This window comes from Dermacentor variabilis, chromosome 7, assembly GCF_050947875.1.
Source record: "Dermacentor variabilis isolate Ectoservices chromosome 7, ASM5094787v1, whole genome shotgun sequence".
Taxonomy (NCBI): Eukaryota; Metazoa; Arthropoda; class Arachnida; order Ixodida; family Ixodidae; genus Dermacentor; species Dermacentor variabilis.
In genome coordinates this window covers 166,028,597-166,099,300 of record NC_134574.1, presented here as the reverse complement: position 1 = coordinate 166,099,300, position 70,704 = coordinate 166,028,597, and the positions used below count along the sequence as shown (strand labels likewise).

At 48.4% G+C, this 70,704-nt stretch overlaps 1 protein-coding gene across 1 annotated transcript; it reads right to left on the bottom strand.

Annotated features, from left to right (window-relative positions):
- Positions 1-38,542: 38,542 nt before the first annotated feature.
- On the bottom strand, positions 38,543-65,842 carry LOC142588469 (silk gland factor 1-like). The gene is made up of 2 exons (XM_075700236.1): positions 63,820-65,842; positions 38,543-43,597 (listed from the first exon to the last, which is right to left on the bottom strand). The coding sequence occupies exons 1-2, from the start codon at positions 64,918-64,920 to the stop codon at positions 43,373-43,375; spliced, it is 1,326 nt and encodes a 441-aa protein (XP_075556351.1). The 5' UTR covers positions 64,921-65,842; the 3' UTR covers positions 38,543-43,372.
- Between the last annotated feature and the right edge of the window lie 4,862 nt (positions 65,843-70,704).

The following is a 70,704-nucleotide window of genomic DNA, read 5'->3' as shown; positions in this document are numbered from 1 at the left end:
AGATAGATAGATAGATAGATAGATAGATAGATAGATAGGGGGAGGGGGGAGGGAGGGAGGGGGGAAGGCAGGGAGGTTAACCAGACTTGAGTCCAGTTTGCTACCTTACACGTGGGGAGGGGAATGACGCTAGTTCAGCTATACTATGTAGCAGCCGCCCTTGAAACGGCCCTTATACGCGGCTCGACCCGCTTTGTTTTATGGTCTCGCGCACCCTTCGCGCGTCTTTACAAAGCCCAACAGATTCGCCTCGGGCGTAAGTTCCTGCCCGTTCTTTGCTTTTTTAATCATTTTGTTTCATTCTTCTCGCTTGTGCGTGGCAACGCGTACTATTCGCTGCCCATATATCCCGCCTGTTTGCCTCTTCTCTCTTCTCTGATCCCTTTTTATACTTATTTATTTCCACACTATTTCCTCCCTTTTGACTAACACCGCTGTCAATGTTTGTGAAATAGGTGCGGCAGCGAATGGCGATACGGCGGCACAAAAGGCCGGCCGCTTTCAGAAACGAACCGCGAAAAAAAAAAAGAGAGAAGATAGCGGGGGGCGTTGGGATATGGAGACGTGTACGGAGACGTGTAAGGATATGTAGACGCGTACGCACGGATATTTGTACTCCATCTCGCCAACTACGCGCAGTACAGTAAGAACTATACGTGTTGTGTGAGCCAACCAGAAACAAGAGTACCAGAAGGCAGAGCTCGGCCGTTGTCAGCCACTGATCCCCCTGCGCGCTACGCCGGCACAACGAAAAAAGAAAGAAAACTTCATAGAAAGATTATCAGCGCACAATGGGCAAGTGCGCCTCAACTTCTCTGGAGCACGCAGCTGCAGCTGTGTATACTGATTGGCTGACATGAGCCCTATAGCCTTCGTTGTACTGCGCGGAATTGGTGAGACGTGTAGGCATGTATACGCCTAAATGTGTGTGCTGCATACGTGTGTGCACACGTACAGATGTCAACGCGCACAGCCAAACGGTGCTTGGAGAGGCGTATACACAGTGACTGGCGGAAGCGGGATTTGCCTTGGTCTTCTTGTACTGTGTCCTCAAGGACATGGCAAATATGCACCGGAAAGATTGACTACGAGGCGCTCAATTAGACACGCTGCAAAAGTAATAAAAAATTGAATGGGGGGAGGGGGGCGTGAGGAATCGGCATGATATACAGGAAAAAAGAGACCCGCTTGCCGCAGGGAGCCGAAAAACGAAAACATCGTGGCCGCGGAACGCATGCTCTGATAAAAGGAAAACCTTCCGGAAATGCTTATGAAATCGAGCAGTGCGGAGTAAGACGATAGGTTCCGGTCCGGCACAACTCGCCTACACTGACACCTAAGCGGTGATACGAAAAGGGACCGTGGTCATTTTGTGGTCGCTTGATGCATATGCCACTCAGAGCAGCTACCAAGTCAGCTTGAATGACTGGCGTCAGTAAAACAATAGGTTCCGGTCCGGCACAACTCGCCTACAGTGACACCTAAGCGGTGATACGAAAAGGGACCCTAGTCATTTTCTGGTCGCTTGATGCATATGCCACTCAGGGCAGCCACCAAGTCAGCTTGAATGACTCGCATCAGAGTGGAAGCGTGAATTTTAAGCGGCTAATTACGAGCTATGGTGTCGGTCTCCGGTATTAGGCAGGTGTGGTAAAGAGGGTGGAAAAAAAGAAGGTTGAAATCCAGAAGCCCAGCTGTGAAAGGATATTGGAAGTACATTTGCCCGAGGGTTCATTCTGCTTCTGTTGTTCCTGCAGATTTAGTTCTTAGGGACTGTCTCATTGGTTGCTTTATCTAGAGAACTGCTGTAACCCCAGAATATATACCGCAAATGGCATAGTAAAGAAAACCCCTGGTTAAGGCAAGCAGTGAGAATAGAACGTACACCGTATATATATAGTTTTCCTTTCTTTCTTTCTTTCTTTCTTTCTCTCTCTTTTTGACGTCATAGGAGGAGGAGGAAATAAAGAGAAGAGGCAGGGATGTTAACCAGAAATGCGTCTGCTTGTCTACCCTATTATTATGTTCTTATTATGTTCTTTGATGTCATAGAACATAATGAAGGCGCATAACCTCTCGTATAATGCACAATACAAGGATGGAAGCCTACGGAAAAGGCATGCAGGTATACAAGATACGAGTATCAATTAAGGTCGCTATCGAGGAACAAACAACTTTAGTCAAGAGAAATTTCAGGGCTTTGTAGATGGCCGCTTGTTTGCGGCGACTTCCTCCGCCCAGGCAGTGATTGCTTTTTGTACTTTTTCTTCGGGGGACCGTCTTAGGGTCTCCCATCGAAGTTTATGTCACGGCACATAGTTTCCAGTGGATTCTTAAGGAGCGAGGCTGCAGGTACAAGCAGTTCAATCGGACGCGTGTATTAATAATCAGAGGTTTATCTGCATTTTTGTCAATGAATTATGATATCGTATGAGGTGCGCCTTTGATGTAACATCAATCAAGTTCCCAGCGAGCTAGTGCATGTAACCCTGCACGTCCCAACACGCGGCGAATTACATTGCATCGCAACAATCGCACGTGCGGGTGTGGTTACAAGAACGGTGTCGTCAGCGTACTGTAAAAGTGCTGGCAAAAGAATGACTGCCACCGGAGCAGTGACGGTCATGCTGGTAGCATATATAGTGTTCACGTTCCGAAAAACGTTCCGGAAAACAAGACGGAGGCCGAAGGGCCGTTATACACACAATCACTGACAAGTCTTCTGTAAACACACTCACACACGCTCACACTCGCGTGTTGCGGTCACGCGTTATCGCGATTACGTGTACGAACACACGCCGGTTAACGAGGTTTTTCTACCAAACAACGCGCCCGCTCAGAGACTGTTACACAGCGTCAACACGGAAAACGATCGAAGCGCCTCCTCGCGAAGCAAAAGGACGCGCGCTAAAGGCAGGCGAAATTTGGTCGTTCGTTGCACCACCGAGTAATTACGTTATGTACACCCTGATAATACTGCAGCGCGTGTATCAGCGTTGCTGGCCGTGAGGTAGCTACAAACGCTCGTAGCGTTCATTTTCGCGAGCGCTTCATTATGCGGGCGTCCGCGAACAGCCGACCGGGCGAGAGTGTTTGTCGACGTTGCGTATATATAGTACGATAACGAGCAGAAGCCGACGCGGGTATGCTGCGCCAAGGGTCTCCGATGTGCATGTATGTGCGAGGAGCCCTCAAAAGGCAGCAACACCGTTAAACTCACCCATGGGTATGCTTGAGGACAAACATGAGTACGCGATTACGCACACACGCAGGCAATCTTTATAGGCGTCTTACCCTTGTATGCAACGCAGCATGTGTATACCTTGCGCCGGATCGTGTGACGTCACATGACCGGCTCGTCTCAATGCATGCCAATGAAACCACCGTTACCCAAGCGCACGCGTCCGGTAAACCGTGAACGTGGTGCTTGCGTCTGCGATGCCTTGCGCACCGTGCAATAGGCGGTGCACAAATGCGCACCCTAGTAACGGTTACCTGTGAGTAACAGAAACCGATCTCGAATGCTATGCTCCTGCGGGCTGCATGCGCCGGAAGTGATTGCAGAGCTGGAAACACGTCATAAACCATATATTTTCCTGCAAAAATTACTAGAGAAAACTTTGGTGTTGCGGTCGTTCAGTTGCCATGGAAATGATTTCTAAAACGTGAATTTTGCCTAATCTTCGTGCTTCTGGCTCAGGCTTTATCTTCCTAACGTTTCCAGCAATCGTATATTTTTTTTAAACGAGCAAAGTCAATAAATTTCAGCATATTCACTTACGGAATTCTATTATACAAATTCTGTTTTTGTAATGAATTATCAATACGCCTTCGTTTAGCCTCTATATTGAGATTCAACTGAATATCATGCGTATCAATCGAATATCATGCAAGGACGCGCATAACCATAGCCACTTGTTTCATTGGTAACGAAACATCTTGTTTAATATGATTGACTTGCAAAGTCACAAAACCTTCCCCTCGTACGTGTTTTCTTTCTCGTTCCCGTTCGTTTGCGCCATTCTTCCTTCAGCATGGATTACCCGCACGTTCAACAGTCAGTACTTCTAAACCACTTGAAGCCAGAAGAACGTAGTGCAAATCCGCGTATACCTATACCGACTATTCACGTGCTGGGGAGGTACTGTGCGCATCGTCAAATTATGCCATATTGTCTAATTCTGTAATGGCGGCATTTCGAGCCAATCTGAGAGAGCAGCCCTCTGGGCCATTCAGAGCAGACAATACGGCTGAATTCGACAATGCCCAGAATTGCACTCCGGATTGAAACGCCATTCTTGCAGCTTCCACATGGACACTAGCGCCACAGTTGCCACTGGTAATTTTTGTGCGACACTCAGTCTACGCGGTACTCATCGAGCTTGAACATCGGAAATCAGAAACAACTTTATGCGTTGGAAATGAAGCGAATTGTAAACTAGTGAAACTTTAGTGCCGTAAGTTGTGTGCAGCGCGATGTAAGCGGCGCACAGCGATTGCATTGCCAGAGACGTCGCCGCCTCATGAGCAGCGCTGCCCTCCACAACAGACGTCACGTCCACGACGAGGCTTGCAACAATGCGTGAAATCTCGCACGCGCGCGCTATAGGACGAGTGGATGCGCGCTCTATGCTACAGCGGCCAAGTTCAGACAAGACTAACGTGACGCAAGGTCTCAGCAATAGCTACCCGCATGAAAGTGAACATGTAATCTCTGATGTTGACTCGTGGAATTCTCATTGAACTCTTTCATTGCCGCCAGAAATGGTCTTTTGTTTTAGGTCTCGGGCAAAAAAATTGTTGACCACTACAAATAATATTCCAGCACACATTGCAGCATAGCATATTGTGCATGATGAAATGCTCTTTCCAAAAACATACGCTGCCAAATAAACAAAAGTTTATTAAGTAAAACATAAAAATTCTAGAAAGCGCCATTTTTGCTGCCGGTTGATAGAGAAAACAATAAAAAAAGAACACATTATCTCGACAAAAACATTAATATCAAAGAAAATAAAGAATATACATTTCAAAGATAAGTAACCCGGGAATGGTGTCTGAAAAAATAAATTCTCAGTACACCGCCGTTCTTCGGATACAAAAAAGAAACTAAAACCAGTTCATCGCTCGTGCCATGCGGTGAAGCAGTTCCTGGATTTTGTGAAACATAGGTGCACTCCGCACTTTTCTCACAAAATGTCTGGTTTTTGTTCAACTTTGCGGTCCTCGTAACACACTTTGCGCATACGCCTTTTCGGCATCTTCTGAGGATGGTCCGATGTGAAGTCCAAGGAACGCACTTTACCAGTTCGTCTACAGTCATGCACCTTTTCCAGGACCGATCGCTCTCAGCATAGCTGGGCAACTACAAGAATATGCATCCAAGCATATCTGCTTGCGCGTTTGCAGACTGTCTTTATCACCGCTGCAGAGAAGAAGAGCAGAAAGGAATCCTACGCCGTTGTAAAGTGTCTTGCGCTACTCGATATGGTGCTGGGCCGAAATGTGCTACGGGTGGCCTTCTTGGAGTGAACGGAACTTTCTTTGCGGCCGATGGCAGCACATCATGACCAAGCGAATTATGCACCCCGACCATAATCAGTAGAGCTCTCAGGTCGTGCAAAAATATTAGCAGGTAAGCGCGCGCAAGGAATGAGACTGCTCAAGGCCGTGAAGGAAACTCGCCCGTGAGCAGCTGCGGATGTCCCGCGCTGAGCTCAAAACATCGTGGCCATCAGAGCTTGAATCTGCTTTGCCGTCATCTTCGTAATCATAACTGAAGCCCTCATCACTAAATTTAAGTGCGGGTGCAGCATAGTTTCGAGCACGACGCTTTTCTCGCGGCGCAGCCACGCGGGACGACGCCATGGGAGCGACTCCCGATAACTGCGCAGTGACACGGCAGCGCCCCTTGCCTGGATTTTACGAGAGAAGCGAAATCGAAACTCTTGTAAAATGGTTGAAAATGCCAGGTCCACATGTCGGAGATGCGGCGGCCCTTCAGAAATGCACTTTGGAGCAATAAAACGACTCGGACTCCAAACCAAAGCTCACTAGGGAACAGCTGGCGTCATTTTCGTTTAATTATCACCGCTGTTGTGAAGTCGGGGGTCCGTGCGGCCAACAGAGATTCCATTGGTGGTACCGTGCCAGGTGCCGGGAGAAAGAAGGGTTCCGAGCGACGTTCAAGAGAGTGACAAAAAAGGATTATATTCAAAAAGTATACATGGTTCAGTTTTACAACACGGCTTCAACTATCGGAGCACATATATGGTAGCGTCTTTGCATGTCCGAGCGTCTCCCTCCCTCACAGCCGTCCGGATCCCCTTTTTATGCCCTTTTCTTTCCTCTTTCCCTCGTTGAGGGAATTCACTGGCCAATCACAACGCCGCATCGTTCACCACCTCAATCGCCCCTCGATGGTCGTCAGCGTGCTAAAAATTGATGGGGTTTTGCGTGCCAAAACCCCTTTCCGATTATGAGGCACGCTGTGGTGGGGGACTGTAGTGAGGAAATTTAGACCACCTGGGGTTCTTTAACGTGGACCTAAATCAAATTACACGGATGTTTTCGCCCCCATCGAAACGCGGCCGTCGTGGCCGGGATTCGATCCCGTGACCTCGTGCTTAGCAGCCTAACACCATAGCCACTAAGCAACCACGACGGGTGTCGTCAGCGTGCTGCTCGGTTACTGTCCTCAATGTGCTGCTCGTGGTGCTCGTGTCTTCAAGAGCTACTCGTGTACGTAGTGCACCTGTCTCCAACACGTCACAATAGGCGGCAACCACTTGTCGTCGACGCTTTCCTCCGGGACAGGAAAGGCGGGCTTCCCCTGAGAAAGTTTCCCGGGAAGGTCGGGTTGAGGCCCTTTTATGGATAATTGGCCACTTCGTGACGGTCAGGAAGGCGACGTTACTGTCTTGAAGCGAAGTGAATGATGAGGCATGAACATCAACCGTGACAACTGCATGTCACTAGTGGGGCATCCTTTTGTTGCGGCTAGAGTGGCGTTCCGGGCATGGAATCCACCAAGCCCATCCACTAATACGTCAAGTTGTAGAAAATGAAGGGAAAAGGGTTTACTAAGCTTACTTGCACGGCTCCAGTGTGGAAGCCCACTCCATAGAGAAGCAAGTTAACGTCTCAGTTCCCATCAGGACTCTCTGACCATACTCTCGAAAAGTATCTGGTTTTAATTCCTTCTTCTTCCCTAGGCGCTACTCGACTAGGGAATCTGAAGACTGTCCAGCAACCAATCACCGTCGTCCACTCCGCTGTGATACCACGCCCAGGCTATCCATAACACGCAGTAACTCCGCCTCGAAGAACTGGTTTCGAAATTGTGGCAAAAAGAAGTCATCCGGGCAAAAAGAAATCATCCGGCGACACCTGCTTGCTTCGTTGTATCCCACTCCATTCTTCGCGCATTCTGCAAGGTGAAGGTTGCGCTGAGGGCCTTTCGTGGAATTCTGCATCAGCCGGTTTGCACGCTGTCTTTCTTCTTCTCTTCAGCCTTTTCTCCGGTTCCCAGGCAATGGGGGAGGGGGGGGGGCACTTTTAGTCGTTGTGCACGCCTCGCTGACGTCTGGTTTAGGAGGTTCTGTGTTTTGACACGTCGCAAACGTTCAATTAACACCCTTGGTGTTGAGACGTAACAAACACCTCCGCCGCCAAGAGATCCGATCTAAGGTTGACCAGAAGTCAGGGTGCCCGAAGCGTCGATGTTCGGTCGCGGCCTCGGGGATCTTTCTAGTTGTGATGACTGATGTCAAACGACAGCTCCGAGGGCCCAGCCCTCGCTTGGTTGTGCCCACCTCCCTGGGAGGTGTCCACCTCCTGGTTGGAAGAGATTAAAACATACCGCGACGTGATCAGCTGTATAGGGCCAGCTTTTTCTGGCTTCAATTTTATCCCCCGTTACGCTCCCTCCAAGTTGTTGGGTTGGTTTTTTCCCCCTTCCTTTATGTCTTGAAGCGTAAAATGAACAACGAAGGGACAAGTTCTGAGAACCAGTTTGCACTGGGATGTATGTCGCAATCAATTCACACACACACGGCATTGTTGTGTCAGGCGTAAGAGCCTCTCCTCTAAAGGTCTCCTCTAAATGTAGACGCGCGTTTCTGCGAAAATCGGCTCTGGCATGCATGAGGTGGCCTGCCGCGATTACCCACACCTGCATAACGGTAAGATAGGCACGCGCAGTGCGTGCCCAATAATCTCCTCTGAGGCGGAAGTGAGTCTCGCAATCGACACAGTTCGATGCAAAACATCCCCTTTCGGCCGGTTATCGGGGGCGACCTCGAGATTTGCGCACGCACGCAAGTCGGGAGAGGTGGTCGCCGAGGACGCGTTGCGAAAGATGCACGCCACTACGATAAGGTCGTACGAGAGAGGGAACAAGGGGCAAACTGCGCATGCGCTTACTCCAGACAACCTATATAGAAAGAAAAGATAGAGAAGGCATAGACGTAAACCAAAAAAAGCGTCTGGTTGTCTACCCTAAAAGCTGGGAAAAGGGGAAATAGAAAGCTGAGAGAGAGGAACGAGTTGGTGTTCCAGTATCGCGTCTATACGGACAGTGGACGGTCGTCTACAACCACTGCAGTGCATCGGAAAATGATTGCATTTGCATATCAAATCGAGGATGGCGGCACAGCAAGTGGTCGACGTTTTCTTTGCGGACACCACATGTAGCACTGTCAGCCATTCCATGCAAACTCTAAAAACAAAAGTATGGCACACGGAAGTTCATAGTGGGGGAGTAAATCCTCGTCCCACATTCGATTCCATTTTTCAGAGTTCTGAATTAACACGGCAAGCTGGGCGAGTTGGTGATTCAACGTGTTCCTAAGGGTGGGCAGCGCAACCCGGGCGCAAGACAAAAGAAAGTGAACGATGCGAGCGCAGGTAACTGCGCTCGTATCGTCTGCTTCCTTTTGTCTTTCGTCCGTGGGTTGCGCTACCCACCTCAAAGAACATTTTCAGAGTTCACCTGCCCCACAGAAGTGTTCTATGTTCAGTCTGCGCACAAGACAAGAGTATCCGGCACGATACTATCCTATTCTACAGCTCCTTCTGAAAGGTCTCGGATACTAAACGCGTTATCATTTCTATGCGTAACCCTTACCTCGCCCTCTCTCACTTTCCTCCATCTGGCCGTCTGGTTTCAGACCTGTACCGGCGAAAGATAAGAAAGAAATCTTACAGTTGTGATACAGACGCTCTGCCACTACACCACACAGTGTGTGCCAGTTAACGTTAGCCAAGCTGTTCAACGACAAAGAAAAATATATATTTATAAAACGCGGTGCAGTATACATTTATAAGACCTATGGCGTTCAGTTTTCAGCGTTCTGACAATCGGACACCGCGGGTCTTAAAATCGTATCTTGCACCGTGTTTTCTCAATAATTTCTTTTTTTCTTTAAACACCTTGTCTGACCAACTGGGACAACCCATATATACACCACAACTAGGTTTCCCGAAAAAATAAAAGGTTTAGTTCTACTCTCTTTATTCCCAAAATGACTGGTCGCATCGCACCACAAAATATGAATTCCGTTCTTTCATTGTGCAGTTAAGGGGAGAGTTCAGATTTATTACGCACCCTAAAGTGCGCATCAACTCTGAGGTTGTGTGAGTGATTATGCATCCACAAGAAGTATACGAAACCTGAAATCGGTATGGACATGTACCGTACTTTAAAACGCACCGCCCTCTACTCGCTATCATGGGCAATGAATAACCTGCTAAGCACTAGTATCGCCGTACACGTTAATTGAGATGTTATGCAAGTCTGGGGTTTCACGTGCCAGAACCTCAAAACCACGGCATGATTATAAGGCACGCCATGGTGGGGTACTCCGGATTAATTTTGACCACCTGTAGTTCATTAACCTACACCCAGTGCACGGGCGTTCTTGCATTTCGCCCCCGTCAAAATGCGGCCGTCGTGGCCAGAAAATGATCGCGCGTCCTCGGGCTTAGCAGTGCAACGCCAAAGCCACCACGCCACCACAGCGGGTCGCCCTACAAATGACGTAGATATTGTCACAGTAAAGCTAGAGCTACACAGCCTTGAATGGTTGCCGTAAGGTTTGCATGCATGGAGGAAAGAAACAAAATGGGAGAGGCCCTGACGTCACAGCCGGAAATGCAGCCATGTTGGTGTGCCACCTCCCTTTTCGCCTCCAATCAGCTCGCCGGTGAAGATAAGCGCGAGCTTTGAACTTGCGTTGCTACGAGACGCCGGAAGTGTGTGCAGCCGACGCGCGTCAAAACAAAGCCTCTGAAACTTCTGTAACAGTTTTAGTGAAGCAGAGGTGCTCCTGTGCTTTTCCGTGGCGCGTTCAACAACACGATGAAGACCCGCGCTGTAATTACCCGAGTGTCTGCGTTGCTGGCTGACAGTCACACTCATAGACCCTAAACACAACTTTCAAGCTTGCGCACCACGCTCCAAAGTCAGCTTGTCTCATGAAGAGAATGTGCAGTGAGACACAGGCGGAAGATTGATTCACTTTTAGGAGGACGAGAGCAGCAGCCAGAACTTCAGGAGCGCGGTTGCTATGGCAACGTTGACGTTTGGTGCACCAGTCTCAGAGCTCCTTTGCGAAACACAGCACGTGACTTCCGCCACACTTTCTCCAACACGTCCGTGCTGGCCGGGGCCTCTCCTACGCTTCCCTTCCTCCATGCTTAAATGCCATCGCACTCTCACAGTCAGTCATGGAACATGACTTGTGCAATAATAGTTTTCCTCCCTTCTCTAACTTTCTACCTCATTTCTCTTGAGTATAGATAAGAGACATAGGTGTATGTATGTTATCAGGACTTCCAGATAAATATTTAGTATATATATGTCCCAAGACTTTTTACTAAAGCCGTTACTCGCCCATGACCCGTACATCAATGCCAAAACGAACAGACGGCATGAACCGACGCATCCGGTGCCGAGCCACGTGAAATGTCGCGAACGCGATCGCTCGAGAAAAACGCCTCATATCGCCGCCGTCTGATACTCGAACACTTTAGGATTCGCTACATGACGAACCCGTGGAGCCGCTCCTCAGTTTTCTGGGGAAGTGTGCGTCACCGACACCACGAAGGATTGCACCGCTCTATATTTAATCGCCCCCGTCGAGCGGCCGTTCCTTGCTTGGAGCAACGCGACAGCCGCTCGCCTGTCGCTGAGCTTGAGGCGTGCCGTCATTCGCAGGACGATAAGCTATCGCAGAGTGCCCTCCCCTTCCTCAACTCCTGCGCCTTTCTCCCGTTGTTTGTCTGCTCTTTTTGCTCTCTCCTTTAGATTGCTTTCGAAACGTGCCGCGTCTCGTAAGTTGTATGCCACGCTGCGCAAGTTGTCATCTCGAATAATCGAGAGAAACCTCTGATTCCGATTTTCATTTTACCTATTGTTTTCTCTGAACAGCAGAAAATATTGCCCACGAGACAAGCCTAAATGAGGGAGCGAGAGAGAAATTAAAGAAAGGTTAACCAGACGCAAGTACCGTACGACGGGGAAAATGGCCCTAAGGTATGAAAAGAAAGAGTGAAATTAGAAAAAAAAAAAAACATTGAGGGCGTCTCCTTCGCCCGGAGCCTGCACGTCTAAACTACAGCCGCTCACTTAGGTCTGTCGACTTGAGCAACTGCAGTACGGCACGTATCGTTCTCTGGACTTGCGAGGTATACGTGGCCATGGATCAAATACTTTGCCAGCATGAGTATTCTTGAGTCCAGATGACCTAACGTGGCGCTGAGCAGAAGCCACTCGTCGACAGGGCGGGGACACGTAGCAGAGTGACGCTTCTTCCTGCAACAGTTGCAGGTGTGAGGAGTCTGTCGAACTAAATGAGAGACCACAGTCTCCTGATGGGTTCTTCGTTAACATACATAGGGCTTGGCAGCAACAGCGAGTTCAGAGGCACACGAATAATAACTTTAAAGATTGATTGATTGATTGATTGATTGATTGATTGATTGATTGATTGATTGATTGATTGATTGATTGATCGATCTAGAAGTGTAGGCACCCACACAGTCACCTGCTGTTTCACAAGCAATATGTTGTTTAATGATGAAGAGACAATGACCTGAAGCGAAATGAGATATTCTGCCGATAAAGCAGTTTTCGTAAACCTGTGCGGAAAACACAGCGACGAAGCGGCACGATCTGCGGCTTCCGCGGTTGCACACAAGGTCAATAAAGCATGAACGACAGAAGTCACCAAGTAACTCGACAGCTTTCGTAACTGGAAAACCTGTTGTGTGCCAACTTTCGTCCCTACGTACATAAACTTGCCCATGGTTATAAAGTTTCACGCGAATGACAGTAAGTTGTCGCACACTACAGAGCGAGAGAGAGAGAGAGGGAGATAATATCAAGGAGAAAGTAAGGCGAGAAGCATGAAGGTAAACCAGAACTGAAAACCTCGCTCGCTACCCTTCACCAGTGAGGAGTATGGGATGCGTAAAAAATAATTGAATACAGGAGAGAGAGATAGGCTGCACACGGACATGTGCGCTCCCCTCGGCACTAGTTAACATCAGCATCATCATCAGCAGCAGCAGCGGCCCAGTGCAGGACGGAATACTCTCCCAGCGATGTCCAATTACCCATGACATTTACCGCAGACTCCGATGCGACTCGCGTCTTTCCGCACAGGAAGTTATCTTGACCGAAACAAAACAAGAGAGAAAGAATCAAGAGGCTGCGTTACTTTCCCACATGTAATGGACACCCGTTACTATAAAAGAAAGAAAGCGTAATCATGACTCTTTGTTGTTCGCCTCAAATCGAGGTCTGCATTATCTAGCGCATGTTGACGCATGCGCGCCTTCTCGCATTCCCTGGGCTCAATCAACGCTGCACCGAGGCGAGGCGAGGCGGAGCGAACGGTTCCTCAGAGAAACGGCAGAACTAAATGGATGAAAGAGAGATAAGAAAGAAGGATGGATGACACGAAAAGAAAAAGACTAGAACGTACTGAGAGATAAAACAAAACAGAAAGGGAAAGGGATCTCGAGCCGGTCGCCGATAGGAGTGTGGGACCTTTGTACGTTCGAGCGCGTCGAGGCGACGGTCACGTCGCCAACGGCCGGAGCTTTTTGTTATTGAAGCCAGGGAAGCCTCACAGCGACGGAGAAAAAGGATGGACGTCGAAAGAATGCGCGGACGCCCAGAGTATAACGCGAGTGATGCCAAAGAGATCCTGGCGGTTACACTCTAAAACTTATTCTGTGGACAGTCTCAAAGACTTTAGAATGGCCTGCTGTGGCAGTCTATAGACAGATAAAAAGAGTTAAGAGTTCGACGAACGCTCCGCTGGTGAGGAGAGATGCTAGTAAATAAACAAAGCGCTGTGGTCACTGACCATAACCCTTCGCAGCCGCAACCAAAATTCAGCAGACGCTATAGGACGACAGCATATACTCTATGCTGCCTATTGAAAGAAAAACCCGCAGAGGTTCCCAAACAGTATATTTTTTGCTGGGCTAGTTGGGTCACACTTACAATGGAAATGATGCAACACCACATGAAGAAAAGACCGCACGGAAAACACCATCGCCCTTCAGCTAACTTTTGACCAAGTCGAAAGACAAATAACTTTTTTACTCGGTCGCTTTTGTCGGTTCCTGTGTCGTGTGTTGAGCATAGATTCTCAAAGCTTCTACAGGGTCGCACAAGATCCCTCTTATACCATCGGCGAACGTTTTAGAAAGCCAGCAAGGATGCGAGAACGAGACGAGTGCGACGCCGCGTGGAAAAGCCTTGCCTCGCTCCTCGTGACGTCATAGATTCCAGTAACGCCTGTTTGGCACGTTATTTAGCTTTTCATATAAAAACGAAGAAGCTTTACATTGGATCTGAAAATAAGCGAGTACTCAATCGTGAAACTTCTTCGGACCTCCTCAGCGTAAAAACAAAAGAAACACGAAAATCGTCACAATAGCCGTGACATTGCGCTCAGACATTCGTCGCATCCCAGCTCGGCGCGAACGTTTTACGTTTGTTGTTCTTTTTTTTTAAGCTAATAACGCGAATTTGCAATGAATCAATGAAAATTATGTTTGTGTGCGTGAGCGCGTGTGTATGGTTATGTGTTTGCGTCCGTGTGTATTGCGGGTGTCTGTCCACGAGTGTTTGCGTGCACACATGTCTATCCGTGGGTGTTTGCACGTATCGTGTGTCTATGTGTGTGCCTGCGCGTGTGCGTGTGTATGCGTGTGTGTGCGTCTGTGTATGTGCGTGCGTGCATGTGTGTGTGGACACACACACACACACACGGTGTTTGTATTTTGCCGCTGTCCTGACCGTGTTTCTCACACCACCGGCGGTTTTAAGTTGTTAGGGGTTCTGCGTCCTGTGCCACTCTTACTATACAGAGGCGATGTCGAACCTTTCGCCAAGCCGAGAAGGGCGTTGGCGCCGTAGTCGACCCTCTGCTCCCATGCACCGAACTCTGCAAACACGGCTTCGGCCGGTACGCGAGCCCAAACCGAACCAATCTCCCCCTCGCAACTACCGAACGACGTCTCCGTCGTCGCAGCCGTTGTTTCCACTCGACCCTTGGACCGCGAAGTGCCGCAGGCTCGAACGGCGACGGCGAGCCGCTATCAACAGCGCCGCGACGGGAGCGCGCGGCCCGCAGAAGCAACGCCGACGCGTTCTGAGAGGAGCGGGCAAGCCGAGCGCGATCTGGGTGTGCGAGCCGGATACAATAAAGCAGGAAACGGTCACGCGCGAGTAATGCCGAGGCATTCAGTCACAGCTTGTGCTGCTCGCCTCTTGAATGGAGCGCCGACCCTGTTAGCGCCACACCAAATCAGCTCGCGGGCTGGTAAATTAAAGCGCTATTTCAAGATCGACCCCCTCCCCCCCCCCCCCGAAGCCCATTTTTTGCACGCAGAAAAAAAAGAAAATGAGCAGACTTCAGTGATTCACAGCAGAATCGGTTTCCAGCACGAACAGGAAAAGACGACGACGCACGCTGCAGACTATCAACTGGTAGTCAGTTGATAGTCCAGCGTGTGTCGTCGTCTTTTCCTGTTTGTGTCAGAACGTTCTGCTGAAAACCGATTCTGCTCTGTACAACCAACGAGCTCAGGCAAGCACTATTCAGTGATTCCTTGGGCCTTGGACTCACGTATTGCGACAGCAGCATTCTCTCGCAATAGAGACAACCATCTCGATCGTTTGGTTGCTCGCCCTTGTACTTCGAATAACGGGCGCCCACGCATTGCTCGATAATCACGCGGTTATATTGAGTTGGGCGTGATAAGCTATTGTGATAATCCAGGCCAACGCTATCCTTTTCTTTTTGAATTTCGAGCGGAAACCTCAGCGCCTGCGGGTCCGTGCGACGACGTGGATTTCAAATTATTTTCTCGCGTTCCGATCGTTTTCAGACGCATGCAAAGTTCTGGAAACTCTATAAGGTGAGTCATTTGTTGCTTCAGAAAACAGTGTAGTGACTCGAAAAGACGCCGTGAAGATATATGAGGTCAGTGCAAGCCAGTGCACGAACTTCACTGAAGGTTAGAGTCGCCACCAGTACTCTCTCGTTCTTGCGTCGCTTCTCCGCGATGTTTGGATCGGACTGCTGGTACGATCTGTTGGGAACTCGGCGCTGACGCCCGTGGTTGTACCTGGGTCGCAAGCCCCAAGGGTAGCGTTGGCCTGGCGGCCTGGGGTACAACTGGAAGCATCCGAAGGTCCCGGCAAAGCATGAGTCGACTGGTAACAACGAAACAACTTGTTTATTTTAACATCGCAAAGAGTTGGCGGTCAGGTTTGACCGTAGTAGAGAGACGGGAGAGCACTTCACTCAACAGAAGAAATCGGAGCCCTCTTTTTGGCGTCCGGGGGCAGCTGTTTTTATACTCTCGCAGTTGAGGGCAAGAAGGAACCCCTCAAAAGACGAGCACGTGAATGTACAATGGGCTAATGGTGACGCACACTGTCGTAGCGATGCCGTAGCACCATGTCGAGCACGATCTCGTAGCACCCTGTCGTGGCGCTGCCGGTCGGACACAATGACTGTAATGAGAAGATGGTCCCTGCTTTGGCATCGCCTGTTTCGGGCATAATGACTGGAACGAGATCCCTGCTTTGGCATCGCCTGTTTCGGGCCCAATAACTGGAATGAGATCCCTGCTTTGGCATCGCCTGTTTCGGGCACAATGACTGGAATGCGAGGATGATTCCTAGGCGGTCGCATCGCCGCAGTCGCGCCTGGAAACACCTGGCGATGAGTGTTGCGGCGACGACGATCGGGCCAAAATGTCCGCCGCCCCGCCGCAGTCGCGCCGGCAAAACCACGTGTCGCAGGCGAAACGCAACAGACCGCCCCGCCGGGGGAAGGAGATCCCGATGGACAGGGGACTGCATCCGCTGTCCGGAGGGATGTCGCTCGATGATGCTCATAATCGAAGTCGGGCGTCCCTCGACGTTTCTTGAGCGCAGCGCACAGAGAAGGCCTCGTTCTCTTGTTCAGGTTCGCACGGGACACTGCAAAGTGACTTCGGGAGAGTTCACATTTTTGTTCTCGTTCCCGGCAAGCGTTAGAACTACGCTGAAACTCAACCGCTCAGTCAGCAAGCACGGCACAACCCTCACTAAGCCCTGCCAGGCTCTTTCCCCTTTTTATACCACTGCCTAGTTCCTTACAGTAGTCTAGCATCACTCAGAACGCGTCCACAAATTGAAAAATTGCACTAGAAAGCATATCATCACTTTGAAACACTAAACAAAAGCAATATGTTAAAAAAAAATCCTGCCTCAGGAAGAAAAACATCAGTAACAAACAATTTTGAGGCTGATTCCTACGTTAGGGGCTTCGACTTAAGCCATCGGCGTTACCGTTGAGACTCCCCTTTTTGTAACGCACCTCAAAGGAATATTGTTGTAAAGCGAGGCTCCAGCGCAGGAGGCGGCCATTTTTGGGAGAGATGGTCTGCAGCCATTGGAGAGGGCAGTGATCCGTCTCAATGATAAACCTCGAGCCGGCTAGATAGCATGACAATTTCTGAACGGCCCACACGAGACATGCACACTCTTTCTCGGTGGCGCTATACGCCTGCTCACGACTGGTCAGCTTACGACTAGCATACAGGACGGGGTGTTCTACTTCTCCATTTTCCCGTTGGCACAGTACAACGCCCATGCCTCGCTCACTAGCATCGCACTGAACAATGAACCCTTTTGTATAGTCTGGCGATCGTAGCACAGGCTGGCTTGTTAGGGCACTCTTTAGGGCGCTAAAAGCTCTTTCCTTTGTCTCGTCCCAGACGACTGTTTGAGGCTCTGTCTTTCTTAGAGCATCCGTCAGGGGAGCCGCGATATCAGAGTACCTAGGGATGTACCTCTGATAGTAGCCGGCGACACCCAAGAACGACCGAATATCGGTCTTTGTGCGCGGTTGCGGAAAGTCTCGCACAGCGGCCACTTTTATTTCAGAGGGGCGGCGACGACCCTGACCAATCACGTGACCGAGGTAGACAACCTCGGCCTGTGCTAACTGGCACTTAGGAGCCTTGACTGTCAAGCCCGCTTCGCGCAGGCGGGTTAGCACTGCCCGCAAGTGTGCCATATGCTCAGACCAGGATGCGGAGAATATCGCTACGTCGTCTAGATACGGTAAAGCGAATTCTTGCTGTCCCCGCAACACTTTATCCATGAGGCTTGAAAAACAGTATGGCGCGTTCTTCAAACCAAAACTCAACACTTTAGGACGGAATGTTCCCATTGGTGAAATGAACGCCGCATACCTACTAGCCTCTTCTGTAAGTGGAACCTGCCAATAACCCCTGACAAGATCTAGGGTGGAAATAAACTGAGCGCTACTAACTTTCTCAAGGCGCTCCTCGATGTTAGGGATCGGATAAATTTGATCCTTAGTGATGGAATTAAGCCTGCGGTAGTCGACGCAAGGACGAGGTTCCTTGCCCGGTACCTCAACTAAAATCAAAGGGGAGGTATAATCACTCTCACCTGCCTCAATAACACCGAGCTGTAGCATTTTCTTTACCTCAGCCTCCATAATATCGCTCTGGCGGGGTGACACCCGATACGCCTTGGATCGTACTGGCTCTGGGGAGGTAAGTTCTATATCATGAGTAAGTACAGAAGTCCTACCAGGCCTCTCAGAGAACAGACCTTGAAACTCTTGTAATAGCTGGTGTAGTTCGGTTTTCTGCTCAGGCGACAGCGGTGCTTTACTGATAAGGTCACCAATGACTTGACCGGTGTCTTCCCTGTTCGTCACTGAGCCTAGTCCCGGAAGCTCGACTGGAAGCTCTTCAGGAACGTTTATCATCATGCACACCACTGCTTCCCGTTGTCTATAAGGTTTGAGCAGATTACAGTGGTAAACTTGCTGTGCTTTCCGCTTTCCTGGCAGACTTACCACGTAGTTAACGTCCGACAGTTTCTGAACAATTCGTGCTGGGCCCTCCCACTGCACGTCTAGTTTGTTGTTTAGCGATGTGCGCAATATCATGACCTCATCGCCAACCTCAAAACGACGGGCCCTGGCTGTCCGATCATAATAAACCTTGGCCCTCTGCTGGGCCTTTGTCATTGCTTCACCTGACAACTCCTGTGCCCTTCTTAAGCGTTCGAGGAGCTTAAGTACGTACTCCACCACGACTGGGTCGTCGCCCCTACCTTCCCATGATTCTCGAAGCATGCGAAGCGGAGATCGAAGCGAGCGACCGTACACCAGTTCAGCTGGCGAAAACCCCGTAGCCGCATGCGGCGCGGTCCTTAAAGCAAACATCACCCCAGGCAGACACAGCTCCCAGTCAGTTCGATGTTCAAAACACAACGCTCTCAACACGCGCTTCATGACGGAGTGGAGCTTCTCAACGGAATTCGACTGTGGGTGGTACACTGAGCTGTGTAACAGCTTTACCCCACACCTTTCGAGAAAAGTTGTCGTCAAAGCGCTAGTAAACACTGTGCCCTGATCTGATTGGATTTCCGCAGGAAAACCAACTCGCGCAAATATGGACAGTAGTGCATTAACTATCTCAACTGAGCTGAGTTCTTTAAGCGGCACTGCTTCAGGGAACTTTGTCGCTGGGCAGATCACAGTCAAAATGTGTCTGTACCCCGTGGCTGTTACCGGCAGAGGTCCCACTGTATCAATAACGAGCCGTCTAAAAGGCTCCGTAATGATAGGTACCAATTTCAACGGCGCCCTTGATTTGTCCCCTGGTTTGCCCACCCGCTGACAAGTGTCACATGTCCTCACGAAATGGTCTGCGTCCCGAAAACACCCTGGCCAATAGTACTCTTGCAAGAGACGGTCCTTAGTTTTCTTAACTCCCAGGTGTCCGGACCACGAACCCCCGTGTGACAAGCGCAACAGATCCTGACGATAGCATTGAGGCACGACCAGCTGGTCGAACTCCACTCCTCTTCGGTCTAGATACTTCCGGTACAGGACTCCACCTCTTTCCACAAAACGCGCAGTTTTCCTGGCGATACCTTCTTTGACATTGCAGCGCACGTTTTCCAGGCTGCCATCCTTTTTTTGCTCGGCTATCAAAGCCGTCCGGCTGACTTTTAGCAACCTATCAAGTCCGTCTGACGTAGGCGCGATGAGCAAATCAGTAGATAGCTCTTCTAACTTTCCCGAATCGGGATTTTCCTCTCCAGTATCTGGCGCCTTCAACGCTACAGACTCAATTTTATTCAGTTCGGGCGTGCTCTGAATATCAGCTTGCTGCGCCTCTGACCCTTTTTCGTTGTTTGATAACGTCGGCCCCGCAACTACCGCCTTTGCAGCGAGCTCCCGAACCTTCGATCTGGTTAAGGCCTGAACACTAGCTTCACCAAACAAAAGCCCCTTCTCGCGCAGGAGGTGATCGGACCTGTTTGAAAATAGGTACGGGTACTGGGGTGGCAGCATAGATGACACTGCCGCCTCTGTCTCAAGCGCTCCGAAAGGTCCTTCAATAAGCACCCTTGCTACTGGCAGACACACGCTATGAGCTTCCACGGCTTGCTTGATCCATGCGCACTCGCCCGTGAACATATGGGGTTCTACGTAAGACGGGTGAACTACATCCATCGTAGCTGCGGAATCGCGAAGCACTCGGCACTCTTTCCCGTTTACGAGGAGGTCTCGCATGTAAGGCTCGAGAAGCTTCATGTTCTCGTCAGTGCTGCCTATTGAAAAAAACACAACTTTTGGTGTTGTTTCCGGACACTGCGCCGAAAAGTGACCCGGCTTCTGGCACGTATAACAAACGCCCGCTCGCCTCATCTCGAACCGCTTTCTGCGTTCGGCTTCGGCTGCCGTCTCTTTACGTTTGGTCGGATTGCTTTCACTCGCATCCTCACTACGCGTGTCCCCCTTAAATCTCATGGGCGTGAACCTTGGCCTCTCAGACTTGGAGCCAAATTCACCCTTTTGACCGTCCTTAGCTCCGCGAGCTCGACGCGTCACAAACTCCTCGGCTAGCTCAGCGGCTCTAGCCACCGTACTCACGTCTGGCCTATCCAAGACCCAGTATCGCACGTTCTCCGGTAACCGACTATAAAACTGTTCTAGCCCGAAACACTGCAGAACTTTATCGTGGTCACCAAACGCTTTCTCTTCTTTGAGCCACTCCTGCATGTTCGACATAAGCCTATACGCAAACTCTGTATATGACTCACTTCTGCCTTTCTCATTTTCCCGAAACTTCCGACGGAACGCCTCCGCAGACAGCCGGTACTTTTTTAGCAGACTCGATTTTACTTTGTCGAAATCCTCTGCTTCCTCTCTATCCAAGCGAGCGACTACGTCGGCCGCCTCGCCGGGTAACAAAGTGAGCAAGCGCTGTGGCCACGTTTCCCGAGAGAACCCCTGCTTCTCGCACGTTCGCTCAAAGTTAACCAGGAACAAACCAATGTCCTCTCCAAGCTTAAACGGCCGCATTAGGTCAGTCATTTTGAACAATACGCGTTCTCCTGCACCGTGTGCCTGACTTCCATTACGAGCGCGTTCCATCTCTATCTCGAGACGCTTCATTTCCAAAGCGTATTGATGGTCACGCTCTTCTTTTTCTTTCTCTTTTTGTTCTTTAAGTTCGCGCTCCTGTCTTTTTGCAGTCTCCCTCTCTTCAATAGTCTCAAGGCATTCCGACAGCTCGTCATCCTCAGCCTCTAACTCAAGAATGGCCTTTAGCAGTTCAGGTTTTCTTAGTTTGTCTGAGACATCCAGACCCAACTCTCTTGCAAGCTCCAACAATTTCGGTTTGCGCAACGACTTCAAATCCATGGCTGCTCTGAATGCTGCTTTCTCTACTGCTTACTATTGTCTTGCCGCAAACTAACCCGGCAGCAACGACAACCACAATTACCAGCTCTGTTTCTGACACTAACAAAAGCCTGGCAAAGCTCAGAAGAAGAAAGTCCCGCACTCACCAAACCTCGCAGCCAAGAGTCCAGCGCAGTCGTTCCGCTGCAGGCAACCAGTCATCACACAGGGCTCGTTGCACTGCTCCCGGATCGTCGTTGAGCTGCTCAGCATACAGTCAACTGCATCTCTTCGCTGCTGGCCTCCGTTGTCGCGATCTCACCGCTGGCAGACAGTTGTTTGAAGTCGGAGGCGATCTCACCGCTGGCAACCAGATGTTTGGATCGGACTGCTGGTACGATCTGTTGGGAACTCGGCGCTGACGCCCGTGGTTGTACCTGGGTCGCAAGCCCCAAGGGTAGCGTTGGCCTGGCGGCCTGGGGTACAACTGGAAGCATCCGAAGGTCCCGGCAAAGCATGAGTCGACTGGTAACAACGAAACAACTTGTTTATTTTAACATCGCAAAGAGTTGGCGGTCAGGTTTGACCGTAGTAGAGAGACGGGAGAGCACTTCACTCAACAGAAGAAATCGGAGCCCTCTTTTTGGCGTCCGGGGGCAGCTGTTTTTATACTCTCGCAGTTGAGGGCAAGAAGGAACCCCTCAAAAGACGAGCACGTGAATGTACAATGGGCTAATGGTGACGCACACTGTCGTAGCGATGCCGTAGCACCATGTCGAGCACGATCTCGTAGCACCCTGTCGTGGCGCTGCCGGTCGGACACAATGACTGTAATGAGAAGATGGTCCCTGCTTTGGCATCGCCTGTTTCGGGCATAATGACTGGAACGAGATCCCTGCTTTGGCATCGCCTGTTTCGGGCCCAATAACTGGAATGAGATCCCTGCTTTGGCATCGCCTGTTTCGGGCACAATGACTGGAATGCGAGGATGATCCCTAGGCGGTCGCATCGCCGCAGTCGCGCCTGGAAACACCTGGCGATGAGTGTTGCGGCGACGACGATCGGGCCAAAATGTCCGCCGCCCCGCCGCAGTCGCGCCGGCAAAACCACGTGTCGCAGGCGAAACGCAACAGCGACATGTCGAATCCCCTCTCGCGGTGAGGGTAGTTTGTTTCACTATTGAAGCAGCGTAATTAGACTTATACAGCTTCACTTAACCTTCTTGTTTAGAATATAGTTCACATTAAATGTGGTTGCAACAAAATAACGTTATATTTCGGCGTATAATTGTAGCAACCGGTTTCGAGACAGTCATCGCGGTAAATGATGTTATTGTACACATTTCCCTTCTTCGTTGCCTCTTGTTCCTTTAAATGGTTTCCAGAGTTCTGTCTAGAAGCAAATTAACATTGAGTACAATCACCATTATGTATACCATTAAGCCGCTATGTATACATAGCAGTACAGCGCACATGAATTAGACGGCAAACTCACTCACAAACTAGGCGTTCTGTCTCCAGCTCAGGTTTAGAAGACACGTACAGCAATTCTGCAAACATAAAACTAAATCAAGACATATTGCATTTATAGTAAGGACCACATCAATGTAACACTCACGGGAGTTCTTCCGTGAAATGTCTCGACGATTAGTATGCTTTCAGATAGCTGTCGTGACGATAGCTCCTCCTTCCAGCTGCAGCAACAGCTAGCGCTTTGAGAAGCTCTGTTGTGCTGCACCGCCCTCTGGATCGGCCCGTATTTCTGTGAGATACCTTCAAAGTGGGTTAAGTCCGCCTATAATGCTATCGCATTAAAATAAGGTAACAGATACAATACGTGACTTGTGCTCTCGTTCTCTCTTCCTCTTTCTTCGTTGGATTTAAGTCGCCTCATGGTGCGCGAGCCGGGCGTCGAAAGAGCGGCATCCAAAAGCCTGGCCGTCGCACAAAAAACAATCAGCGCCCTCGCGTCGGTTTCTACAAACAAAACGTCTCGGCAGCCAACGTCACGGCTTCTAGAAGCAAGAAGAGACGTTGCCCACGTAGAGGAAATAAACGGCGAACAATCAAACACGTTTGAACCGCCGATTACCCCGCGGTGCTTTTTAATTCCTTCCGACCGCGCGCGCGCGTCGGCAACCAGCCTTCTTTGTTGCGCCACGCAAGCACGGCGACCGAGAAAACGGCGCTCGCGCAAGCGTCGGTCAGAGATTAAAACGTTGAGAGAGAGAGAGAGAGTGGATAGTTGGGGAGAGAGTGTAGATAAAGCAGAAGAGCGCGCAACGTAGAGTAGGAGACGACAGGAAACAAACGCGATTAGCTGGAAAAGAAGACAAGCGGGAAAAAAAGAAAGCGCTCTACCGCCGCGGCCAGCGCGAGGAAGCCAAATGTTTTAATAGCCTCATTCCGCAGGCGAGCCCTCCTGCCTACAGTGCGAGCATTCGCGCGCGAACACACACACTGGACCTTCGCTCGCCGGCTCGCGTAATGATTGACGACTGCCGCGAGCGAAACGGAGGTGTGACAGCTCGTCGTCGTTTGCCTTCCGTTTCTCTCTCTGGCTCAGTCTCTCTCTCACTCAATGCTTTGCTGCGAATTTACACAGGCAGAGTACCGAAGAAGAGAAGAGGGAGAGGAGGAAGAAGAAGGTTGTGGCGTTCGCCTCGCCGACGTAGGCACGTGAAAAGCACTTACGTTCACGCTCCCGTTGGTAAGAAGCGTGGATAAGGGGCGCCGAAGGCTGTATAAACGCCGCGACCGAAAGCGTAGCGACGACGCGGATGGACGTATACAGGCGGCGAAGCTACCCGAAGCAACTTCGGGCAGGCAGATGCAAAAGACAGAGAAAACGCGGCGACGAAGACTCGCGCGCATTCGGGCGTTCATTGAAGTGTCTCTCCCTCGCCCTCGTTCGAGCACCGGACTGGACTGGACGCGTGCGCGTGCGTTTCTACGTCTGTCCGTCTCTGTGAGCGCGTGAGAGGAATGAAGGCATGCGAAGGAAAGGAGGCGCTCGGCGCTCCGACGATTCGCCTTGTTTCGCCACGGCGACTTGCAGCGCCGAGAGCGTGAAAATTCTTCTTGTTTCTCCCCTTGACAGCGGGCATATACAGCAGCGGCGGCAGCAGCATCTCCGGGCGAATTCGTTTCCCGAGTGGCTTCGAGCCCCTTAGGACTAACGTGGCGGCTGCGGCAATGTACGGGCGACTGCCTTTGGGGGCTTGTATACAATTCCACTTGCGTAGCAGAACAGCGTGCAGGGGGGCGCAGGACGTGGTGGCAAAAGAGCGACGCCAGAAATAAAAAGAAGGCTGGTGAATGGGGGAGAGGGAGGTGTGGGCAAGGGGAACGTAGTGGGTTGCCGAAAGAGGCAACATGGTCCTGGAAGGTCGTCTTTCGATGACAGCTTTATCACAAGGACCGAGCCGACGAACAAAAAAGCAGAAACAAAGTCCAGAAAACAAAAAAAGAGCGGTTGTCGGCTTGTCTTGAAGAGCAACGCCTGCACCTTACATAAAGAACGGGCAAAGGCGACGAGCAATTCCTAAGGAGATCAACTCTGGAAGAAACGCAAGGAGGCGGGGGGGGGGGGCGGGGAGGGGGGGCGTAGGAGGCGATGTCTTGCAGGAGTCATTCATTCAAAACTGGTTTGATCTTTCTGTCGGCGCCCCCGAACGTTCTTGTTCTGCGTCGTTGCCGCTGACATGCCGCCCGTTCATAGCATGTTGAAAGCACGCGCGTTCATTCACAACCAGGCCGAGCGTGGCGAGTTGGCTCTGCCATGTGATAAATAAGAAGAAAAAAAATCGTATAAAGGCGAAGCTGGACCGAGACCAATGTCGGCGATGGGGCAGAGCACTGAAGACGACCGTGCAGTAGAAACATACAGAGGGACGCGAAGCAGTGAGGTTAATATACGTGCCAATTTATTTTATTTTGTTGCTCATCCTCGCAATATCGAAAGAATGCATAGACAAACGTTGCATGTGTGACGCAAGCGCAGCGTCGTCGACTTTGCGTTGTTGTGCGAAGAGGCTAATAGCAAACAAACAAGGCTGGAAAGTAGGCGTGTTCTCAATTTCGTACATATATGTTGAGCGGCGCGTGGCTGTGGTGGAGTTTCCGAGAGGAAGAAATCTCAGCAGACAGGATCTCTGTAGATTTACTTAGTAACCAGCAGGGAACATATCACAGCTGCCTGCTCTAGGGAACCAACTGTAAGTTTATTTCTTCATGATGGTAGAATCATTGCCTCCGAGTTGTGGCGGCGCACCGCCCGATATCGAAGGTCAACGTGGCACAACTGTGCACGATGAGGTCTTGCCTGGTCTTACTTACAATTTTAGTCAGAGGTCCGTCCGCCATCTTGGTTAGGTAAGACGAGATGCACTTGCTCTGCTTTTGCATATATGAGCCGGCTAGTGACACCTGATCATCGGCGAGCAAGGCGAATGGTCACTTGAATGGTCACGAGGGGCGTAAAATCAATGAAATCTCATGTTTGTTGGTGGAGATTCATCAGTGAGAAATGTAATATAGGCAGGACCCCTGAACTTTTCTAGGAGTTGTATAAGGGGTGCAAATATGTATTTTTCTTTAATTTGCATAATAATAATGTAAGATTAAAACGAGACAAGTACGAAGACGAAGTCATCCACAGTGGGGGCTAGCTCATGTTCGTCAAGGATGCGGAACTAGTAGAACGAAATTGGACGGACTGGGAGAAAGTATATAGAAAGAAATAACAGTAAGAGGGACTGTTTACAATAATTAGAGAACTCGCAGAAAATTCCGAGCTCGGAGCCGCATGCGACTCACGTATTATGTGTGCGGGAGCAATCTTTAGCTGCGTGTCCACGCTGTAACGAAAGGGATACCAACTCTTACTCAGATACCAACGTGGCGTTACGATGCAAGCTCAGCGGCGTCTACTCTTTGCTGTTGTGCAAAGAGGCTAAGAGGAAACACACAAGGTTGTACCAAGCTCTGTTTTCTTTCTTTCTTTCTTTTGTGCACTGTGCACATGTTAGTGCTGGCGCGCGTTTTCACGATGTAGAATACTCGACGGGTACTGGCCAGATAGATGTACTAGTTAATGCAGAGGGAAAATGCTATCTAAATTTTTTTGATCAAGCGTCAGTGTTATTTAAACAATTCAAGAAATGCGTACAATATAGTTGGGCCAATAGCCTATGTGGCTAGTGCATGGTCCAATATGGAAATACATATATAGGTCGACCACGTATGTATTTGCACTAGGCGTGACGTATGCGACGTGAACCCAAGAACGAGTGTAGAGAAAAGCTGTTTAATGGCAGTCTTATGTCGCTTGCTTTGTGTTCTGTCCGTTAACTTAGGCTGTATCCTAATTAAATCTATCTATTTATTTATTCAGAATACTCACAGGCTCCAGTGGGGAGTGAGGAGTGGGGGGAGGAGTGGGGGGAGATGTATACAATGTATAGTCACAAGCAAAAGCATGATAGAACTAGACGGTAAGAAAACCTGCACAGACATAAGCGAGATATCAAAACATGGTGAAATTGTACAGTAGTTAGCGAAGGCAATAACGTAGCACGCATTTAATAAAACCTGCGCAGACGCACGTAACAATGCAGTATTAATCAATCAACGAGCCGAGCTTAAACAGTTGTTGCTTAACGAAGGTTCCAGACAAATAAAAAAAGCCGACTCCCGCGCGTGCTCACATGAGCACGCATGCACAGCGTGTCTGTATGCATCGTTAAATAGTTGCTGGTCAACGTTTGTCCAGCTGTCTCGACTATTTTCCGGTTTCTCGTTGCTTACATTGCGCCAAGTATGATCACTCAAGTTGCTAATTTATGCCCACTGCCGGACAAAGGCCTCTCCCAGCGATCTCCAGTGATCCTCCGTTATTATTTTTATACATTTGCAACTTTAGGTTAAGTTCTTAGTGTGTTTGTTGAGCGATGCATGGTGTGTGTGTGTTTTTTTTTTACTATAAGCGATTTTTAAAGGTTATGATTAATTATATATTTCCTTTCTGCATACTGTTATCTCGTTGGTGATTTTCTTTGTTTTTAACTATGGTTCTGGGACAGCGGGCTCTTCAGTAGCCAAACTTCCCATACTCTCGAGTTAACATCAACAACAACAACAGCAGCAACAACAACAACAACAACAATACCTGTCAGTGTCAGCTGACCGCGCGCGTCTCACGCATGCCAGTTAATTAATTTAATTTAATTTAACCTAGTTGAATCGTATATGGATGTCGTACATTGTGCGATAATTCTTTTTTTATTTTCTATATTATTTTGCGCATCGTCATTGACTGGCATAACACCGTTCGTTCGTTGTCGCCGGCATCGGCCACCCTACGGGTGACAAACAGGATCGAATGAAAGAAAAAAGAAACTTACAAGCCTAGTAAACCTAAACTCCCATTTCCTCAAAGACAAATTCGAAACAAGAAATATTTTGCAGAGACCTGTCATAAGAAGCCAAACGTAACGCAAAGTAAAAAGAAAAGAAAAGGGAAAAAAAAGAAAGAAAGAGCTTCCAAGTAGCTTCCAAATAATGAAATTTCCGAATCACGAATGTTCGAGAAAAGTGACCTTTGAATATCGAATGCAATATCGAATACTTTCTCATTTTTTAAACAACGCAAAATATCAAATTTCTGTGGAGTCTACATTGCTTACAATAATGAAGCCTATTTAATAAAGGGAGATCAGACATCCACCCGTTCGTAACAATTGCTACAAAGGAAACCCACACGGGTTCCTCGAAAGAAAAACCTTGCGTGATTCCGCAAACTATTACGTCATGAAGCCTATTTATATGTTTGATAACGCATTTCCAAACAGGAGCTTCTAAATAAGAAATGCCGTTCTCTTATCGCCACTTCTGTAGCATAATGATTCGGAACAGTCCTCATTCCTATCGACTTCTATCGTTCGAGATTCCGATAACTTATACTAGAACGGAAACGATTTGACCACTGGAATATAAAATCGAATACAAATCGAATAGCAAGCACTATTGAAGGTGCAGTGGGAATTTCGAATATTCCAACTCCCCTCCTTCAAAGGGAACGCAAGGAAGGGGTCAGCGTGGGAAGCAACGTCACTCGACGCGCCTAGAGGCGAGATGCAGGGCAATGCACAGCGAAGTCTAGCAGCGAGGCGATAAAAGCGAGCAAGCGACGGTAAAAGGAAAATGCGATTGCGGATGGAACGAAAGGAGAAAATGCCGCGCACCTGATAAGGCCTCGATCCTGCACGGTGACAGCTGGCCTGTCGCGGTCAGTCAGACATCAACCCGAGAGGCGCGCAGAGCGACAGCGTCTAGCTGTTCAGATCCGCAGGATGTTTAGGTCCTGGTGTAGGGGCCGGGTACCCTATAGCCGGAAGCTCTATTGTCGCACTAAAGGATGTGATTCAACCAGGCTTCAGCTGCGCTGGCCGGCAATCATCGCACCTCTGTTCTTGCCATCATCATTCGCCATGGCTCTTTCGTTCCGTTCATCTCCAGTCCAGAGGGTCAGGCTATAGAGTGCATAAGCTCAAGCCGGCATCTCTGCCTTTCTACGAATAAAGTTTATCGTTTTTTCTAGCTAGTCGCAATCACACTTGTCGCAGCCGCTATTACAGCAGTGAAAGAAAGAACAATGAATCAAATAATGTTTTCTTTTTTTTTTAAGGGCCAAAACCACCATCTGATTGAGGCACGCCATTGTGAGGTACTCCGGATTAATTTTTCCCACCGGAGGTTCTTTATCGTACACCCAATGCCCGGTACACGGGCGTTTTTGCATCTCGCTCTCATCGAAATGCGGCCGCCCACAGCAGTGGATAGCAACGCCCATGCCGAAGAAAACCTAAGCCGGACGAGGAAGAAGGCGCGCTTGGAAAAAAAAAAAAAAATTCTGAGCCCACGCGCTTTGGGAATCCATGCAAGTGAACTTTTCTGTTGTGCTGCTTCCTTTTATTGACGATAATTAGTGGAGATGAAGGCGGCGAATGTTTAATTTCTTCAGCGTTCAGTCCCATACGACAGTGGTGAGTTGATGTTAAACGTTACCTTGCGTGCACCACTGCTGTTTGTCTGCGTACCATACGCAGAGCACACAGGGAGACATGTTTGTTTGAAGCGTTGTTGTGCACCATTGTTCATAACCCATAAGAGGGCTAAGCATTATCATTACCTCACATGGCACATCGCATCGTGGCAGAAGGGTTGGCGAAATTATGGGACTGGGCGTGCGAAAAGCACAACCTGATTATGAGGCACGCTTAGGGTGCGAGTCCGAGTGACTTTTGGGGAAAGTATGTAGAGATAACTGCAGCGCCGTAGCTGACTCTCAGACGAGGGGACTTCAACAGCACTACTCCGGATTCATTTTGACACCTTGGCGTTCTTTGACGTGCGCCTAAAGCAACGTGCACAAGCGTTCTTGTATTTCACTCCCGTCGAAATGCGGCGGCCGCGGTGGGGATCGAACCCGCGACGTCCAGCAATGCTATAGCGGCAGAGCTACCACGGCGGACACATAAGTGTTGATTTGACGCGCGACCGCTTTTGTAGTGTCGCCTAGACCCTACGGTGTTTTAACTCGGCTTTGCGTCTGCATGTCCTGTATAATTTGTCCACTTGACAAATTTGCATGGTGTTTAGTTTTTCAGAAATAGCAGAAGCGCACCGTACCGTACCTTCAGTTTGCCCGCAACAGCTGTCGTGTCTTTAGTAGCGACCGTTTCCTTACCTTCTCAAGTCGCATTATTCCTGCCCCGCCCTTCCTCACTGTATGGGGACTGCAAGCAAAGAGTGACAAGGTTCACTCGTTTCGCGATTGCGCCTGTTCTACACATCCTCTGCCTCTTCTCCCTGCCCCATCTCAACAAATATACGTATCTACCTCACCTTAGGACTTGCACGTTAGTTGAAGCATTGTCCTTCAGTGCTCTGCATGAAAGGTATTGAAGCACCCATGGTAGAAACGTAAGCGCTGCAGTTTCTGCAATGCTTTTGGTGTCACGGATAGCTACTGTTGTCTCGAGGCTAATGTGACGACGCCTAGGGAGCTCCAGAGGGCATTGTGCACATGCGACGCGATGGAAAGGTCCAAGCGTGTCTTTTGGGCCACCCTTCCTCTCTGTTACGCTCCTTCCATGTATATCCACGCGCTGAACCACCCCCGTCGTGGCGTGCATCAGTGGAAAAGTCGAAGGAAGAAGGCAAAGAAAGCTTCGCTTAAAAAAAAAAAAAAATGAAGTCATCGCTCGATTGTCAGGCGTGAAAGACGACTGCCGAGACTTACTACTGCGGCGCTTTAGCAGGCTTTCTACTTGTGCCCCGCTGTTTATTTTCCGCGCATGGTTGGTCTTCTCCACCTCGCAGGGATTGCACGCGTTCCGTCGCGGCCATTGTTGTTCGCTCGGGTCGTTGCTATCGCAGCTAACCGACCGAGTGCGTTTGCAAGCTTCGTATATGCTTTGTATTATATGCGCCCGCCTGTGCGATGTTGCGAGAATGCACGCAAGCGTGAAGAGAGTGACGACGTCCACAGCTCCGCCGTCCGCGCCGCTTTCGAGCGAGCCGAATCGAACGGCGAAAGACGCGCCACGGCGTATTCGTCCCAGTGCCTACACGAGCTGCGTTTCTTGTATAGTGCTGCGACCTTCGTGACCCCTTCCCTCGTAAGGCGACGGCAAATAAAGGTCACTGCAGTTCGTTTTAGTTTCGGCCCATTTGCGCGGCCATCCTGGGCAGCATGGCGAACGTTGTAAGCTCGGTTTCTCGCGGTGCTGCCGTCGATCCAACCCGCTTGCGGGAACCGTCCAAATCAGATCAAATTGGGGGCTTTGAGTCTCAGAAACCGCACCATTTGGTTAACAGGGTCGAAAACTGGAGCAGTTGGTACGTGATTGAAACGTGAAAGCCAGGAATAAACTTGGTTTTGCATAAACGGTTTTGCATTTCACATAATCTCAGAAGAATAGCGGCGAAATCGGGGGTGGACGTGGTTTTCTCTGCCCCTGAGCGTCTACAGAAGCTATGCAAACAGGTTAATACAGAGAATACCAAAAGGCATGCATGTTCTACTCAACATAGCAAACAAGTTGTAACATGCACCCATTACGTTGTCCATGCCATTCCACTTTCATGTGGAAGAACGTGTGTTAGAGAAATCGGCAGATGCATCAATGAGAGATTAAAAGAGCATCGATATAACGTCACTAGGGTAATCTCGGGTCATTTGGGTATTCACTGCCGAAATTGTTCCTGCAAGCCCATGTTTGAAAGTACTTCCCATCTGTATAGGGCTCATAGCAGGATGACGAGGGAGATTGTGGAGGTCTACGAGATTGCAAAATTAGAGGAAAAGTGCGTAAGCAAGCCTTCGGTGTCGCTATCTGAAAAGGAGATGCGATTGCTTGGTTTATCTTTGCACATGTTTTCACCATGCCTTGCACACGTCTACGGTTCATCGAAATGCACCGCTGAATGTTCTTTTTCGCTGTCACGTTTGTTTCCCCTCGTGCGGTGTATATTTATCGATGCGTGCGAAAATAAAATTTATAGTTGAAAGTGGAGCGCTGTGTCTGTGTATCTGTTTCTTTCTTCGTCCTCGTTCAGTCGCGCTTCTACACTCTACCAGCGATAAACACATCTAACACTAGCAGAAAGCCTAGACGGGACAAGAGTGGGTTATACGGGCCGCCATATGTAGTTGGGGAATTTCGGACCAATTTCAACCAGCTGTGGTTATTTACCATGAATCTAAATGTAAATATACACGAATGACTTCATATTTCTTTTTTTTTAATTTCGCCGCTATAGGAATGCGGAAGCTGCGTCCGGGAGTCGAGCCCAACGCAACACAACGCCATAGCCACTGAGCCGCCGCGGTTGGGGCGAGAAACGTCGAACTGGTCTGCAACACTGGGCGCGTACTCCTTATATGTTTGCGCATCCACTTTGCAGCATTTCGATGGACATTTGCCACGCTAACTTCCGTTATACGATTTTGACCTCTGTCAGGAGCTACGCGATCCTTCGACATAGACGTGCGTGTACATCCTACCAGGAGAGCGTTAAAGCACGCGGATTTTTGCAATCTACCGGAATCGCAGAACGTCCTTCAATTACTATCCGTCTTTCTTTCTCTCTCCTCCTTCATTCTTTCTAACCCCCTTTTCCCCAAACCGGAGAATGACATCGGTCCCCATTAATTAAGCTCATTAGGCTTCGTATATATACTCACTGTGCATCTTTAGTTTTTTTGATGCACAAGCGCAAGCATGGTATACGCACAACAAGCACGGCTTCATATTATGTCAGCCGATCCATGTGATGTCGCTTTTATACCCAATTTAAACAATAAAGCTTTTTAAAAAATTGGTGGTCCCTTCATACGTCAAAAAAAAAAAGAAGGTATTGGTTGTTTCTTCGTTTTTTTGTTTCATTATTCGTTCTCCAAGTTTGGTGTGCACGGAGGTTTATGACAGATGTATTAACTCGTGACGGACTAAACAATAATGAAAACGAACTTGTTATGTAGATTACTTTCGTAATATGAATACTCATTTCTTTTGAATTTCCCGTCATATATTTTCCACGTTGCAAGAAAGCGACGGCAGTAGAAGAAATGACATTGTGAAAGCGGGAGGAGTTGGGGAGTACATCCTAAAGAAATGCTTCAGCACTTCGGGCTTATCTTGTCCTCAAACAACATTCGGCATCGATATTGCATGCCTTAATTTGCTGTTAATTAACGCTCGTGCCTTGTACTTGCCGAGGTGCCCCATTCAGGCCATTGTAAAATTCCGCCATACTGTCAAATTCGCCATCTTGTTCCGTATGATTGGTCCATAGAGCTGCTACGGCGTCTCTGATTGGCTAAAAACGCCACCATTGCGTAATGTGTCAACATGGAGAAATTCGACAGGGTCATGTTCACGACGTCCGAACGGCATGCGCCTGTGAACGTGAAGCAACATTCTAGACAGAAAAGCATCCAGCGAACCGTTTCAGAAAAAGGAAACGCAAGCAAGACGGGAAATGATTATTGCTGGTGGACGCGATAATCCCCAAAGTTTGTAGACCTTTCTAAAAGTGAGAAGTAGCCGCGTCTATCCTTCCCTCCACATCTCTATCTCATATTTCTATTCCTTTTTTTCCCGCGTCCGCCAGCGTATATATACGGAAGCCAACCAGACGCATTTCTGGTTATAATCCCTGCCTTCTCTCTTTCTTTCCTCCTCCTTCTAGGTGTTGATGAGTGGTATATACCCTCAGCCTATTTCCTGCGTCACGCCCGCATTTTCCCCTCCCAAAATATCTTCCCGCTACGAGCAAAACAGAGTGATTCATGAGTCACTGGGCTCTTGACTCACAATCGCACTCCCTATCGGGAAACGAAGGAGCTCAGTTATCTCGAGAGTGACACACGTGCAGGTTAAAATCTGCTATCGTGTCAAGATATCCGTACAATTAATTCTGAGAATTTAATAATCCCTTTTCACGGGGCTTTAGATAAATCGAAACTGTATATATAAAGCTTTCGCAAAATGGCGATGAGTCTTTGCTGGATCTTGGTGCCAGGCTCTGTGCTGCATACCGCGTCTCCGACTTCACTGTTCGGCTGGATTCGCCTCAACTAGGGCCTCCAACGCCGTAAGTAAACCTCTCGCTTGTTACAAACTCGCGTGGTTCAAAACCAAGGCGTAGCAGTTTTTCTCTCGTCTTACGGTGACCAACGTGCGCGCCTGGCCAAACTTAAATGCGCCGTCTCGGGCGTGTTTCTCATCATAAGCTGGAAAGCATACATCGCGTGAGTTTCCGTGCATGCTGTCTTCTCAGCGCAAGTTTGGGGGAAAATGCGCTTTCAAATCGCATGCTGTATGTAAGCTAAGGGCAAGAAGCTCTTTAAGGAACAACGAACCAGTAGTTCAAAAGAAACCAAGCACTGTGTCAATCCGCAGTACTCTTGCTGGGACAGCCTTTGTACCTTTGCGAGTGTTCGGCCTGTGATGTCCCTGTAATGATTTCGTGATGGCCGTTGTGAATATCATTAGTGAACCTTGTCACACCGCTGCGGCTGTGCACAAACTTGGGTCGCTCATTTCGGTTTTCACCAACGCATTTCATTATCACCCGCATTAACTCCAACTATAGGAAAGCATCAACAACAACTATTGCTGTAGTATATATATATATATATATATATATATATATATATATATATATATATATATATATATATATATATATATATATATATATATATATATATATATATATATGTGTGTGTGTGTGTGTGTGTGTGTGTGTGTGTGTGTGTGTGTGTGTGTGTGTGTGTGTGTGTAAGACCTTTCTGGTGTCAACGAGTTGAGATGGCTTCATCGCATAGTTCTAAGGTAGCTGGTATGCGTCGATTCAAACGCGCGGAGGGAAAAGGAGGCGTCCGTGGGGAGACCGTTAACGACACAAAGGAAATAATTAAAAAAACAAAGCGTCTCTTCTCGTAACTGAGCTTGAGACATTGTGCCGAAACAAAGTCTAAGGACTCGCACAGATGTTACGCATATGAGCTTCAAAACAAGACAGAGGTTCAGATTAACTTAATACGTACTGACGCGGGCTAGTTGGTAACCAATAACCATTACCACAATGCTGCCCCATAGAAGTGGAACTACATTTTCACTATGGGCCTGAATTAAGAGCAGCCGTCGGGACCTTGGCTGCTCTTAATTCCTTATGAATCGGCGATGACGTCAGAAATGCCCACCCTTGTCGATCTGCCGTCTCCCCTTAGGCGGCCAGCGATGGATTAATTAAACCCTCATTTGATATCCGTGTACCATCGAACTCCATATTTCACAGGATGTAGTTTGATGTCACTGACGACAACCCTTTTTTTTTAGCTAAGAGCATGCTTTGTAATTAAACAGTACCCGCCACTATAGCTCAGTGGCTATGACGTTGAGCTGTAAGCACGAGGTCGCGGGTTCGATCCCGGCTGCGGCGGCCGCATTACGATGGGGGTACATTGCTAAAACGCTCGTGTACCGTGTATTGGGTGTAGGTTCAAGAACCTCAGATGCTCAAAGCCAACCCGGAGTCCTCCACAACGGCATCCGTCATAGTCGGTTGTGCAGCTTCAGGGGATTAAACCCCAGAAGTTAATTCTATTCCACGCGATCTTCATACAGTTGGGTGCTCGTTTGTTCAACGGTAATAGAAAGTGAACGTGACAGAGAACATATTCCAGCTAGACGAAGACTGTCACTACGGGCTAATCTGGCCGGCTATCATCAAACTTCCTATCTCCATTTCATCCTTCTTCCTCCATTTGATCCTTTCATCCTTTTCCTATCTCTATCTCTATCTCTCAGATGTGCACGGGCGGCGAGTCATCGCATTGCAGCCAGTTGCTACGCCCTACAATATTCGCGACTTCGCCTAGCAATCGCGGTGATTTCAGACGCTCTAGCAAGTCCGGAAACGCGAAGATGCGTTGTCAGATAGATTAGATTGTCCGCGTTTCGATTTCTGGCAATGGCACGTACGCCCGGCACACCACAGGTTTTTTTCTTTTTTTAATTGAGACTAAAAATAAAGACAGAGAGACGGATGAAGCTTATAAATTAAGCAAAATAAACGTCAAAGGTAACCGAGTGAAAGAACCCATCAGCGCCTTATCTCACAGATATCCAAACACCACAACTCATACAGAATCATGTACGTTAAGCAAGGGGCCGTTCAAATCTAATACCGCTTTGATAAATCTTGTTATTGGATGTAGTAGCAACGACATTTAATTGAATTATATTATTTGCATTAAAGAGAAAGCCATCCAACTGAGAAAAGCAGCAATGTCTTAAAACAAGGTAAGCTATTTGCCAGTTTACAACTGCATCGGTGGCTTTGGATTGTCGAAGCAATGATACACAGCACAAATACGCTAACAAGAAAAGAAAAAGAGGAAAAGATAGAACAGAAGCATTCGTGGAAGTTATGGAACGAAATCACTGCCACATCGAAAAAAATGGCGAAGCGCATCCGCAAGCTACCCAACCATTCCACTCCCTCAGAAGAAGGTATTGCTTATCCCGCCAAGCTCCTGTTCCGTCTTATTTTTTTTCTGTTACTGTTGTTGTTGATCGGATGCACTACTTAATATAGACTACTCTTCAAAGAATAATCGTTTGGTTGTCACACTCGCGGACAACTTTCTGTGGCAGTGAATGGAAAGCTGCGGGCGCGGGATGGCTGCACATATGTTACCGCACCAAGTAGTCCGGCAGCGTTCGACAGTGCTTTTGGTTGCTCGGAAAAAACGCTGAATCGACACAAGCTTCCACGTGAGCCGGTTTCACCTTTGCTCAGACGCGGAAGGGAAAAGCCGTAAAATAAGTAAACTTTTACACTAATTGGTGTGTTCTGTCTTATTTAACTGTTGCTAATAAGGTATTCACGTTTTCTCCTCGCCAGACTAAACTAACGTGGATTAAAACGCGAACTCTTTTCAGAAGTGCTTTCACTTGTGCGCGCTTTGCCTCCGTGGCTTTCCCTTCACAGCCACAGAAAGCTGTCCACCAGTATAGCCTGTCCTCTACCCTACGTCATCTTCTTTATAGCACTGGTTCTGCTCAAGGCACGACATTAATCCCGTCACAGCCTCCGAAAAGCCTCGAGCGCGAGCTTACAACATCGTGCAGTGCCCAGAGGGAAATTTTAAAAAAAAGAAGAAGAAAAGGAAAAACGTACGTACCCGCATTCGTTTCTCGGTGCTCGACGTTTCCCCTCCGGCAGATGAGTCCCCAAGTGGAACCGCTAAACCCGCTCTTCAACCCGTATTCACGGTGGCGTTCGTCGCACGTGTCTGAGTTATACTGGAAAAACTGACGCATCTTGCGAGATTACTCTTAAGTCTAAAGTGCGCTTGGGATTCACCTCCCCCTCCCCCCCTTCCCCGGGGGGTGGGGGGTACGCTGCAGCGACTGTTTTCATTTCAAAGCGAATCATTCATGGCAAGCTCTCCCGGAATTTGTGGACCGTGGCTGCTGCTGCTGTATTGCCCAATCACTCACACAGATGGAACGGCAGTTGCAACACGAATTGGCTTATTTGTATAGCCCTATGTGAACTACCCCTGCAGATGTGCGGGCGATCTGCTCTGTTTTCTGTAGAATTAGGCAATGAAACGATAAACGGTACCTCTAAGTAACCCCCCTGCTACAACTACACGTCCGAACATGTCGTTCCTTTATTAATCCGACGCTTTCTATGCTTTCGATCGCTGGGTTTGGCGCTATAGTGTTGTAGAATAGCTTGGCGCGCCAGATGATTAATTCTGTCGCCGAGCAAACAAGGCCGATCTCGGAGGCAGCGCGATATTGAAGTGGGCCCCATAGCAACGTAGTTCGATCCCATACGCAATGCAATCGGCGGTCGCGTTGTGGGGGCTTCCCCGTATTGCCGTCTTGCCGGAGCAGACACATAATCGCCAAGCTACAGAATGCCCTGCAGAATATAATCAGTTGCATGGAATTTAATTAATCGTTTCATGAAATCTTTCATGGTTGTTGCGCACGAGGTCCCTGCCCCGAGAAAAACGAGCGTTAATATTAAAACTGGCGAGACCACCGATTACAGTTGGCTGCATAAGCAATATATACTAGAAGAAACTTGATTACCGTTGATTCAGCACGGTAAGGAAACTGCAGAAGTACAGAAGTGCAGGCCGGTTGGTGAAGCATTGTCCATCTGATATCTCTGCGATAGCGGGCATGTCAACGACAATGACGGAAACTTACGACGCGAAAAAGAGAGATGAAAAGGTTCGATGAACACCTCCTCTATTTATTATGCCTACTTCTTTGTCCTGCTTCTTGGAGTTATCCTTGATAATGGATGTGTCTAAGCTTCTCGCCTGCATATATAAGTTGACGTTATAGCGTCGAACACAGCGTAATCGAACAGCACAGCGACGAACGCCTATGTTAATTACTATTTATTTTTATTTTTGCTATTATGTGGAACGGAGTAGTGGACATCCGTGTAATGTTACTAAATCAATGTATGTTCACCTCGATAAAAGAAAACCGGGAAAATTTATTGCCGTTACTGCAACAAGGCAGCGCCATCACTGCTCTTTCTTGCCTGCAGATACGCTTAGGTTGTACCGCACAACACAGACCGTATGTCAGGTGGATCTACATCAACCAGCCAATGGCGCATGCGCGGCGCCGCTGTTCGCGCAATGCACGAAAATCAAAGAAACAGTGCCCGTGTCAGTACGGAGGGATTGAATATACGTCTTTATATACAAGCACACAAGTGTACACGTTCAAAACAGCGGTCTGCGGACTTTTGTATACAAACATATGCGCCGTAAATGCATCGGCCACACACACAAGCACGCACGCTTCCTTCACGCGGGCTCGTGAGTCCGTCAGATACGACGCAGCGATCCTCGGAGAATCTTCCGCACTCCTTCACACACGCACACGTACACACACTCTCTCGCGGTCCTTATTAATCTCCCGCGTCAAAGACGCAGCTGCGCCTGCGGTGACCACACAGAAACGCGCGCTTGACAACGCGCCATTCCGGCGAAACATATAGTGCACTGTCTCTTCCACGAGTTCCTTTTCTCCGTTAAATATAAATTATATCTTCTATTTACAAGTCTATCACGTTCTTCACAGTTTCACACGCACAGACACACGAAAGAAGCACAGGCGGGCCGATTACGAGTTCGTTGCGCGACGAGAAAAGTGTCCGCTGCACACGCACAACTGCGGCACGTCTCTCGCCAACTCGCGCACTCGGTTTCTGCCACACGCCGCTAGGGTGCGGCGTAGTACACAAGCGTCTATGACGTCGTCGGTTGGTACTCGCGCTCTTGGCACCGTTCCAAACAGCCGATGCGCAACGTCGCACCAGCACGAGAAAGCGATGCTGCGCTTTGGCGAGTCCGGTTCGGAGACGCTGAACGAGAACGAAATGCCGACTCGTAGAAAGGCTCCCATTAAATATGTATATCAGATGCGAAGAAGACCACGTGGATCGCGACAAAAATAATATAGAGCAATGGGGCTCCCGCGCATGCGCGCCCTTGTGCAGTACGTCACGCTCTCGTGCTCTCTCGCGCTCCGCGCGATGTGTTGTGGTTGTCACGGTCTCGTGCGTAATGCATGGGCGGCGAATGGGATTCGCCAGATTTTTTTTTTTTTCTCACACTTAATCACTACGCAGGATAATGATTGTAAGGAGACAGACGTCATCGGTGACGTCATGATTGAAACAAAACAGGATTAGTCATTTATCTGTGACGTGATTCCCTGCTGACTTTTCGGTGGTCGGATATATTTTGGATTTTGTTGGATGGTGGAGTGGCCGTGTTCGTATATACCAGAAGTGGTGAAGCGATGAGTTCAAGTGACGAATGGAAGTCAGCGAAGTCACAGGAGAAGGTAGCGGTGAGGAATCTTGATGAGTCGAAAGGAAAGCCTGATTACGATTGCTGCTTGCACGAGTCGGTACCACACGGAGGAACCACATGAACGTTTGTACTTTGCGTCTGGCGCTGACTTTTTTTTCGTTCACCACCTTCTGAGAGCTCCAACTGAACTTGCCGCCTTGAACCTCGACAAAAATTGCGCTATGGTATTGGGGCACCCGTCCTTTCTCAGGAATGACCCGGTTCGACACGGTACTCGTGCCAGTCAACGAGATGCCAAGCAGGCATCCATCTTATTTATTTTTTTGCCTGGATTCCGTTGCGTACGATGTCAAAGCATTGAGCATGAATCAATTCAACTTGAAACATCCAAGTAAAACCAGGAGCAGTGGCTGAAGGATTCATTTCTTTTTTTTTTCTTTTTTCCATCCAGACAGTGCCGGAAATCAATGTCTATTCGTAATGCTGTTGGTTCTCAGCATGGAGTCAATTTCAAAACTGGTGGTTTACACTCATCGCCTGCTATGGCTGTACCCTGGCACATGTGAGCCCGCAAGGCGCTCAAGGGGGCTCGAACTTAAGCCCAATGCCCCAGAGGACCACACCCATTTGATAAGGAACAACAATTGCGCAAACTCGTAGTTGCAGTACCTGCATCACCGAGGGCTGCATGCGTTTACTGTTTCTTTTTTTTTTTTATCACACACGCCTTGCGGCATATCTCCTGAATAATTAAATAAAGAGTTGCTTCCTTGCTTCTTGTAATTTTCAGAGTGATCAATACTATTTCTGTTAGCGCTCTCACATCAAGCTCACGTCTGGTCACTCCAATGACACACGGATCCACCATTTGGTCAGTCTATCACATCCCACTGTGTTTCCCAGCTCCGCGTGCTGGATTCGACGGGTCAGCAAACCAGGGAGATAACAGCGTAGTGTATAATGGAAGTGTATTCACTGGCTCGCGTCCACGGGTCTTCTCGGATGCTTTGCTTCCATTATTATTTAACATTTTTTCGTTAAGCGCGAATCCTCCAAAGGCACGAACAAGAGCGACAGCAAGTATTCACAGCTTCCACTGTAGCAGCGTCTTGCAGGCATCATTACATTCTTTTTCTTTGATAATACATCTATACATGTAAACTGTTTCATTTTCTTATTATTATTTGGTGACGTCACCATCCGTGCCTGATTCAGAAGGTGACCCGCCTTTTTTTTTTTTTTTTCCTTAGAACTAAGCTGAGGAACTCGCAGAGTCTGTACAGCCACAGTTGTGGTTCGTAGGGCTGTTCCCATAGCGTTTAGGCAAATGATTGAGTAAGAAAAATAGGAGCTCGGACGAAAGAAAAAAATAAATGTGTATATGAAACAAGCACTCGTAAACTCCTCGTTCTCGCAGAACAGAGCAGGTTCTTGGCGGTAACTATCTCGAAAAATGAGCAATCAGCGCTTACGCTCTATTACACTTTCACTGTTTTTATTCTCAACATCAAAATTCCATCAATAGTAGACGTTTCAAAGCACCGGAATCTGTTTCCTTTTTCCTTCTTTTTCCCTTGCTACTTTTTTTTTCCATTTTTAAAGTTTTTCTCTTCTTTTTATTTGCCCGAAAGGCACAGTCACAAGAGGATAACTGCTTTTCTTCTATTTTCTTATTATTTTTCTGTCTTCTTTTATGTATTATTTTTCGCCGCCAATCACATGGGCAGTTTTGTGCATATAAAACCGGATACATCTCTTCTGATCAACATTCCTGTCCTTCCCATTCTTATTAAATTAGTTCTCTCCCGGGCAGTGATCAGGTTAAGTTAGCTCAGAATAATATAAATTGCTTCTTTTCGCGCGACCTGTACGTATATAGCGTACCATGCAGTCGCTCGCCACGACGGCCGCACAGCGACTGGCCACTTAATTATCTTTAGTGTCTCTTTAAAGACAACTTACGAAGCTGCACCCCGCGAGATAACCATGGACATAGAAGTGCCCGCCGGTTCACGATGTCGCAGGAGCGGCTGCGAGACCGAGCACTTCGTCAACATCCCCTCGTGCGAGACACGATTGCTCAGGGCCAGCCTAAACATGATCGTTTCTATGGTTACCGACGGCGTATGCCTATAGCCAGACTTCGTCGTTATATTGCATACGGTGACCTGCATGTAGCAGTGCAAGGATAGAGACGTTTAAAGCAACGGCGATGTCCGCTTGACACGCCGGCCAGATGGAAAGCCATCAGGCTTACGGGGTCCCTCTATATTAACCTCCGATTTCGAATCGATTTCTTTCGTGTATCAAGATAACGAGGATTACTGCAGAGCTACGGCGTCACCGGAGCGTGAAGTTAATGCCGTAAATTCTCCCTTACTTCCACAGCGCAAAAAATACAAATAAAGAACGAACGATTTTCCTGAAATCTTCAGGATACGAAGCGATGCCATACGGCGCCTTATGTCATTGAGCAACGTTGTCGGCAGAGCGGGCGACGCGAAGTCGTCAGCTTAAACTAACGAAGGCTATCCAAGGTCCCTGTTGGTTCTCCAACTATCAAGAAATGGAGCCTACGATGTCGCGTGCTGAGCCCTCTTATCAAACACATCTTCCAATGCATCGCCAGCGCTTAAGCCCTCGCGTCTCTCGAACATAGCTCAAGCGGGACAAGATCAGTTTCGCTGGAATACGCAATCAATCAAAGCTGTACACAATTCAGTCACAAAAATAGACGTCCACTACCAACAGACTCTGCGAGTATCAGCAGCGACACATGCACGCGCCAGACACGTTTGCTTGCTTTTGAAGCAAGGCTGAGAATATTTGCTTCATTATTTTCTTCGTCTCGCATGCTGGGTTGTCACGACCCACCGTAAGCTGGAACTCTCCTCAACCACTCGGCTCGGCGGTCAGCCAAATGGCATTTCACCTATCATGACTTTAGCCTCGAACGAAGCAGTCAGAGCACAGCACGAGCGAAAAGTGAACTCGATGACGTCATCACGACAATGGCGCTCCTCGTGCACTGATGGTGGGACCAAGGGTTGCCGAGGCGTCGCCTGAGAAGTTCTCGCCAGCAACACGTTATCCTCGTCGAGAACGAACGAGAAACCCTCCTGGAGGCGATGACTTTTCCACAAGGGGTCGAACTCCAATCTTACGCACGTTGGCATATCGTGCCAGATGTGCCCGTTTGCAAGAGTCACAACCGTCGATCACCAGAAGCGCTTCGGTATTTTTCACTGCGATGCTCTGAGACTCCAGAAGCGGCGCGTTCCGTTCCAGAGGGAAACAGTCGCTTCCAGCCTGATGGTAAACGCAAGCTCGCGGCTGACAACAGAGGAAGCGATGTGTGCGAGCCGACAGGAAGCGCTGCGGTCTCTGAACAGGCGGCCCCGACCGCGTGCCTGTCTCCGGATCTCCGGTTGTTCGTCGGGCCGATTTGTTTCTCAGCGGGCCAGCGGCGTACACGAGTGGTGGTCAGGACGGTTCATACTATCCCCGGGTGCGCCGTCTCCGGCCTTGAACAGCATGCGCCACGTCGCCGGTGTCCAACGATCCTGCGGGTGCCGAGTCTGCCGGGCCCGTGGCGAGAAGGAGGAGCACGTCCCCCTCGCGGGAAACAAGAGCTACACGGCGTGCGGGAGGCCTCTTCAGAAGTCCCGCAGCTCCTCGTCTCAGAGGCTGGGCGTGGCCGACTGGTACATGGAGTAGAGCGACGGGTGGTAGTATCCCGCCGACGAGTCGTTGGGCAGAGCCGTGTGGCCCGCGAGCGGCGGCGAGAGGTTGTAGCCGCCGTACTGGGACATCTCGTACAGCTTCAGGTCGGCCTTGCTCTCGTTCGCCGCGATGATGCTGTTGATCGAGAACGGGTGGCTCGACGGGTTGTAGTGCGGGTCCACCTGCGCCACAGCAAAACACAGAGGAAATGCGCTGATGATTGATTGATTGATTGATTGATTGATTGATTGATTGAGTGAGTGATTGATTGATTGATTGATTGATTGATTGATACGTTCATTCATTCTGTTTAGAGAGAACGTAATTAAAAAGAAGTAGAGAAGGCAAGGAGGCCAACCAGAAGAGCGCATGGTTGGCTTCCCTACGCTGGGGGAAGGGAAAAGGGGAAGAAAGGAAGCGGTGAGTGTGCGCACGTGCGTGGGCGTCACTACGTGGTCCAAGGCGCTCTCACAGGCCACGTTTTAAAGAAAGCAGAAAGCTGTCTTCACTACCAAGGGCTGATGTTTGGTGAGGACAGTGTTCCGTACGGACAGTGGGCAATCATCTCGTCACCAGAATGCATTGGACATTGACTGCATTTGCATATCAAATAGAGGACAGGGGCACAACATGCGGTCTATGCTCTCCTCGCAGCAGCAGACATCACATGCAGCACTGTCAGCTAAGTGGGTCTAATAAACGAACTCGAAAGGGCACAAAGAAGGGTTGCACGGTTTGTTTTGTCCAAGTGTTCTTCCGCCGACTCTGTAACAGAGATGTTAAACCTGCTTCAACTACCACGTACCTCTATCCCAGCGGCGCCTAGTGGCAACACTAAACTCCTATTTTTGCTTTCTAAGCACCATTTTAACATCGAATTTGCAGATTACTTAGCTCCCCCAAGAAAGCGAATTATCAGGATAGAGCATGACACAATGTTCGTTGTGCCACAGCTACATATTGACGCATATGCACATTGATTACTCCCTCGAACTATAAGAGACTGGAACGCCCTGCCTGCCATCATCCGTTATGCAGTGCACCTAAAACTTTCGAGAAATGCACAATGACGTCATTAAAAACTGAAAATTTGTTTGCTTCTATTCTTGTATATATATATATATATATATATATATATATATATATATATATATATATATTACGTTAGTAGATATACCCCATGTCGTCTGTTTCATGAATTCGAGTGTTTTTAAAATTAAATTATGGGGTTTTACGTGCCAAAACCACCTTCTGATTGTGAGGCACGCCGTAGTGGAGGACACCGTAAATATCGACCGCCTGGGGTTCTTTAACGTGCACCTAAATCTAAGTACACGGGTGTTTTCGCATTTCGCCCCCATCGAAATGCGGCCGCCGGGGCTGGGGTTTGATCCCGCGACCTCATGCTCAGCAGCCCAACACCGTATAGCCACTGAGCAACCACGGCGGGTTTTGAGTGTTTTTCATGAATTAGAAGAGTGATTGGCAAAGTGTTATATTACTGTGAAAATTACTAGTTTATCTGTTTTCTATCAATGTCATGTTATTGACGTAATTTTGAAATGAATTGCCGGAGTGTTATACTGCGGTACAAATTCTGTCTGTTTTCTATGACTGACACTTAATCGATGTAATTTGCTGTCGTAACACCAAGTTTGTACGTTTGACAACTTATTATTGTTGTAACACCCAGTTTTGTGTTTGCGATGCCTTAAATTCCACTCTGTAGCGACCTTACGGCCAACACTATCGTAAATGAAATAAATTCCAATTGATGCTGAATGAGCTCTCGCGAAGGCAACTCCTAAGCACAACCGCCAGAGAATAGATATGACACGCGTCGGTGGTGCACTCCTAATTTCCCAGAGCAACACTGGGTCACCGTATCGGCGTGCTCCAGGCGAATGGCCAGGAATGGAGGGACTTGCAAGACCAGTTCCCAGATCTACCACTGTGGCAGGGCACGTGAAAAATGAGGTATTGAAAACTATGCGCGGTATTGCATACTAAAGATCCACTGGAGCATTCTGGTGAAATTCCAGTAGCGTGCCACAACACGCGTAGGTACTCATGACATTTGGTTCTTTTTTTTTTAACACAGCGTTTAAGAGTCTGACGGGAGGTGTCGTCAAATTTGCAAATGTCCTGGGAACATTCGTGCTTTGTGGCACGCTACAGGAGTCTCACCAGAATGTTCCAGTGGATCTCTAGTACGCAATATACCGCGGGTCATTTTCGATACCTAATTTTGGTCGTGAGATGCAATTTTTTTTCTTTTCCTCTCTATTCAATCATGACCGCCGCCGAAAGAAAGCGCTGCGTATACATGACAACCCGGGGTTCGTTAACGTGCAGCTAAATCCAAAAACGCAACAAATGAATGAGCAACATCGGGAGGCAACCTATACAACAATGAAGTGCAGTAACGATCATGGCGCACTGGCCGCTTCGGTATAACAGATATACTTGACACTTAGAGATACTTGATTTACGAACCAAGCAAGGTGACCGCAGAATCTGAGGCTGGGAATGCTACAGGAAACGCGAGTACACTCACAGAGAGGTGTGGCAAGTTAAACGTGATCGGCGTTGACCATATATTGCGCTATTCGATCCATGGCCTCCAAGATACCACTCGATTTCAGCGGCCTAGCTCGGTCACAGCGTTTCTTGCCCGTTTAGACTTCGACAACGACGCCCCTTTTACTCAATGCTCCCCTTGGGGCCAGTAAGGTACTTTGAAATAAATAAATAAATAAACTGTCTGCTTGGCTGAGAGTGCAACTTAAAACATGCAGGAAAAAAAAAGGACTGAAATAATTCGGCCATAACTCATCTACGATGGCTATCCGAGTATGCGTAAGCCGAAACGCGTCATGCAAGAGGCGTGTATACTGCAGTCGGGATCCTATCTCGCGCTTTCATCTGCACACGCTGCGCCATCTAGCGGCGCGGCTGCGAATTCCGCGCATTCCCAGTGACCCAAGTCGGTGTCAAAGAAGTTCATTGAAGAGGGGCGCATGCGCAGTGGCCCATACCTATAGTGCACCGGCAGTAGCTTCGAGATCGACCCACATTTTCAGACTGCACTGTCTTAGCGAACGGCCCATATTTTTTGTTTACGTTAGATCGCCGGGAGGAAACTGGTCTGACAATGCGAAGAATGCTATTCGCATTAAACACCGTTGCGTCAGGCAACTATAGGCTCGGCAATGCAAACTCATCTGGAACCGCTCATCCCTTTTATCGGAGCCAATCTGTACCTTGGCTCTTAGGAAGTATAGGCGCTCCAAGGTTTTCCGACCTTCCAAAAAGGCATTCATTGTTTCTCGTCACCTATACTCTATATTCCCGTACGCTCTTTGGCAGTAAGGTGTGCGACCAGGCTAGTTGGTGTTGATCCGTGACGTTTAACAGCGCGAACTTGGGCAAAGGACGGCGAAAGAGACAGACGTAGACAGCGCTTGTCTACGCCTGTCTTTTTCGCAGTCCTTTGTACAAGTTCGCGCTGTTAAACGTCATACCCGGTGGTGACCGCTTGCCTATCACATGGCGAGGGCCTATTTCCCGTGAGCCTTTCCTTTATATGTCTCGTGGTTAGGTTTTGAAACTGTCATGTGACGCTCCCTCCTATAGTCTCTTTCCTTCCTTCAAGAGCTAAATAAAGACCATGCATGTAGCGCGATTTTCACTCGGCGATACAACCGATTTCCCTCGCTCCAAGACCGTCGCGCGCTCTCCGCTCACTGCATGGGGTCTGCTCCTGCAGAGTGCCTCAATACCGCGTCTCTATCTGGTTGTAGCAAGTTGGTCGCGCTAAACGAACGGCGTGACTGTGGGTGGGGCGACAGCAACCGCCGTCGAAATAAGGGCTTTCCTGCCAACGTCTATTTTACCACGTGTTGTCGTATACCAGCCATCTCCTTCCGGATCCTAAATTTTCAACGCCTTTAACTCTTTCTAGTCATTTTTTAATCAATTGAACACGTTACATTACGTGCATCTATACAATAAGAATCAGGGGAAAACAAACAAAATCCCGCAGGAGATTTTTGCTATGAATCGAAGTTTTTTCTCATGAACTTCCGAACGCTCAATGTGTTGTAAGCAGCTTTAGATTCTTCAGAAATTTTGATTCACAATAATAATGGTGTGAAATATGGCCACAGAATATTTGAAGATCATTTTCGTGCCACTCAAGGCAGAAGTTGAAAGAAGGGGTGCCAGCGAAACACCGAGGACGCGCACACAAGGAAAAGGCGTTAGACACGGACGGACGCTGGACTTTCAACTGTACTTAATTGGAATTCACATAGCCGCACATAAACTGCGACGCATGCGCATCTTCAACTCCTCCTAAGACATGTGCATAGATAACACATCGAAGATACATCACCGCGCGAAAACAGCCGACGCATGCGCAAATTTTACTCCTCCCGAGACGAATATTCAACCAATTTAGACCAATTCCAATAAAGCACAGTTGAAAGTCCAGCGTCCGTCTGTGTCTAACGTCTTTTCCTTGTGTGCGCGTCTTTCGTGTTTCGCTGAAACCCCCTTTTTCAAGTTCATCATGCACCAACTGGCCCAATTAAGAGCTTGCGCTAATGCACCCCAAGGCAGAATATTGTGATTCCTGCAGTATAGTCATTGGATAAAAAGGACTTAAGACCACAAAACATTGTACTTGAAACTATATCTTAATAAACTAACAAAGCACAAAGGTTTGACTGGTTGCCGTGTTGTTTTATTGTAAGGATACAGGCGTAAATATACTTCGCAGTCAGGGGGTAACCTTTAGCGTCGCTCTGTTGGCAATCGCGTCGTCATTGACGCATCTGAAAACTTTCAACAAAATTCACTGTGAGACACCTGAAGCTGCAGAGTGTGTTTTTTTTTTTTTTTTCCTGACCGTTGTCAGTTCCAATCGCCTGGATAGCGTTGAGGAGTCCAGACGTTCTTACAGAAGCCTACAGACGTGTTCGAGCATTTCTGCGCGTCAATGAGTGTTGGAAAAGTGTCAACGTGCGAGCATCCACAGGCGAAAGAGAACGTGCGCTGCCTCAAGTCATGCCAATCCAAGCCATTCCCATGGCGAGCCGCCCGTCGGTCACCAAAGCGATCGATCTACACTGGTGGCTGGGCCTTCAATCCGCGATAACAAGTACGGCATGAGAGCCAAACAATGAAACGTTCCTTGAGCCTCCGAGAGACGCGTAACGTCAGAAATTGGTTGCCGAAATGAGATCGAAGGGAAACGAAAGTCTACGACACCACTCGCTTCCTGTGACGGGGGCGATCGGGGCAGAAATCGCTACACGTTCAGCGTGAAACCGGCAGGCTGTGCGTCGTCATGTCGAGCCATCACGTTGTTTCCGTTTCGTTCTGATACCGGAAGTATGTGGGCGACTTACAGTAATAACCTGCAGCTTCTATGCTGAAACGTACAACAAATTTAAGCATGTTTACTTATGTTTCTCTCAAAAAATACTGCTATAATTTTGCTTTTTCCGTAGGAACCCAGCGACTTCTATCGGGTATAGCGCAAGCGTCAGCATAAAATAGCAAATACTAGCAGCAATATGTTAAAAGTAACACGCTCATGATGAAAATAGTTGTCAACGCAGCGAGACGACCGCACTTGTTACAGATTCAAAGCGAAAATTCGCGCATAAACTCGCCGTGAGCTTGAGCCAGCAGGACCGCTTAGAAATATGGGATTTAAAAAAATGTAACTCTTGACTGTCATTTTCTATTCCCTATTCAACGTGCACGCATAGCCGTTCGGCGGGACTTCTGTGCCATATAGCGGGGTGTTTGTTTCTCGCGCGTCGCAATCGTTGCAGAGCCGCAGTAGGTATAACTGCCGCCGACGCGAAATGTGAGACAGTTTTAAAAAAAACTGCTAGGATTCACCTGGAGGTCACTGTCTGCGGGAGAGGCGAGTACGACAGTTCTACCTTCAATGGATTTCGTCAATTTCGTCAATGGATGGTATGGAGGGGGTAGTACATGGATTTGTCTAAACTTCGTCCATCTGGCTTCGAACGGCTTTGTGACTTTGCGTATTGAGCGTTCTAAACAAAATATTGCGTTATGAACACAACCCATGGTAATGTTTACGCAGGTGCGCAGATACTTCGTTCGTTTCGAAAAATGTCACTGCTTGAGAAATTAATGGCACAAAGCGCAATAAGTGGCGCCAGAAGAACCACAAGCGCAAAGATTGGACAAATCCATGTATACCCATCATTCCCATGATAGCTAATTAATTATTTTGTTTATTATATTATGAAGTATCACGTGCGAGAACCACGATCTAATTTCGAGGCACGCCGCATGTGGGGGACTGCGGATCAATTTTGACCTCCTGGGATCCTTTAACGTGCACCTGAATGTAGGTACACTAACGGATAAATACACGTGCACGACCGACTAACAAAATTTGCATGCAGGCTCGTTGGTGATGAGCTGGCGAAGCGGGACGATCTAAAAGCCTATTTTTTCACAGCGCCATTAGCTCATCACGGTACGCAACGACGGTACGCTGAAACGTTGATCTCCCGGCCGATGTTCAGCGCTGTTCTGCGGCGAAGTGGCGCATGCGCAGATGACCTAAAACGTATCGCGCGGTATCGTATCATTTATCACGCAAAGCTAAAGCTCTCTGTATATTACTACACACCTGTATTATTTACACACCCAGCATCTCCTCTTAGTTGAACTGTTCCTGCTCCAATGGGTCCTTGAATAAATCTTTAAATAAATTATGGGGTTTTACGCGCCAAAACCATGATCTGATTATGAGGCACGCTGTAGTGGGAGACTCCAGATTAATTTTGACCACCTGGGGTTGTTTGACGTGCACCTAAATCCAAGTGCACCGGTGTTTTTGCATTTCGCCTCCTTCGAAATACTGCCACCGTGGCCACTCTAAATCTTCGCCGACCAAATAGAAAAAAAAGGGTATATGTTTTAAAATTTTCACGTTTAAAACGTATATCTTAATATTATGAAATTTACTGAGAAGGCACACGCTGTTGAAGAACTGTTTTATCACATCTATCAATGAATCATTATGAAACCTTTGTTCTAAAGAACTTAGCGGGGCTTAGCAACAATGGACGTTGTGAGAAATAGCACGCAGCAAGCTACAGGACAAGCAACGTCGACTTATTGCCGTTAGCTTGATAACCTGTGCTTTCTTTCTGAACCGTTTTCGAAACGTTTTGCACCCGCGGCTGTTTTCTTTGTGGACACGTGCTTCAAACTTGTATGCAATACGGACCTTTTACGGTGCGATCATTCCCGCGTGTAGCTTTTGGGGACCCTGTTTTCACCTCCCCTGTAACGCCATACTTAAGAAGAAAATTGTTGATCTCTTTCATTTTGATACTTTCTGTTAAAAGCTTAATAATTAAACTTCTCTCTATCCTTTGTTTCCCCCACTTCGAAGTTAACTTCGAACTGACTTTGTGATCACTGAAGATAATGCGAGGTCTTGTATATGCCTGGAAATACAGGGCACGAAGGATCCATAAAACACGTTCCTGGGCTAGTTGGTGCATGACTAATTACCAGAATTGTGGCACAGAAAAAGACGAGAGACGACAGACGCAACATAGACAGGGTAAGGACAAGCACTGTCCCTCAAAGGACAAGCGCTGTCCGTCGCCGCCCTTATCTACGCGCTACAATAGCTCGCATCGTGGAATCCTCGTTCCTACAAGCTGAATATATATCCTGTCACGCACCTATTTCGTCATTTCTAAGTTATGGTAACATTTAGGGCGCTGTTCTCAATTTTTCGGCATGCCGATATTTGTTCATATTGCCTCTTCGGGCTCTCCACTAGCTCGAAGAAACTATAGACCATCTACTGTGCTACTTACTGCCCATCATTTGAAAATGAAAGACAAGATCTCTGCACAGCTCTCAACCAGTTAGATAGAAAACCGTTCACCTTGAACAAGATCTTGGGACCATGGCCTCGCATATCGCAGCTACAAAAGGCCACAAAAGCGCTGCTGTGATAGTTGAAAGATACAGGATTGAGTCAGCGTCTGTGATCCGGACTGAGTGACTGAATGATATCCCCGGTGGACTTTCTCTTCTTTCTTTAATTTTTCCGTCCCCGTTTCCCTTTCCCCAGTGTAGGGTAGCCAACCGGGCTCAGTTCTGGTTAACCTCCCTACCTTTCATTTATCATTTGCTCTCTCTCTCTCTCTCTCTCTCCACTAGCTTGGCCAATTTTGTTATGTACAGGAGGAGGAGGAGGAGGAGGAGGAGGAGGAGGAGGAGGAGGAGGAGGAGAAGGAAGAAACTTTATTCAGGTCCTGTACAAGGTGTTACCACCTGCCTGGCTAGTCCCATGTTGGGACCGAGAGGTCAAGCCTCCTAGCCCTATTGCGGGCGTACTGGGCCGCCAGGATTTTAGGGATATGATCGTGGGATTTGACGCAATCGTTTTGCGGAAGGTTACTCGTTACTAAGAGCGGTACTATAGGCGACTGGTCTTCCATTCTTGAGGAACGTCTCCAGACTGCCAGGACTCATTGAAGATGCGCAGCAATGCGCGTCGCGCCTGTTCACGGAAGTGGCACAATATACGGTGAGATATACCATCTGGGCCAGGTGATGACGACGGACTACATATATAGGCAAGTGCCGCGTCGAGTTCTTGAGCGGTGAACGGCAGATATGCATGCACGAATCCCACGTGCTCGGAACGTAGTTAAAAGCAACTTGTGACCGTTGACTGCCCTGCAATCATAGCGCAAGAATCTTCCGCTACGTCGAGGTCTTGTCGGCGTTGGAAGAGTGCTAGGGCCTTGAATGGGAAGCGTTGTTCTGAAACAGAACGTAGGCCTCTCACAGTTCTCCATATATGAGACAATAGTTTACGGGGGCCAAGGGAGTTACAATATTTTCTCCATCACTTGGATTCCATTTTATACATACGACGTTGTATTTTCTTTTGTGTGCGACGGACCGTCCTTGGGTAATGGATGGACTTGGTGCGTCGGTATCTTCGTTCAGCGCGACGGCGAATCGCGCGATGTCGCTCCAGCTCCAGGTCGAATTGCGCGCTTCAGTGAGCACATGAACGTGCGCATAGCAGTCTGCGTCGCATCTTTTATAGCTTCTAGCAGTCCAGAAGAGAGACCTTTCTGACAAGCGTCCTCCAGTAGGTCTTTAAACACAGTCCAATCTATTCTTCGTAGAATGTTAGCCGGATGAGTGTTGGACACCCCGCCGATCTCAAGGTAAGCGGGGATGTGGTCGCTCCCATATGTCTGAATGTCCCAAAACCGCTTAACGCGCGAGGCAAAGCGGCGATATACAAAGGTCAAATCCAGGCAGCTGCTGTACACTGCACCCCGTAGAAATGAAGGACTGGTGTCGTTCAGCAGCAAGAGGTCATGAATGGAGATAAATAAAGCGAGTCTTTGTCCCACTGCATTAACTCTTGAGCTTCCCCAAATAATGTGATGGGCGTTAATGTCCCCTGTGACAATTCAAGGACCAGGATATGCCTTTGTTATGTCTTCTAGTCTTCTGATCTCAAACGGGCGTAATGACTTTGCGCCTACGAGTGCAAAAGCGAACTTTCTATTTTTCACGATTAGGCAGACATACTGATTGTCTTCATTAGGTTACACAGGCTGGACGACGTAAATAATCTCACGGCGAATGAAGACAACAGCCTTGCTACTTTCGTTGTTGCTTGAGGACGTAATTGACTCGTGGCCGGATAATCTGATTGGATGGGTTAATTTTGGTTCACAGATAATGATGATTGGAAATCGGTTAACGTGCACCAACTGGGGAAAATCAACAATGCGAGATCTTAGACCTCTGGCGTTCCACTGAATAATCGATGCATCTCTGATCTCCTTACGAAATGAGTGGTGATTGTTAGCCATGGTTCACTCGTGGGTTGCTAGGACTGGGCTCAGCAAGTCCAGCACTTGCAGACCCCTTCGAGCGGATCCAGTTTCGATGCTGTTCAGCATTACTCTGATGACATTGATTGGGGAATGTAGCATCGGAATGACTCGGTGGAGGCATCAAGCGTGTAGACTCCTTGGAAGGATGGGTGCTCAGCAGCACTGGCCAGTCTCCTACAGAGGAAGACTTTTCCGTTTGAAGCCACTTTGGGATCTCGGGTCTGCTTGTACTAGAAGCTTGGCACAATCTCTGCATGAACTGCACCTTGCGTTGTACGCTTCCGTCGATGATGACGGCGACGCCAGATCTTTTCAGAAAATTCACTATGAGATGAGCTACCATTTGCTTCAGGCTACCAACTTCTTTTTTGATACGTGGGCAACCTTTAGATGTGGCTTCATAAGATTCATCACAGTTACCGCATCTAACATTTGTTGCGCGGCAGTCGTCGGCAGTTTGCGACTCCGAGCATCGGGTACACCGTAGATTTTGCACAGACACCCTTGACATGTCCGATCCTGAAACACTTGTGGCATTGAAGCGGCTTGGGGACAAACGGTCGAACGACGTGTCGGAAGTGACCGACTTTGACATGCGAGGGATGGTGTCCATCTTGAACGCTAACTTCACGCAGTGGCTGTTTCCAAGGCGGCATAAGTGCGTTATGACCGCGCCTTTATACGCCGGTTTGATAAGAATAGGCAGGTCCGAGTTCGCAATTGCCAGGTCATTGTAGTAGATGACGCCGGCAGTACAAGTGCCTTCCATTGGTATAACGGGGCGCACTTTGATGTTCCCCAATTCTGTAATCTGTCGGAACTTGTCTAGAGCATTTTCACGGTTTGTGTCGACATCCAAGACATTCTTCCGCGTGTTTAGTCGCACCTGTTTAATCTCATTTGGTGTTATTCCCTCAAGGAAAACGGAGAGAGCTTGCCTGCTTAGTCCTCGAAGGCTGACGGAAGAGTCTGCAGGTGTGAGGAGGATGGTGTGCGGCGAGCGCTCATGCTTTGTCTGCAAGGTTGAAGTGTATACTCCTAGGTGATGACGTCTTGAGGAACTTCCTTTTGACCTTTCGGCTCACCACTGTTTTGATCGGCTGTTCACCCCGCGACAACCTCCGGTCACGGATAACGCCATTATGGGAAACGGGCCGATGGCCTCATCAAGGTCGTTCTCAAATGGGATGTTGCACGGCCACCACTGGACTACCTCGGTCAGGAGAAGTTTGGGCAATTAGCAAGGATACGGTCCTTCACCTGTCAGCCACCCAAATTGGCCCGTCCACGCGGGAGACGCGTTCAGTGCAAGGATACGGTCCTTCACCTGTCACCCGCTCAAATTGGCAAGTCCACGCCGGAGACGCCGTCAGTACGAGGATACGGTCCTTCAACTGTCAGCCGTCCAAATTGGCACGTCCGTGCCGGAGACGCAGTCAGTGTGCTGTCCCCCATGCCCTGTTTGTGCCCAGTGATGTGCGTGTGTTTCCGACAAAGCTTCCTTCGGAGGAAAAGAGCAACAGACCTCCGGATTGGCGGTACCTGAGGTCATCGTTCTCCTGACGCCGCATTGGGGGAGGCGACTGAACAGCGACCACGCAGGGGATAAAAAGAGCGACGGACGGCCGAGTGATCGGCCGCTGCAACTTCTTGAACTTTTTCTGTACTACTTTGAACTTTCTTGTAAATGTGTAGTATAACCTTGTGTGTAACACGTCCTGGATATCGGGCCCAGACCCCCGTGCCCTTACTCCTCCACAAGCAAAGTACATTCAACATCTTCGGATCTCCGAGTCGCAACACCACCGACACAAAGCTGTCATCCGACGAGTTATCGCCTGAGACCCAGTAAATCTCAATGTCTTCGCTGGTGCTGGACCAAGTACCTCGCCTCCTTGAAGAGCTTATCGAAGCGGACCTCTGACCTGCCGGGTTGGCAAGCACCGCGTCCATGGCCACGAGAGCAGAAGCCTCAGTGGAGTCTTCAGTGCTGGTGGACCAGGTGGCATGTGTCAATGAAGAGCTCGCTGTCGTTGTCCTCTGACCGTTCGGGCCTGTGGGAAGCTCTGCGTCCATAGCCGCAAGGCAGGACGCATAAAGCGCCGCAGAAATCGTGTAAAATTGGACGAAATATAGCTAGACGAGAGAGATGGGTTCCAGCAAAGAGCCACTTAGTACTACATAAGGCGTAGGTTTAATCAATACACTGGTAACACATTTATTATAATACAAATACATCAGCAATCTCGGACAGATACGTACATTTATATGTAAACATAGTAGTATAGTGAAAGCAGACCTTAAATCAACAAGGAAACACAGTCAATAGTACATATTAATGAAATGAAAGCATGTTAATATACTCTAAACACATATGTTCACGTGGAAAAATAAGTAGTGACGGTGTTTATATGAATAACGCTTTGTAACTGTCGGCAGTAAGAAATGTGGGGAAGGCCGTTCCAGTCGCTGCTGCTCGGAAGACAAATGAAGTTGTGTGGGTACATGGACGGGCAATCTGGACGGGATGACTCACGCGTTCAGGTATGTGAGCGAAAGCGGCGCGATATAAAGCGAACGGTGCCGAGAGCAAGAACAGATAAAACAACTGTGAAACGACGATGGGCTACAGCAATGTGACGACGGAAAGCGACGGATGAACTGCGTGGTTAGGTACGTAATGCGGACATAGTATACGAATATAATGACTTGATGAACCTTACAGCGCGATATTGAATGGCTTCAAGTTCTCTATTAAGGTATAATTGGTGAAACTCTCATATGACAGGTGGTTTATGGCTATCTTTATTCAAGGCGACTTCCTTACTAAATTCTTAGCAAATTACCTTCCGCCCTTTTCATGTACATATGCGAACTTTTCCCCACAAATAACCCACCGTTTGACAGAAAGCGTCTGTGTCGCTCATCTTACATGTCTAGCGCTGTTCTTCGGAATTATGTTCAGCCAACTATTATAGCCTAAGTTCGCACTCTTGTACATTATTTTATCTTCCTTTCCTTTTAATGTCTTAAAAAAAATTTCATTTTCCTTCCACGGACGGTACTAAATTTCTCTTATGGTTACATCCAACTTCTTGCTAGCATAGTGTGTTATAGTCATATTTAAAGGGAAACCGAACCAGACCAGTGTGCAGTGTGAGAACATCCTGTGACTTTGTAGTATCAGTCATGCCTAACTCAAGCTATCAGCTGACGTATCTTAGCACTCAAGATAGTTGTATCGGAGTCCCAAAGACAATAAAAAATAATTAGGACCAGCTCATCGGCGTGACTCGCGCCGCCCGCGATGTCAGCACACGAGGCCCGCATACCATCTTCCTTTTCAAAAAAAGATACAGATGTCTTTTTAAAAGAGCCCGTGGCAGCTAATGCGATTGTGCCACCACGGAGGTTTTGAGACCCGGAGGCTCCCTGCCATGTCAACCATGCTGATGGGCATTCCTTGAACAAGAAAATGCAATCTGCACGACGTGACGCCATTTGCAACTGCCCAAATGCATTCGTTTTGCGAACATTTGTATTGCGAACATTTATGTTTTTCTGTACGCGAAATTTAGAAGTTATGATCCTGTGTTCTTTTTTTCTTCTAATCGTTGTTTCGTTATGAGCAGTATCATTCCAACTGTCATGTCAGAGAGCAGGGGTAGCTGACGCCACATATGTAAGCACCAACCTCTCCATACAGTTGTTATCAAATAGCCTAACCAACGAAAGGTGATAAATAATTCACCTGTCTCAACTGTGACAATCAACGCTGTCAGCAGTCGAGGCAGGTCCACTTAGTAGACGTCCCGAGACGTAAGCTTGCAGTCTCGGCGATTTGCGTCACCTGCACATTCTGCGCAATACATTCGCGGTTTTATGCCTGCATCAACTCAAAAAGGAAAATAAAATCAAAATAGAACCTCACTGCATGCACAGACGCCAATGTACTCGCATATAGCACTTTTTAGAAGTAGATATCTCCAGACTGGCGCTATGTGCAACCATGCGAAACAGATGATGAATGTAGACAATGGAGCCTCGAGTGTCCCTGGATAACACCCCCAGGGCCAATCTTGCATGCATGCACAACATATCTAAATAACGAATATCGAGCCCCTCGAATATATGTATTACTGCTATCCTCACTAAACGTTTGTCACTATTTACTGTAATTGGTTTATTTTACCAAGTGTGCCTGTAATAAGTGAACAAACACTCCCTCCCCTCTCCCTAGCGGTATGAGCGATCGGTCATTAGCGTTAAAATTTAAGATAATGTACCAGGTGTGCATCGGTTACTAAATGGCTTGAAGAGAGCGAGAAAGAGAGAGAGGGGGGAAAGGCAGGGATGTTAACCAAATACTCGTCGCCGGTTTGCCACTGTAGCATATTATCTAATCTAATTAGTTGAAAGTTAATCACGGTAAAATCTTGTCATAGGCGAGCTTCAGGACAAGCTGCTAAGAGCGGTTACTCGTTTGATCTCTATATCAGCACAGTTGAGAAAACACGCCCATGATGTCAGCACGAAGAAACTATCGACTAAAGAAGGAGTTAAGCTAAATGACTGGATCACCGCAGAGCCAGCGCAAAGAAATACTAAAAAAAAAACTAAACCAGTCTTCTTTACGCCATACCACAACCATATAAGTTATAATTTTGTTCTCTGCATTTGTCTAGAGAGAAAGCAAATAATAAATGAAAGGCAGGGAAGTTAACCAGGACTGAGCGCGGCTGGCTAACCTACACTGGGGAAAGGAAAAAGGGGAAGGAAAGAATAAAAGAAGAAGAAAAAGTCTACTGGGGATATCACTCGGTCACTCAGTCCGGATCACAGACGCTGACTCAATCCGGTAGCTTTCAAATATCGCAGCAGCGCTTTTCTGGCCTTTTGTGCTGCGATATGCGAGGCCATGGTCTCAAGATCTTGTTCGAGGTGAACGGTGTTCTAAGTGATTTAGAGCTGTGCAGAGGTCATTTCTTTCATTGTCAAAAGATGGGCAGTAGTACAGTAGATATTCTATTGGTCCGGACAAAAGTGAATTGGCCTGAGAGACGAAACCAGTAGGGGTGGACATTTAATGAAGATTTGCTTTGGAACTCGCGAATCAAACGAGTTGTAGCAATAGTCTAACAAAAACCGTTGGAGTACCACGTGGCCGTGGACATGTACTCCTTGCAAGGCTCAAACTTATCGTCTATAATGCAATGTTTCCGGCCCAAGAGAATTATTTTTCCTTAGGAAGGTGTACAACATATCAATTGAATACAAATAAAATTTACGTACTCCCCAAGAAAGCTCTCCGACATGGTGCGTGCGATTCATGGGATGCACACCGACGCAAGCTGATTCTTACGTACAGCGTATTTTACTATTTTATCAATTATGTGACGACAGACTATTAGTTTTATACCAAATGAAGATAAAACTCAATAACATGGAAATCTTGTCATTGTATAACCTACGTGAGGCCTCCAGAAACCAAATGCAGCCTTCGCGAGAATATACCACGTGGTCGATTTCTCTCTGCGGGGGACAAGTGCAACACTGTTTGAAAATCGAATTAGCAACGAAATTGCAACGCATCGACTTCATAATAAATTGATTTCTTTAGATATAGACATGGTACTTCTGTGTTAGGCAAGTTGATTTAATCTTATTCGTTCTCAGTACCGTATGAGCCATGTTCTTTCTTTTCTACATTAATTTATTGTTGAGCACTGAGAAGTTGGAATTTATTGTTTGCATTTTTTTTTCATTCAGAAGCAGTATTGTTCTGAAACAAAAAGAAATGTTGTCAACATTGCCTTTTTATGAAAATATATCGTCCTGTTCAAAGCCAATTAAGGTTTGTATCGTTCTTGTACATGGTATGTGCTCTTGCGCAAAAACAAAATCGTTTCTGTCACCGTTGCCTTTTGCATGAACAGAGGAATTTAGGTTAGGGGACGCAAGCCGCTTGCGTACGCGAGAATTAGGGGACACGGTACTGCGCATGCGCAGACCCCTACGTCTGGGTCTGCAAATGCGCAGTACTGTCGCGCACGCAAGACGCTTGCGTCCCCTAACCTAAAACTCTCCATTGTGTATTTTACTCTGAGACGCTCGTTGCGTATGCCGCGCTTTTTCGCAGTTAATTTATATTCGTAAGCATGATTCATAGTCTGCCAACATATTCCTATAAGGGAGTATGGTCAAGCTGCCTTTCGTCTCTGCTCACCGCATTTTTTGTTCCTTCTATTTTTTCGTGTGAAATACGTAAACAAAAAGAATTATAATACATTGGGTATCCCACATTACGCGCACTGAATCATTTTGACGTCAAACACTGCAGCGTTCGTCTGCTCACAGCTCACAAGAGCAGACGACCAACTTGGCAGCTGGTTTGTATGACGAAATACCGAGGAAACCCAGCCCCTTGGGCGACGCAACCCTCCCGTAATGTAGTATCGGTATTACCGTCGCAACGCAGAATGTATATATATACATTCGTGCACAGATTGCAAACAGAATACATGTAATGCTAAGAAAATATTGACCAACACGACTGTCAACAGAGATTAACGTCGCAAGCTCCCAAGCAAGTGCGTGGGACAATATTGATACTATTGCGCAATGACCACACACACACACACACACGCATATATATATATATATATATATATATATATATATATATATATATATATATATATATATATATATATATATATATATATATATATATTCGCGACGCTTGCATTTACACCACAGGTGAACTAAATGAATAAAGTAACAAAAGAAGGCATAAAGGAATGCCGGCGTGCAAACGTCTACATAGCGTGATGCTTTTCAGGCGCTATTTGCGGACATGGCAAAGAAAGTTTGCCAGAGATATCACTGCGACGCCTTCGATAGATGTGTTTGGCGTCGATATACGGAAAAGGTCAAGTACACAGTATATTTGCTTTATGAATGACGTTGCATACGTTCGCGCTGAGGGTCTTTTCATGGAAAGAAGAGGACAAAAGAGAGAGAAAGAGACATTTGGATGAAGAGAAAAAAGAACGCAAGCACACACACAGAAACGCGTGCGCATTCGTGTATATATATATATATATATATATATATATATTCTATGCACTCAACTACTGCTTTCAGGTTTCCGAATGTATAGCACGTCGTCGCACACATTTCCCTTCGATCCACAAAAAACACTCTTCAGGAGACCAAGAAAATTTCGCTTTGTTACACGGCAAATTGTGATGTTTTTAAAGGCCGTATAAATATTTAGGGACCCACCCGTTACGATTATTTCCCCAGTGACGACTACTTAATAACCTCGTTACGTTTCCCAACTCCGCGGCGGATATGCCCGCCGCGAGTGCGATGTTTTACGCCCGATATAACGCGATCGACTCATGATTCGTGATGACGTTGCTCTAACGTATCCCTATAACGAACCCTGCGACTTTTCGCCGCGCGCTGTGAAATGCTCTGAACCGTCTTGCGTCGCGATAGTCAGGGGATGGGACTATACGCGTATTTCAAAGGCAATGTGCAAATGCATTAGAAACGCCGCGCCTCAGCCAGTGCCCTCCTCCTGGACGCCTTTACTCAGGGTAGCAAACTGGACAGTGTATCGATAATTCACCTGCCTTTCCATCTTTCTCTGTACTCATGTTTCTGTCGGAGCCTATAGTTGTGCGACACTGTATCTTGTGGAGCCCCACCTGCACTTTGGACGCGTCGAATATGCGCCGTTCTATTATTTGTAAATGTTAAGGGCTCTTAACGAGACTTGGTTAATAATTTTAGTGTGTGAATGCACCATTTGTGTGTTTGTGGCCGTTCGGCATATCATATTCATCACCCAACACTTTGGAGTATAGCATGCCTCGCCATTTGTCACACATCTCCAGCTTTCATTACAGTGAGGATCTATCTATCTATCTATCTATCTATCTATCTATCTATCTATCTATCTATCTATCTATCTATCTATCTATCCATCTATCTATCTATCTATCTATCTATCTATCTATCTATCTATATATCTATCTATCTATCTATCTATCTATCTATCTATCTATCTATCTATCTATCTATCTATCTATCTATCTATCTATCTGCCTGTCTGTCTGTCTACTTCTGCTGCCTTCTTGTTCTTTGTGAGGCAGGCGCACCCTACATGTTCTGTTGCCTCTTGGGCCATATTGCATTTACAGTCAAGCGCCTCTTCAACGAACGCCTCTACAACGAAATGACCTGTATAACGAATGAATAATTATGACCTAGTTCTATTGTGCGCTGTGTGGCCCGTGACGTTTACAACGAAGCAACCTGTATAACGAATGATTTCCGAGAGCCAAAGCACTTCGTTTTAAAGACTTTCGACGGTGTTTCATTTATGGCGTTGAGCCTGCTGAGCACTAGTTCGCAGGTTCGACTACCGGCCGCATTCTGATGAGGGCAGAAATAAAAAATAAATGCCCTGATCTACTTATATTTATTTTACTATATAAATTTAGGTGCACGTTAAAAAACCAAGTGGTCGAAAGAAATGCGGAGCTCAATACAATGTACATCGTCTCTTATACCCATGTGTTATAAAGGTTATATACAAGGATGCGTGTTACTTTTGGACGTTAAACACGATATTTTATTTTAATTTGGTTTATTTACGTTCGTGTAAAGAAGACTTGAGAGCATGTATGTGCGACGTCAGCTAACCCTTTGTCGCATATACCACAAATAAAGCGGAAGAATACACGACGCAAATATATTCAGAGCTGATATTCGAGGAAAGCTCATGCGATTCGCTAATTGTTCGCAAGTTCGAGATCGAACGTTAAGCAGCTAAGTTTCGATCGACACAACATTTTCGTTTTTCGACGCGTCATCCAGACGATGCCTATCGTCGACGAAGCGACTGAGGCCGCAGGTAGGACTCATGACATGGTGACGGCCTTAAAGTGGCGCTAACCTCAGCTTTTGCAGCGCGTTACAAAGATAGTCGCTTCATATATATATATATATATATATATATATATATATATATATATATATATATATATATATATATATATATATATCACAAGACGCAACTTCATGTCCGCACGTACTCATTCCATAACGCATAATGCTCTCGAATACTGCTGCTTCACAAACGGATTGGCACGCCTTGCCATGTCGGAAAATACTGGAAGCACCAAGCCTAGAAACCCTATCAAAATAATTTCACAACAGTTCCCATGTTCTCGGACTTGGGCTGGCGTATACTGTAAGCAACAGGTGTATTTTTTTCGTGATGCCAGAGTTGACGGTGTTGCCGTCTTCTGAAACGATTCACGAACTTCAAGGCCACAAATTGCCACGATACTGTGCCTGTATACATGCATGCATTAGAACTACATGCCCGGACCAAATTTTGTTCCTTTTAGGTTGAGAAACTATCCGAGAGATTTTCCCAGCGACGATGATGACGATGTCAAAACAGCCTCGCAGGATGTGACGTATATCACGGTTGTGCAGGCCCTTTCCCGTCTCCCTCACTGCTAGTGGACTTGCATGCTGGCATTGGTGCATGGAAAGTGAGATGCCCTTGGTTTTGTGTGACAAGCGTTCCCTCGAGCTGCACTGAAATCGCAGCACTCGATAGCGAAGCTTATTATCGCATGGGTTATTGGGTAAACTCATGCTGTCGATTATCACCGCTGCGCAGGAGGTCATCGCCATGACGAAATTTGACGACCCCTTTAGTTATGGGAAACACAAGGATGCATGCAATGGTGTGGCTCCACATCCTCGATGTGCCAGTATCTCAGCATACAAGTGATGGTTTATGTCCATATAAAGTATATTCGGGTGCCTCTCACTATGTTTAAGACAATTTCGGCGAGAACTTCTTGTTGGGCTAGTGGGTACACCGTCAAATAAGAATTTCCTGCTTCATCCGGGGACCTTCCTTCACACTCGATATACTTTACATGCATCACAAGAACAAGGTTTATAGTTTCAGCCCCACAGCTTGTGCCAGGGAAAGAACGTCCCGGATCCAGTTCCTGTTGTGTTCAAGGAAGTCAAACTGAGCTATTTTAATTGAGCTAGCGCATGCCTAGAACAAAAAGGGATTCTTAGCTGGAACTCTGCTTGTATATTCTCCCAACACTGGACTGATCTGTGCAGTCAGTCAAAATCGCAACTCGATCAAAACTACGGGCAACAGGTCGCACTTCTGTATATCCTGATGGCATAGATCGATTATTACGGTCGAGGCTGTGAAGCAAGTCAACTGTGCGTGAGTCCGGTATTAGCACCCTCGTGGCTATATAGACGTATAGCCACGGATATACTCGGTGCGGATGCCCTAACGCTGTCCCGATAGCGTTTCTTTTGGTGCCAACTGTAGAGGTGTACACAGGTGCCGCCCACGTTGTGGCGGGGGCACAGACAGCGAGGAAACCCACCTTGAGCAAGGACTCGTGTAGCGCGTGGTGAGGGCCCATGGCCGGGGAACAACAGCTGGACGGGTCCTGGTGCGATCCGTAGCCCATGCCCAGCATGGCCGGATTCGAGGTGGGCGCCAGCGCATGATGCTGCTGCTGCTGCTGCTGTGAATGCTGCGACTGATGCTGCTGCTGCTGTTGCGAGTGCTGTTGCTGTTGCTGCTGCTGATGTTGCTGCTGCTGTTGTTGGTGGTGCTGCGGAGGAGGTGGCTGCATCATGTGGCCCGGAGACTCGGCGGCCATCTTGGTCTTGGAGTTGTGGTGGTGACTGCCGCCCGTGGTGGCCTTCTGCGCCTGCCGCACGGCCTCTCGCTTCTCGCATTTGAAGCGCTTCTGGCGCCGCAGGTAACAGCCGTTCTCGAACATGTTGCCTGAGTCCGGATGCAGCGTCCAGAAGGAGCCCTTGCCCGGCTTGTCCGGCGTGCGCGGCACCTTGACGAAGCAGTCGTTGAAGCTGAGCGAGTGGCGTATGGAGTTCTGCCAGCGCTGCTGGTTCTGGCGGTAGTAGGGGAACAGGTCCATGATGAACTGGTAGATCTCGCTGAGCGTCAGCATCTTGCTCGGGCTATTCTGGATGGCCATGGTGATGAGCGAGATGTACGAGTAGGGCGGCTTGGCGTGCGTGTACGACCGCCGGTACGCCTTGGAGTCGGCACGGGCCCTCTGCAGGGCGCCCGGAGAGTCCGGGCCCGCCCCGGAGGCCGGCGCGGTGCCCGGAACAGTGGCCGCGGCCGCCGGCAGGAAGTCGCGACCCAGGCCGCCGATGAGACCCGCCGACACCCCGTTCATGCCGGCCTGTCCCAGCGAGTTCATGGAGTTCATCGATCCCAGCGGTGCCACCGAGGGCGACATGCACGCCGAGCCCGACGTCATGGCGGGTCCGTTGCCGAACGACTGCGGCGCGTAGCCCGCGTGCATGCCGGCCATGCCCATGTTGTAACCGCCTTGCAGCGGCTGCATGGCGGCCGCCGCACCCGATCCGCCGTTGCTCATGGAGCCAGCGCAGCCGGACGACGCGTCCTGGTAGCCTTTGTGCTGGCCCAACATGCTCGTTGCCGTCATCGCAGTTGGCGCATCGCTCGACGACTCCCGCCGCCGATGACCACACACCGCACCGTCGCCACAGCTCACAACAAAACCTGCCGCTCGCTCGCTGGGTATCGCGCGCGCGGCGCACTCTCGTTTTTGCCACACACACACACGACGCGCACACAACCACGCGCGCTTCAACACCTGAGCAACACGCGCTACGCGGCACGTTCGCTGGTGGTCATGGAAGGGGGGGGGCTCCTCTTTTTTTCGAAGCGGGGCACCTTCGCACCCGCACCGCGCTGCGCCGCTGGGTAAATAAGGCGCCGAGGCTGGTGTATTCGACACTGGGGCCGCCTCCGGCGATAGAAGTTCACCCTGACGCCACGCCCACCATCGAGGCGGATCTCCGCGGCGGCGTCACGAACCAGCCAGCCAATGGTGTCGTTTAAAGGACATCTCCTCCCCTGCGGTATGCTTTAAGCGACCTCTCTCCCGTCACTGCTCGCCTCCTCCGACGAGACGCCGTTATGTGCGCTTTGTATTTCGTTCGAAACACAGCGGCCGCTATCTCCCTCTCTTATTCTCACACACACCATCGAAGCAGCTCCTCCAGCGGCCGGTGCGGAAAAAGAGCTCTCTCGTCGCAGCGAAGCGCGCCGTCGCGACCGAGGCGGCAGAGGCCGGTTTTTCGTACGGAAAGCCACGCTATGCCACGGGCTGTATTTCTCTTTATATTACGTCGTTTCTTTTTCTTCTCTTTTTGCACCGCGTCCGTTTCTTCCTTGATTCTTTCTCTCTTCGTTTCTTCCCCAGTGCTTGTTTCTTCGTCTAGGTCCTCCAGCTTCAGCCGTTGTATTGCTGTCCACGTTTCCATCAACTCCCTTCTCCACATGTCCCCCATTCCCTCCGTCGCGTCTTCTTCTTCCTTCTCCTCCTCTTCTCAGTAACAACCAAGCCGAGCCGCTCGCCAGCCCGTCTTCGCATCGGAACACCACCGGCAGCAGCAGCAACGGGCGACAGACGAGGCTCTCTTTTGCTGGCTCGTCCTTATTTCTTTACTTCTTACACGCCTAGCTCTCCTACACAGACAGAGACGTCGAGAGGGCGAAGGGAGAGGCCTGCCTTCGCCCCACTTCCCTTCAGCGACCGCCCAAACCGAGCGTAGAGCAGTGTCGGTTACGTTTTCGGCAGCCTTAGAGGAGTCTCGAATGTTGATGCGATGACAGACGAGATTGAACGAAAGCGGGATGCCCTCACCGGTGTTCTCCAGAAAGAGAGCAAGGCAAGAAAGATATAGTTCAGCACGTTGGTGGGTGGACGAAGAAGCGGTCCACTCTGTCTACTAACCGAGCCGAGGAAATCGCGCAGAGGGGGAGAATGGTAAGAGAGGGCAGGATTGGAGAGCGACAGAAAGAGCCCCAAGAGAACGCGAAACACGTTATCGTATCGTCGAGCGGTGCAGCGTCCGCGCAAACTATCGAGTTCGGGCCAGCGGTTTCAGACGAGTTCGCATGCTGGTTAACCAGCGTTAACTGTGTTGCATCGTGGTGAATAAAAGCCGGTGATGCACAGTCTGCTATGACGATAAGTAACCAAACACTGCAAGAGGCCTAAGATGGAGTATGTGTTTGCGTTTCACGTATATGGAAGACTTATTCTCACATTTGTGTCTGCCACTGTTTGAAGAAGCCACGGCCATGTTGTTTGATGCGTTTCTCTTCTCACTTCGCCCAGCAATTCGTCCATCTTGTCTCCTCGTTGCGCGTGTAAAATTGAAAGCGAGTATTCTTATGACTCCGTTGTCGATCGTGCCATCCTTCGGCAGTGACTCCGTGCAACCTTCACGACAACGAAAACATCATATTTCACTACACGACCAACAAACTATCTTGAATTGAATTCTGGAGCTTTACGTGCCATAACCACGATTTGTTGACGAGGCACGCCGAATTGAGGGACTCCGGATTAAGTTTCACCACCAGGGGATCTTTAATAAGCCTCCAATGCACGGGTCACGGGTGTTTTTGCCTTTCACCCCCATCGAAATGCGGTCGCTGCGGCCGGGATTATATATATATAAGCGTAAGATAGTTTGCTATGGTATCGCGCCGCTAAGCACGAAGTCGCGGCATCGAATCCCAGCCGCGGCGGCTGCATTTCGCAGGGGACGAAATGCAGAAATGCCCGTGTACCGTACATGTGTGTGTGTGTGTGTGTGTGTGTGTGTGTGTGTGTGTGTGTGTGTGTGTGTGTGTGTGTGTGTGTGTGTGTGTGTGTGTGTGTGTGTGTGTGTGTGTGTGTGTGTGTGTGTGTGTGTGTGTGTGTGTGTGTGTGTGTGTCATCTGCGCGCTCATGTGCGCGAGTGACTGTCATTTACACAACTCGCAGCTTGCGCAGTACTGCACTGATTGAATGCGGCAGGGTCGCGGAAAGGGGCAGTATCAGAGTGGCGAGGGAGGAACCACGCACGCACGTTCAAGGCCCTTTCCTCACTCCCTTTCTCACTCACTTCTCCTTTCGCTGCGAGATAACAGTGCTTAGAAGAAGACACAGGCTGAAAAAGTTTGGCCGTGATGTCTGTCGTAATGGACCAGTGCCATTGTACCTGATCAGTGAAACTTACTTTCTTTTCCTATCTTGAAGTTTTCATTGCTTTTTCATATAAGTATACATGCATTTCTTCAGTACGTGTGGTTCGTCCCATTCCTTCATCATTTGTCTCCATTGTGCGGTCTTCTTCGCGCGGTCGGCCTCGCCGATCGACTGGAGAGGCCTCCTTCCGCCTCCCTTCTCTCATTCTCCTCCCCTGTGCAGTGCTGTTGAGGTTTCCACACTGCGAGAGACAGTTACGGCGCTGCACTCTTCAGTTTTCTTCTTTTAAAAGTCACATATATACTAGTTCATTGTGCAAGCGTGTCAATGCATTGTTATTTCTATTTATTTTCTTCGACATTCTATCGTTTTCTTCAATTGCCCCTTGTTCTTTGACAGTATACACACTACGCATCTATGCGCACATTGCATACCGATTGTCTTTCACTACCACTGTGTATACAATGGTCATCGATCGAAGTGCACCGACGTTAAAAGCTCGTCTAGGCGTGGTGTGCGTGCGTGTGTGTGCATGTCCGCTCGCTCATTCATGTGCTTGTTTCATTTGCTTATTGCCTCACCCCCTTTGTCTCATCAAACATTGCAGGTAGGAAAGCCGGCGAAGAAAATTTTCAACGTTTCCAACATCATCAACCCAATCAATCAATCGGTCTACAGATGACGTGCCCATGCAACAGACAACAACATGCCAGACGACACACATTTTCAACAGAAAATTGCGTATAGCTCGTCAGCCTTTGTGCTGCTCGAAACCGACGTTCCTTTCGTCACCCGATTAAAACAGCAATTTTCTGCAAAGGAAGTAACAAATACTGCCTGAGCGACGGGCTCGCAACTGCAACTACCTGTTTCCAAAATTGCCCTCGCTTCTTTGTCTAACTGTGCTACATCGCTGTCTTCAAGAACACCACACCGCCCCATCGACATTTCTTCCTGTAATCTGCATACGCTAAATGGTTAGAAATTATATTAAAAAAGCAAGAGGGAAAAGAACGTTCCTTTCCATCGGTTTGGTCACAGTGATAATTTACGCTTTTTCAAAATATGCTAGCGAATGAGGTGTATACAGATACGCGAGCGCGTATACAGTGACGTTCCGTGCGGAATATCGAAAGGCGTTCCACGGACGCCGACGTAAGCGAGCGCACTGTGCCAAGGAAGGAAAAAGTGGAGAAGGAAAGGCAGGGACGTTAACCGGTTTGCTACCCTACACATGGAAGCGGGATGAAAGATGGGGAGGAGAGAGAGAACATAACACAGCACACACACATCGTCAGTTACAGTCCGTCACTCTTGCGCGGTATACGTGACATCACTGTCACAGCCGCTTGTCCAAGCCCGTCTCTTTCAAAAACCGAAGTAGTCCCTTGGTCGCCTTCAGCTGCGATGTCTTCTGTCGGCGATATGTGAAAATAGTTGCAACTGACAATGGTCTATTGTCAAGGTGCGCTAGAACGGACGCCAAATAACAGCGTGTCGCTCCCCACGCACGCGATCGACACCGACCCAACAAAGGCCGCGACGATATCTAAATGGAGCAGCGCGAGCAACGGCGCTGCGATCAGCTGAGGGTAGAGGGAACGAAAGGAAACAGCGAGTCACCTGTATAAAAGCACAAGGCTGCACCTGTCGTCGGTACCATCGGTTTCAGGTACATAATGGCAACGTGCGCACTCGTCGAAATATACAGGACAGCGCCACGTGTTGCTTTAATCGGAGAAACGCTGTAGTTTGAATTGAGGTTCGGCCTTTCATGCTGAAGCGACACGTGTATAGTGGGCGTCAATTTTCCTTTCACGGAAAAGCTGTCAATACGAGTTCCGCAACCATTTCTGTCTGGCGACGTGGTCGATATATACCAAAAGTGAAAGCAGCCGCAACATTGCGTCAGAACCCCGAATTTTCTTCGAAACGCGATGATCAATGATAATAAAGCCCGTTCGTCGCGTTATTTTGGCCAGGGGTTTGCGTATCATATGTGGCATGTGGCGATGAAAGCTGCATGCCGCTGTAGAGTTACTCTGTATGGCTCCCACAGGGAGCCATACACAGCAACTGCACATGCCGCGGCTGCCGCCGTGGTGCTGCAATGCAGAACGCCCAGCCACGAGCCAGTTGCTCTCGGACGCAGCAGGAGCTGCGTTCGAGTGAGGCTGTTCGGTGTAGACGCATGTGTTTAGACCCCCTACTAGCCATTTACTATGGTTCTAAACATTTTGCGCGTAGGAGGAGGATGTTCTGGGCTGTAGGCCTGCAACGTCCTTCTCTTCCTGTTTTCCGCACAAAGAAAAATAAGAACACAGGAATGAATTAAATGTGAAGCGGTCACAATTGGAGGCTACGGTAATTTAATATTTGCTCTAAAAAAAGGAAACCGAACCAGTCATCCCTGAAGACTCTGCCGGACTACTTGGCGCAGTAACACATGCGCGCAAGCTCCGCCCCTGAAGATTTCGCGTCATTGTCACGGGGGATTTCTGCCGAATGCAAATACACCTTCCATGTGCGTGCTGAGACACGCATGTTTTTCACGGGTGTGGCCTGTCGGGATATACGCCCCCTCGCGGTGCCCTTATCGGCCTCCCTGCGTCGCGCCAGTGCTACGTCAGCACCACGTCACAGCACGCGCCCAGGCACGCGCTGCGCGAGCAGAACGCGTGCAACATGTACAAACAGCCGCACAAAGGGCGTCGCGTGCAAGCAATCGTGGCCAACTCATGTGCATGTCAAAACACGCGCAGACCAGCATCGAGTTGCAAGATTTCGCGTTTTGACAAGAGTATCGGCGCGGCTTGACAGCGCTTCCTGGGCAGATAAAGCGCTGCAGTTGTTTGTCGTAATCTCCGACACTAGGACAATGGAAAAATGAAGCAAATGAGATAAACAGAGTATGGCCGATAGCAATAATTTTTAGCAAGAACGTTTTGCGTTCGCTCTAAATGATTTTCCGCGTTTTAGTATAAGGAAGCTTTGCCTCGGGAGCTCATTTGTAAATATATCTGAAGGGAGAAATCATTTTGTTCGACAGACAATGCACTGACCTGTTGCCTGCGAATGAAAAAAGTATCTGCTATCTCTAGGAAGTATATCTCTAATTTATGTCATCAATTCTTTCTTCTTTTAAAAACTTCCTGAAAATGGCGAACATCAAAAAGAGTTTAGTTTACAACTCTATAACTCCGCAATAAAAACGATATCCCG

What these genes read in the sequence shown, in the direction of transcription:
- LOC142588469 (XM_075700236.1), bottom strand. Translation starts at nt 64,920, where the DNA reads ATGACGGCAACGAGCATGTTGGGCCAGCACAAAGGCTACCAGGACGCG. An exon ending in TACACGAGTCCTTGCTCAAG is followed by an intron (nt 43,598 to 63,819) that starts GTGGGTTTCCTC and finishes GCTGTGGCGCAG; the next exon opens with GTGGACCCGCACTACAACCC.